This window comes from Peromyscus leucopus, unplaced genomic scaffold, assembly GCF_004664715.2.
Source record: "Peromyscus leucopus breed LL Stock unplaced genomic scaffold, UCI_PerLeu_2.1 scaffold_1261, whole genome shotgun sequence".
NCBI lineage: Eukaryota > Metazoa > Chordata > Mammalia > Rodentia > Cricetidae > Peromyscus > Peromyscus leucopus.
In genome coordinates this window covers 15,862-81,654 of record NW_023504404.1, presented here as the reverse complement: position 1 = coordinate 81,654, position 65,793 = coordinate 15,862, and the positions used below count along the sequence as shown (strand labels likewise).

Here is a 65,793-nt window from a genome sequence, read left to right as displayed (position 1 = left end):
AAGGACAGCCAAACTTAGGGAGTGAAAATAACAATCAAAACCAGAAAACTAGTGAAGATGTATTTGAATGAGGGGCCCATGTTCCAGCCCCAGCAATCAGCAGAATTAGGTAGCTTCAGACATGTGGTTCTGACTTTAGAGTTAACAATAGAAGAGATTATCGAATTTGCCTCTGTACTAAGGAAAGCCTCTGATACCAGGCGTGTGTCCCTGCATGGAGGCTTGAGTGGCCATGGCATGAAGCTGTGAAGTTGAAACTTGGATCTACTTGGATACCGGCAGGATGTCAGAGATGCCAGAGCCATGGGATGCCTACTAATGAGGAGTGGAACCAGTGCAAGTGAAAGAAGTGTGTTGCCATCAACAAAGCTGAACTGAGTTGGAGATCTGAAGAGCACTTTGACATTAGACATGGAGATGCAGAGTTTGGAGTTTGCTCAGCTGGATATTAGTCTTGCTTTAGTCCAATATTTCCTCACTATACTCCCTTCCATACATTTCAAAATGGTAATATATATCCTGTGCCATTATATGTTCAAACCAAGTGATCAGTTTTTTATTTCGATTTTATAGGGGTTCCAGGTAAGAGATTGCATGAAACACAGAAGAGACATTGAACTTCAGACTTTAGAACATTATTGAGAATGTGATAGACTATGGAGACTTTTAAAGTTGGACTAAATGAATTTTGCATTACAATATTGTTACAAGTTTATTGGGGACAGGGAGTGGAATGTGGCAGTTTGAATGTAATTGTCTCCATAAGCTCATAGGGAGTGGCTGTGCTAGGAGGTGTGGCTTTGTTGGGCTAGTATAGCCTTTTTGGAGAAAGTATGTCATGATGACAGTGGGCTTTGAGGTCTCATGCATGCATGAGCCACACCCAGTAGTTCAGTTTAACTTCCCGTGAAATGAAAAATGTAGGACTCTCAGCCACTACTCCACGTGGCCATGTCCCACTATGACGATAATGGACTGAAACTCTGAAAATGTATGTCACCCCAATTAAATGTTTTTCCTTTATAACAGTCGCTGTGGTCATGGTGTCTCTTCACAGCAATAGAAACCCTAACTAAGATAATCACATTTCCCAGGGAACCTCACTACAGGCATACCTTCTATTAATCATTGGAATAACTAAACATCTGAACAAGTCTGTCTTCAAATCTGATTATATATACACTTAAAAACAAAATATAGTCTGACCTGAACAAAATGCAAGGAATTACATGGGGCAGATGTAACTCTACTGTCAGTACCAGGATCACATGCTGAGGAAGCATGGAGCCAAGAAGTTTTAAAAGTGAATGAAGTTGGGGTGTTTATTGGATTATTGATGATTAAAACCCATGCCATTAATTCCAGAAACAGCTGGGTGAATCCAAGCCTAGGTGTATTGTGGCACCTGGAGTAACAACTTGAGAAGGGCATCCAGGGGAAGATATGCTAAGGATATTTGTTTAAAGTCAGTATTATTAGATATACTATAAACAATGCCAAATTCCACCATCAGCACAATTGTATCATGCCTTGCCTTTGTGCCTTGCTGCCAGTACTGAATGTTCATTTTCATAAAGAATGATTAAGCAGTCCGGGCGGTGGTGGCGCACGCCTTTAATCCCAGCACTTGGGAGGCAGAGCCAGGCGGATCGCTGTGAGTTCGAGGCCAGCCTGGGCTACCAAGTGAGCTCCAGGAAAGGCGCAAAACTACGCAGAGAAACCCTGTCTCGAAAAACCTAAATAAATAAATAAATAAATAAATAAATAAATAAATAAATAAATAAAAGAATGATTAAGCAATGAATGTGATTTCCTTTGTGAATTGGCTGAGTTTCTTCCCCTGTGCTGAGAGACCTAGAAGACGGAATTTCTGTTCCTCAGAACTCTTCCACTGTCGCCCCTGGAGGAGCAATGATTGGTGCAAGAGGCAGATGCTCATCATATCAGCCTCAAAGGTGCAGAGCCTCCTATGGTGATGGGATGATGTCCTTGTGGGCAATGTTCACCTTCCCTCTGCAATGAATGATGCTCAGGTCTAACTCTGGGTTCAGATGGAGAGGCCTGTTTGTCTGCCACACCTGTGCTGCATGCAACAGCTCATTTCCTCAGAGTGCAGGGGATGCATCATTCACTCCTGACTCACAAGGCTTTGTCCCTCCTCTAGTTAATTGATTACGATGAGTGTGACCATTTAGTCCTTCCAGTACAACCATGGAAGAACTGAAGGAATACAAAATAGGAGAAAAATAGATATTGGCAATATGGGTCTCAAGAGTTGATAGAAATTTCAACTGAATGTCTAAAAGTGTGTGAACACCAATAGTTAAAATGCCAGTTTTGCTGCTACAATGAAAGAAATCACTAAACACAGGAAAGTTCCTCCAAAAAAAGATAAATCAAACTGTCACTTTTCTCACAGATTTGGCAGTGCCTAAGATTTTCCACATTTTCCCTATATTTTCATGCATATATGAATAAAAGGTACATACAGAAGTTCTTTGGATAAAACAGATTCATGATATTTTAATGACACATCAGTAAATAGTCTGATTTTTTTCCATGAACTGGATACAGCTCCCATTGTGGACAAGGATAGAAACTCTCTTGTAGCTAGAGTTTTCATGACTTGCCCACAGTCAGGAAAAATCTTTGTCACCCACCAGTCCCACAGCTGCTCAGACCCAACCAAGTAAACACAGAGACTTATATTGCTTACAAACTGTATGGTTATGGCAGGCTTCTTGCTAACTGTTCTTATAGCTTAAATTAATCCATTTCCATAAATATATACCTTGCCACGTGGCTCGTGGCTTACCAGCATCTTTACATGCTGCTTGTCCTGGTGGTGGCTGGCAGTGATTCCTTCTGCCTTCCTGTTCTTTTTCTCCTCTCTGTTAGTCCTGCCTATACTTCCTGCCTAGCCACTGGTCAGTCAGTGTTTTATTTATTGACCAATCAGAGCAATTTGCCATACAGACCATCCCACAGCACAGCCAAGTGCAGACCATCTCAGACACCCGCACTCAGGCCCATGGTCCTAATCATCCTCTATGAGGACCTGCTGGATAAAGCCACGAGGAACCCAAGAACAGGTTCCCACAGGACATACAGAACATCCCACAGCACTCTCATCCTTACGGAGCTAGAACACTGTGAAGATGGGAGACTACCTGTGAATGTTAATGTCTCCCTCCTGCACACAGGACCCTCTTCTCTTTGCTCATTTTAACATTCATTCCTTTCTCTTGTGGAGGGAGTAGGTCATAATCATCATGGTAAATGATAGAAGTACAGGCTGGAGGGTTATAAAACTATCACAGCATGCTGTTTAATATCACCTGAGCTTATCCTTGTGCCACTAAGGTCATGGCAGAGGCAGTGCACTGACAGAATTCAGAGGAGTTGACTGGAAAGTGATCCATTCCAAAGTTCAATAACCTGATCCAACATTTAAAAGGAGCAGACTATGATCAGGAAGGTTCCAATCACAACATCAGTCACTGATCTTCCTAACCCTGCTTAGGGCTACTCTGACCCTCAGAGGGACCACCCAGCATTGCACAAAACTCCAGCAAACAATGCTGAGCTGATAGTTTTGTTAATGGATTGTGTACTCAAAAGACAGAGAGAGCATCCCAAGCATGGTATAGGGTGAAACTCAGTATAAACACAGAAGAAAGGGGGATCTTCCTTGATTTGTGGACACAACCTACTTTGTTCTGTCCTAAGCCTTTATAATGCTAGGAATGACTTCATTCTACAGACAGACAGCAGTGGTGCTTTGAGAAATTTCAGTGTTTCCTCATATGATGGAAACACATCCATTGAATAAATAGCTAATAAAAACTTTTCACAGTTTCTAACATCTTTATCTATCAGGGACATACACATTAGAAAAAAGTTTGAAATATCTTCTTATTACAGTGAGAATAACATTTATTAAAGAAATAAATCACAAAAAATATTGATGATCAATTGGGTAAAAGGGAACAATAATATATGGTGTTGTAGAGCTTGGACTGTTGCAGTCTCTATGGGTTTTTGCTGTAGTTTCCTCCAACTGCTAAAAATAGAAATGAGCCAGGTGGTGGTGGCATACGCCTTTAATCCCAGTACTCAGGAGGCAGAGGCAGGTGGATCTCAGTGGGTTCGAGGACAGCCTGGGCTACAGAGTGAGTTCCAGGACAGGCTCCAAAGCTATACAGAGAAACCCTGTATGGCGGTTTCTCTGAAAATTGGCAATAATCTACCTCAAGACCCAGACATACAACTCTTGGGCATGTACCCAAGGAATGCTCAATCATACCACAAGGACACATGCTCAACTATGATCATAGCAGCACTATTTGTAATAGACAAAACCTGGAAACAACCTAGATGCCAGTCAACTGAAGAATGGATTAAGAAAATGTGGTACATATACACAATGGAATACTACTCAGCAGAGAAAAACAATGACAGCATGATATTTGCAAATAAATGGATGGAACTAGAAAATATCCTGAGTAAAGTAATCCAAACCCAGAAGAACAAACATGGTATATACTCACTCATAAGTGGATTCTAGATATAAAGCAAAAAATAATCAGACTGCAAACCATAGAACCAGGGAGGCTATATAGCAGGGGGAACCCTAGAATGACTCTGGCTTATAATAATTTTTTGGTTTTACTCAATTACTAGGCAAGCCTCAATCAAACATTTCACTATTAGGATAATAATTTATACTGTATCAAGCTGATAATAGAAAAATAAATAAATAAATGAATAAATAAAAGAAAACTCTTCACAACACAAAAAGACTGCTAGAGAAATCCACGAGCAATAAAAATGCAGAATCATAGAGCTTAGTCCCAATGGATGCATCTACAAAACATTCCTGCACCTAAGGCTCCGGGAACACGTGGAAGAGGAGGTGGAAAGTTGTAGGAGCCAAGGGTCAGGGAGTTTGCTGTGGGTCTGACTCTCCTAGTCATGTCTCACCAGCCTGACTGTCTAAACATGAGCTGAACGAGGATGACACCAATGGACATGGCAATCTAGAGAACCCAGGAGGCCTCAACCCTATAGAGATCTATACAGAGAACTGAGGATGGCTAGAAATGGGAGGCAGCCTTCCCAGAGAACTGCACACCAACTGGTTCAGTGCCCAATGGTCAGCCTTGAAACTATACACACAGGTAGCATTATATGGACCGGACAGACTCTACTTAGGAATGATATGTATATCCATATCCATATATGCATGCAAATAACAATTAGTTTAAAAAAAAGGACATGAAAGGAAAGCAGGGAAGGGTATATGGGAGGGTTTGGATGGATGAAATAAAAGGGAGAAATGTTGTAATTAAATTATAATCTCAAAACACTTTTAAAGGAAAACAGAAAAGAATAAAAATTATCAAAAAAATAGAAATGAAATGTGACCTTGTTACATCTTGGGCAGACACCTAAGGACTCTCTACTGCAAAGATACCAGGTAGTTTGTAGTCTGTGTTGCCCTCTTCACAGCAACTAAGACCCGGAATCATCCCAGAAGCCCATCAGCTGAGGAACGCACAATGAAGTTGTGTGTAAGGCCAGTCATCTACTCTATCTGAAGAAGCATGCAGGGCCACACTCCTTTTCAGTAAAATTCTTAGATGTTCATGGTAATTCCAACAAGTATACAGGCTAGGCATATTTCTACCACACAGTTGTTTTAATATTTCTAGTTGCAGAGAAAATTTGATGATCCCTTGTTGTTGAGTATTAGTTTAAGATGTGGTACATTCAGTTATGCTGTGGAATCTTTGTTTAATTGTGCAAAGATATGCTGCATTCTTTTGTTTAACTCTGTAAGCTGTGCCTTAAATACCTGTGTAGTTTAATAAAGAGCTGAACAGCCAATAGCTAGGCAGGAGAGAAGTAGACATGGCTGGTAGGCAAAAAGAATAAATAGAAAGAGAGATTTAGGGAAGAGAGTGAGGAATGTAAAGAAGAGAAGGAGAGGAGGACATCAAGGAACCAGCCACACACCCACACAGGTAATCATGGAGTAAGGAGAAAAGAAACATATGTGGAAGAAAGAAAGTTAAAAATCCAGAGGGAAAAAATGTAGTTAAAGAGAATTGGGATAATTTAAGTTAAAAAAGTTTGATAGAAACAAGCCAAACTCAGCCCAGACATTCAAAAGTAAAGAAAGGCTCCATGTATTTATTTAGGAACTTGTGACCAGAAATGTTGTGCCCCTTTGCATGATACAGTCTCCATCAACTTTCTGTTCTCATTCTTCAGCCTCCTGTGAAGACTGAATTATGCATGGTCAGAAAACATGGATTCACATGGAAGAGATTCAAGTCTTCAGGGCTTGGGGTGGAAAGGATAGCTCCCCTATAGGAAAAAGAAATAGTACAGATAGATGTGGATGCATGGGGAGATGGGGAGAAGGGAGGATTAAAAGGGGAGGGTGAGGAAAAAGAGAGTGAGGGAGGGAATGTGGGGAAAGAGAGTTAAAAGTAAGGGCCATTTGAGTGGTGTTATGGAAACCTAATACAGCAGAGAATTCCAAAGGAGAAACATAATACCAACACAAACTACAACTACTTTGATTTATAATGGTATTCAAACTCAAGATATGCTAGGCCAATCGTGGAACAAAGCTTGTGGGAATAACCAACAATATATGATTGACCTAAGGCCCGCTCAAAAAATTAGAACCCATACTTTACACTACTTGAGTGACCAAGAATATGAAACTATATAGGCCAGGAATCTATGATAAGAATATGTATTATTGCTCTACAAAAAGAAGATTGTAATAAAATGACTCCCAGTGGCATTCTGCTACTGTCAAAGATCACTGTCTTATTCAGCCATCTTCAGAGACTCTTCCTCCTACAGCATATGGGAACACACACAGACCCACAGCCAGACAATATTCTGAGAGTGAAGAGACATTGGAATACTCCATGAGAAGTCTTCATCAAATCCCTCCTCTCAGGGCTCATGTGACACTGAAGAAGTGGAAAAAACACTGTAAGAGCCAGAGGTGACAGAAGCACCAAGGAAATAAGGCCTATATATATCATCAGGGTAATTGTACATAAAAATTCAGAGGGACTGAGGCAGCATGCACAGGGCCCACATGGGTCTATGCCAGATGGGGTCCTAGAGATGAAGTGAGAAGTGGATATATGGGCCCGTACCTAACCCAGAAGCCATCCCCAAATGATAACAACTAGAAAATGAAATATTAGTTTTCTATAAGGGAGTCTCAGTCAGAGACTCAACTACTCTTAAGCATGGGCTGCATGTCCAGCAGAAGATGGCATAGAAATCCAATTCATATATATTTTGGAAGTTCCTTGTCTCAAGATGTCACATGGCTTTCTTGTCATCTTATTTATTTGTTTATTTATTTATGTCTTATTTTATCCTACAGTTCCTTTGCCCATATTTTATGGCTTCTAATTCTGTGCTTCTACAGGAATCCTGATGGTGTAAATCAGGTGGTCACTGCATCCACAGCTGTTTCTCATGCATTTTCTTAGGCTATTTCCCTGCATGTTTTTTGTTGTTGTTGGTTTTTTTTTTGTTGTTGTTTAGTCCTATTCTGATGTGTTAGTTTCTGCTTCATTTCATTTTTCCTTTATTTCATTATTATTCATTAGAAACCTGTTTGTTTTCAAAGGATAAAAATGTGGTGTATATGAACAGGGAGGGAGGAGGGAAGGACTTGGGAGTTGAAGAGGGAGGAGAAAGTATGCTATGTAGCAGCTTCTGTTAGCATCTGTTTCCTCTACAAGCCACGGACTGGATGGAGCAAGAAGTAGGTGTGGACCCTGTGAAACAGCAATTTGAAAGTGAACATTCCTCCATTGTTGGTGGAGTGCAAACTTGTACAACCACTTTGGAAATCTATATGGCAGTTTCTCAGAAAACTGGGAATGAATCTTCTTCAAGACCCACCTATATCACTCTTGGGCATATACCCAAGGAAAGCTCAGTCTTAACACAAGGACACATGCTCAACTATGTTCATAGCAGCAATTTTCATAATAGTCAGAACCTGGAAACAACCTAGATGCCCATCGACTGAAGAATGGATAAAGAAAATGTGGTACATATACACAATTGAGTACTACTCAGCAGAGTAAAACAATGACATCATGAGGTTTGCAAGCAAATGGATGGAACTAGAAAATATCCTGAGTGAAGTAACCCAGACTCAGAAGGACAAACATGCTATGTCTCACTCATAAGTGGATACTAGATGTAAAGCAAGGGATAACCAGTCTGCAACCCACAGTTCCAGGGAGGCTAGCAAGCAGGGAGGACCCTAGAAGGGACACATGGATCACCCAGTGAAGGAGAAAGAGATGAAATGTACATGAGCAAACTGGGGGTGAGGGGGGTAATGGAGGGCAAGGGATTGGGAATGAGAACATAGGGGAATGGGAAATTGTAGTTGGAACAGGGACAGAGTAGGAGAGCAAGGAAAGAGATATCATGATAAATGAAGACACCATGGGAATATGGAGAAACAGGGTGCTAGGAAAGTTCCCAGGAATCAACAAGGATGACTCCACCTTAGACTATTGGCAATAGTCAAGAGGGTACCTGAACTGGCCTACTCCATTAATCAGATGGGTGAATGCCCTAACTGCCATCATAGAGTCTTCATCCAGTGACTGATGGAAACAGATGAAGAGATCGCACCAGGATAAGTTCCAGGAGTCCAATTGTCAAGAGAAAGGAAGGATTCTATGAGCAAGGAACATTGAGACTATGATGGGAACATGTACAGAGATGGTCAGCCAAACTAGTGGAAACTCATGAACTGTGGACCAATAGCTGTGGAGCCCACGTGGTAATGGACTAGGCCCGCTGGATAGGTGAGACAGTTTAGGGCCCCCAGGCAGTGGGATCGGGATCTGTCCCTGGTGCATGAGCCTGGTTTTTGGAGCCCAGTGCCTATGGTGGGACACCTTGCACAGCCTTTGTGCAGGGGGGAGGTTCTTGGACCTGCTTCTACTGAATGTACCAAGTTCTGCTGACTCCCCATGGGGTTTTGAGATTTCAAAAAAAGAAAGTATACCAACTTTCTAAGAAAGATGGAAACCCATCTCATGGGTGGGAAAAAGGAAGAAAAGCAGGAGCAGTGTGGGCTTACTAATCAGAAATCAGGAGTTCACAAACCAAGTGTGAAAAGAAGGTTGACACTGACCTGAGACTTCAAAAATACAAGGGCAGAAAAATGTAGGTGGGGAGGTTTGGCTGAAAGTGGAGGTGGTGTCATGACAAGATGTGTTTCCTGTGGTCCCTATAGTCTTCATGCTCTCTTATTCCATCGTCGAACTACAGATGGCCCAGGCAACCATATTGTAAAAACCAAGCAGTAAGTATCCATATCCACACGCCCCATTGTATGACTACCCATGATATATGATGACCATAGAGAATCTGCAGGTTGGCCACACTCAGGACAACAGGAATCTGTGGATTAACTTCTCAATAACTTCTTCATGTACAGTGAAGAAAAGAGATTAAATATATGAGGAATATTTAATGAATATTTCTGCTAGGATTTGATTTTTCAACAACAATATGAATCCAATTGATACAAACCTTGTAAGTACCAGCACTTAATTACAAAGCCAGGGTTTCCTGATTATGATCAGTGAGTACTGAATTTTAACCAGGTCAGGATGGATCAACCACAGCAAGACTGAAGCTGTGATGAGTTTACTATGAGCAATATGGCTTTCTATACTCTGATCAGAATGATAAGAGTATAAAAAGTGTAAGTTCAATATGAGTCATGACATACCAACCTACAGGGGAGCTCAGGACCAGCATGGGGCACAGTGGAGCCAAAAATCTACAGGGTAGAAATGACATGAGGAGTGGAGGGGCATCCACTCTGTCTTTCTCTCCACAGGTGTCCACTCCCAGGTCCAGCTGCAGCAGTCTGGGGCTGAGCTGGTGAGGCCTGGGGTCTCAGTGAAGTTGTCCTGCAAGGCTTCTGGCTATACCTTCACTAATGAAGCAGAGACCTGGACAGAGCCTGGAATGGATTGGATGGATTTATTCTGGAAGTGGTAATACTAAGTACAATCAGAAATTCCAGGGCAAGGCCACACTGACTGTAGATAAATCCTCCAGCACAGCCTACATGGAGCTCAGCAGCCTGACATCTGAGGATTCTGCCCTATTACTGTGCGCGAAACACAGTGTTACAACCCACATCCTGGGTGTGTCAGAAACCCTGGAGGAGCAGGAAGCTGTCCTAGGACTGAGATGACAGAGAAGATTAGACTGGAGACTTGCTCAGAAATAATCATTCTGAGTGTGCCTTTGTCTTTCATTTCATAGTCCTTAAATATCTTTATCAACTTTTCAAGAGCACATTAAAGAATGAAGTGATGCTGATTCATGATGCCCCTACACTACACCATACCTGGATGAGATCTTTATCAGTGACCACCTCAATTCACGTGCTCTTCTATAATGAAACAAAAGATAACAAACTCTGGAAACATATTAGGATATATATATATATATATATATATATATATATATATATATATATATATGATAGATCGATCTAGATATATCTATATCTATATCCATTAAATATAAGAGACTAAAAGTGTTGGCGAATTAGCAGGAAATACATATACTATGAATTTGGCTGGTAAAATACAATCAGGGCAAAATAAAACCCCTTTCAAAGTTCAGTTTGCTGGACCTAACACCACAAAGAATACTTCATTGGAAGTTGTCCCCATACATTTGTGGGGAGTCACTTTACATTTCCTCATAAATATAATTTTATACATTTATTTATAAATAAGCCTCATCCTGAATTGCTTTTGGTAGTAGTAATCAAATTTGTTATTATTTTAGAGTTAGAGATATAGCTGCATGTCATGCTGTGGAGTCCTCAAGGTGTGGAGAATGAAACCTTTGGCAAAATTTTGGGCTCCTGCTCAGTTAACTTTGGGACAGAGCAGTGGGATTCCAAACTGGGAATGTAAAAGACTAGTTCATGTTATCAGGAGCCCTTGCAATGCCCATTTCTCAAGACATGCAGTCAAGACCACCACAGAGCCAATATCTGATGCAAACGCACAGGGGTTTATTAATAGAAAGCAAGCCCAGACTTGGTCGGTGACCAGCACTTTGACTAAGCAAGTGGAGGAGGATGGTCCTGAGCTTTCAGAGTGAGGGGTTTTAAAGGGAGAAACCACAAGCTGGGAGGTACAAGCCTTGGCTTTACAAGATTGGGTTACTGGCGGGGGCCCAGGAGAATTTCCATCAACAACAGTTCTGGAAGGACGTTTGGAGCCTGCAGACATTGTTCAAGGATATTTGGGTCTAGTAGATGTTTTATCAAATAGTTTATCAAAACTATTTCTTGGCCAGCAGCCTACCCACCCTGGTGGGGTCACCTTGACTAGGGTCCTAGCTGATGTTTATTTCTCTTAGGGCTATTATGAAGGCTATTTTAAAGTTTTACTGGAACTTAGTTCAACTTCTGGTTTAGTGTTGTTAGAAATGAAGTTTTTCTTTAAAATGGAGTCTGTCTTGCTCTCTCTCACCCTGTATGCTCATTATGCTGTTTCCTGAAACTAGATAGTCTTTCTCTCAATTTATAGATTGACATTGACTGACATTTAATGGACTTCATTGTATGGTGCCCAATTTCCCCCTCACGCACAAAAAGATAAACACATTTATACACCTTTTGTTGTTAGAGGCAGCAAGGTCCAATTAGGACTTCTTTAGATTCTTGGCTCTCTTGTAACTTTGACATGTCTGGATCCTATAATTTCTATGTATGCTTTTTTGTTTTTGTTTTTGTTTTTCTAATTAGAAGAATGAAATACATTTTGGCTATACAAAAGCTGAATGCCAGGAATAGAAATAATACTGCTATATATAGCATGGATACAATCTGACTATTTTGATTAAAACAATAATAACAAAAAGAAAAAGAAAGCAACACCATGGACAGTGGTGTTCTGTGGTATAAACAGTTTGTTTGTTGTCTCAGATTAAGCCAACAAGTTGTATAAACAAGAACCTGTGCCTATAAGTCCCAATTTGTTTCCCATATGACCTGACTCCTCTCACATACATGAGCATCCTCATATGGGGACTTTATTGGAATGTTTGTTTCCTTGCCAGTACATTTATTTTTCTCCTGCAATTCATTCTCAGATTTTATCATTATTTTTTCTTATCTTCAGCAGATCACACGATACTCAGAAAGCGTCTCCTTCACTAACTGTAGGGGGACAGTAATTCCTTCTCCTCCAAGGCCTAGTGCCCTCCTGCTCTTATCTTTGCAAAGTGTCAGCACAACCATGAACTCATTTGTTCAAAGATAAACCACAGGGCCAGCATGGAAAGGAGAGAGGGGTTGCCCTGTCTGTGAGTTCTGGAGAATCATCAACAGAAAGATCAAGAGTGGTATGAATGTTAGGTTGTTGTTAGATTTGAGCTGGCTGAGCCCATGCAAGACTCATAGAGCTGACTTCTGTGGAAACAGGCTGGATATGTTAATAGATAAAGCTTCCATCCTCCACAGAACTCCATCTTATGCCTGCCATGATGCACCACAGTAATACAAGTTTCCTAGGGCAACCTTCCTGGCCTATATGGGATTGCTGAGAGAGTATAAAAATATCTATAGACATTTCAGAGCAATCCCTGCATGGGAGTGAGATTCATCAATTGGAGATCATGTCCTGTCAAAGGAAACACAGAGGGACACAGTTTGATATTGTATATTATGATTTTCAAATTATATCAAATCACATTATCAATAACATTGTTAAATATTTTTGCCTTAAGACAGCAAGCAGTAAAACCAAATATAATTAGTTATGCAGAGCCTGAGAAACAGGTGCAGAGAGGCCAGCAAGGGTGTTTCCTGAACTTACTCAGAGTTTATTCCTCTCATTTAACCACATACAAGGCCCAGGAGACCATCTCCTATGGCAGTTAGAAACTTCCCCTAGAAGGATACAAGATCTGACTTGAGGAAGTTTAGTTGGCTTCTAGAATCTTTGTCACTCTCCTAGGAATGCTACAATAACAGAAATGACCCAGTTCAAAGGCGCTCTAATTCCTGTATTGGAAAACTAGTGCCTTTCAATCTTGTCTCATGTAATGGCAAGTTCAAGCCTCTTCATACTGAGACTCACTCTCAGTCATTATAGAGTGTCATGTCCTAGGGAGGGGCCAGGACTGGAAAGATGGAGGGACATCAGAGCAGGACCCTGGATTGGAGGCTCCAGATTACTTACTCTTCACCTTTTGGAACTCATACACATGGTTCCTTTACTGCTTTGAAAATGTTTAAAAATAGTGACCTGATGTACAGGAGTGCTACATCCAGCACAGTCTACACCAGACTACCAATAAATAGAGAAAGAAACGTTCAAATTTTTAGAAGTTATTTTAATAAAAAAATAACAGTGAACAGAATTTACATATCATTGTTTTCAATACTGGGTATCACAACCTGTCACTTTGCATGAATCAACACTAAGCTACATCCTTGAAAACTATTTATTCAATTTCATATCTGGATTCAACTTTTGTAAAATTTTGCTAATCTTCTATAATTATCAACTTTGTACTATAATGGCCTCAGTGGAACAAATAAGGCAGAGTGGGGTCTCTCGTCAAAAACACAATAAAATAAGGCTTTGAATTATATCACACATATGTAATAAATAATGGCTAATTCTTTAGTTCTTTCTCTACTACCCAGTTTTGTCTCTTTCCTTTGCTCTATGCATTTGTGTGTATAATATTTCCATGACAACACTCATTATACTGCAGCAGAAAATGCAAACAAGGCCTTGTTCTGGAAGGTGAAGTAGAATCAAACTGAACTATGTACAGGAAGAGAAACAACACTATATTAATTAAACAACACAGAAAGCACCCCATGGGAAAGGATTGAGGGATATTTAAAGAAAACTTTAACACAATTTTACAAAGACGATTCCTTGTTACTGACTCCAACAGACTCACATAATAAAGAGTAACACAAACATTATTGTTTATCAATCAATATCTGTATGATTTATTCAGCATCTCTTGATATTCATTTTATAAGATTTATTCAAAGCTGTATTTTGTGTTTTAAGTGAATGTTTATCAGAACATATATGAAAACACACATTCAGTAGTGAGAAGCATGGAAGAGCACATAATTTAGGATCAAGTCAGAGACAGGGCGTTTTTCCTTGGCCCTTTTCACACTAAAGGTATAATTCCTGAAAGTTAGTTAAAGAAGTTATTAAATCATTTTCAACAGAACTCAGACAGTGTTTCAGTGTATGCACATGTCGATTGAGGTAGGTTCTGAGATCATACGTTATTCTAGAGCCCCAGCATTTGCTTCCTTCCCAGTCCCAGGATCTTGTCCTACAGTCTCCATCCTTTACACTGATACAGCATTACCTTTCACAGTCCATTTTTGGTCACATATTTCTATAGATAACTTGGCTTTGAATAAATTCTCCGGTGTTTGATAATCTCAAGGGTTTGATGTCAGTGGGAAATCTCTTTAGCTCAGAACATGTATTTTTGCATGTTCCTCTAGCAGACATTCCCTCCATGTGACAAATATGAATATCATGTGCTTAATATGTATGTAATCATGTGGGAAACACATTGTGGCAGGCATGAATCCCCTAGGCCAATTCTATGTTAAATATTACACAAATCTATGTTGACTTTAAAATACTGTCTAAAATACCAATAACTTTATAAATCACCTCCCTCTCTTCTCCAACTAGAAAGCAGAGATTGACTAGAACACAGCAGAACCACTCACTGAATTGAATTGTATTCTCTAATGTACTAAGAAGGTATCTGCCAAGTGGCTGTGAGACTTTGGTTCAAGGACTTGTCTGATACCTGCTGGAAAAGTCATTTTGAAATGTCAAGATACCTCATATCCATGTGAAAAACATTTCCAGAGATGGTCCTAAATGTCAGAATCACTGAAAAGGGAATCCCTGAGACAAGATAGGCTACAGAATATTTTCTTTCAAATCACAGATTGTATTTTCCTTCCTGCCAAGAAAAAAAATTAATAACCCATTCCTCTCTGATACCAAGTCTTTAAGGGCTAACTGGGTCATCACCCACAGGTGCTTTGTAAATCATAGTATTTCCTAAAAGTATATGTGATCTACTACCTGTTAGAGATTCAAGGAAGAACTAAGAAATTTAAATCTCTTGTGTGCTTTTAAACAATAATGTAATCTTATTATGTGGTGTCAGAATTATCTTCTTTTCAATCTTTCATTTGGTTATCTGGTTATCAGTAGCATTATCTCTTACTAAACAAGGTATTGTATCTATCATAGGGCAAATGATATCCCATCACAGACTTGCACTCTATGTGAGATTAAGAAGAAATTTCTATGGAAATTTCTCATGGAAGACCCAGTGCAACCTGAGCTCTGGCATCTCTGCTTGTAAGCACAGGGTTCTCAAAACTCAAACATTCTTCTAATCTCCAGGGGAGAAAATGCATCCTCAGGGGAGGGGAGTGCACAAGTTTCTGCTCACACAGGGCTGAGGCTCCTGGGGGACAGCTGTGGTCTAGAAGATACTACTGTCTGTTTTTTTTTTTTTTCTGTTTCAGCTTCCCAAGGTCAGCGGTTCTGTCTGTCACCCATGGGTCCTTGATAAGTTGTCAGTGTGGTGACTGTCAGGGACTACATGCATCTGGACTTGGCCTAGTAAATCCCTCAGAGTCTAGCCACACTGTAATACATATCTGTCACCTGAGCTGTCTCTAGCTATTCTATCATGAGCTTTGACCCATACACATTGGATTTTTCAAGCTCCAGTAAAATGGAATGCACTGTCTGGAGAATAAAATTTTTGTGGAGTAACAGAACAAAAGTCACCAATGTTCAGCCTCATCTCTACCGCAGGTCCATCTATTCCTGTGATTTATATCTCTGACAGCTCAGGTGGCAGATATGTATTACAGTGAGAGACACTAGGAGGAGACATCAGTGTACAGCACATGACCCCCCCACACACACTTTCTCTGTTCTTAGAGGCAGCCAGGCCCACTGAGGGCCTTTTATAACTTTTGGCTGTGTCTTTGACATCTCTGAATCCAATCATTTTTGTCTATGTAAGCCTATTTTAATTTTATTTTTTATTTATTCTTAATAAATTAATTAATTTTACATCCAGACTGCCTCCCCTCCCTCCTCCTCTCTCACTCCCTCTTTTCACCTTCCTTCTGCCACCCTCAATCCACTCCTGCTCTGTATTTGCCACGAAAGGGGGAGGCTGCGCATAGGCATCAGCAAAGCCTGGCATATCAAACTGCCATAAGACCAAACACCTCCTCCTGTATTCAGGCTGGGCAGGATACTCCAGCATGAGGAATGCTTTCCCAGGAGCCAGTCAAAGCACCAGAGACAGATTCTGCTCCTTTTGCCAGGAGTCCCACATATACAACAAGCTATACGACTGTTTCCTTACTACACTGATGGAGTAGTGAGCACTTTTGGTGGAGTTCTGAATGTCTGAGAAAGGTTAGGAGGGTTGCAACCAGCCTGGTGAAAAGCTTCCTCCTAAGTGGGAGTCATGCAGTTCTTTGAATCCCTTCCGCTGACCCAGGAGACCTCAAATGTGTGGTTGCTTGTGGGAAGAAATGTCTGTTATTGAGAGCTAATTGGGATGTCTGTTTTCATTCCAGTACATTATTTTCCTCCTGGAATTTATTCTCACTGTGGTGAGAGAAGAATAAAAGGAAAAAAAAAAGAAAACTAGGACCTGAAAATCTTTCCTCATGGAGACACTGTTCCAAGGCTCATCATTCTGAGTGTTACCTACAATGAGTAGACGGGTCATGCTAGAGAGGAATGTTTGTAGATATCTGTGAGACTCATGTAATCCACATGACATTAAACATCAAATTTTCTCTGTTTAGTCTTTGTCCAGATGAACTGTGGGTCACCAAGAGTTTAAATTCACTCACTGTCACTGCATAGCATCCTTGTATTAATAGCAGTATGTCTTTAATTTGCTATATCTATATCTATATAAAGAGATATATAGATAGTATTATTTTGTTGGACTCTTTGCTTCAAGAATATGAAGCAATCTCTTTTATCTCTTCTAAATAGTTTTGGATTGACTCAGTAGCTATGCATGTTTGCTTCTTAGTTTCACTTGCTTCGAGTATCTTTTTCCAAACTTTAACCTAAGGTGGTGCGTGCTTTGAAGGAGAGATCTGTTTCTCAATGCAGCAACAAGAATGGTTCCTTTTTCTAACCCAGTCGTCTACTCTGAATCTTTTTATTATGATATTAACGCCATCAATACCAAGAGTTATTTTTCGAAGATGTATAAGTCCTTTCATGTATTATTTGGGTAGTTTTCTTGGGACTCTGGATTATCTATTATGGAATTGTTTACTCATAGCCTGTGACTGTGAGTACCTGAGTGTGTTAATTCTCTACAGGCTATATATCCCATTATTCATTATTCTTTGGAGCTAAAACTTATGAATTACTGATCATAAGTTTCTGGAAACATTTTATTGTGAAAAGTTTTCATTTTCCTTCAATTTTTACATATAATTTTCCTATATATAAAAATGTCTGGGTTAACAATTGTTTCTTTAAGAACGTGGATTATATCTTTCCAGATTTATCTGACTTCAAAAGTTTCTGTTGAACATTCAGGTGTTATTTTGTTGGACCTGCCTTTATAAATATTTGACCACTCTTGTAACTTTCAATACCATTTCCTTATTCTGGGTTTTTATCAATTAACTATATTACACCATGGGGAACTTCTTTCCTGTTTCTAATTGTTCTGCAATCCCCTTGTTGCTCTCTAGTCCCCTCCAGATACCTAGATGGGCATATCTTTCTTTATTTTGGGGAATTTTCTATGTTTTTATTGACATTATTCTCTATGATGTTTTTATGGTATTCTTCTGCATGCCTTCTGCCCATTATCAAAAGCTTGGTTAGGACTCTTCATGGTGTCCAAAGCATTCTCATGTTCTCTTCATACACATTTAAATTTTTGTCATTGTCCTTTACTAAACAACTCCTTACCTTTACAATATGTTCCAGTCCTGACTCTCATTCTTTTGCCATGATTCATTATATTGGTGAGACATTCCACTGAGTGTCTCTTTGTTTTTTAAATTATTATTATTTTCATTTCCACCATCAATTGAGTTTGTTTTCTTTAACAATTATTTTCCTTTTTTATAGGTTGGATTTCTTCCTCATATCATTCAGCTCTTTGTGATGTTGTTGTTTTGGATGATGATGTTTTTGTTTTGAGGAATATTCATATCTTCTTTGAGTTCTGTAAGCATAAATACAATATTATTTTGAATTCTTTGTCTGGAAAATCACCCATGTCATTATCATTGATGTTCATTACCATGGAATAAGTAACACAGGAGTGGAAAGGACATGTTGTCTTGGCACTTTATGTTACATGGGTTTGTGCACTAGGACTTGAATCCTGAAACTTCATGCTATTTATTAGGTTCAAAATTTTTCTATCAGACACATCAGGGCCTTTTAAGTAAAGCATCATGTCACCTGCAAATTGGGATAATTTGACTTATTCCCTTCACATTCTGATCCATTTTTTGTCTTTTCTTGCCTAATTGTGATAGATAAGCATATAAGCATTATATCAAATAGGGGAGGAGAAAATGTATATCTTTGTCTTGTTTCTGTTTAGAGGAAATGCTCTCTGCTTGTTCTCATTTAATATAAATTTGTCTGTATGCTTTTTCTATATAGCCTTTATTTTTTAGGCACATATCATCTATTCCTAAAAAACTACAGAACTTTTTTTCATGAAAGCATGTTGAAGTATTTATGCCATTTCAACGTTTGTATCTATTTGTGTGACATACAATATTGATTGATTATATGTATTTTGAACCAGCCTTGCTTTTAAGGAAGTAGCCCACTTGGTTATAATATACAAATTCCCTCAGTCATTACTGAATTCTATTTACAAGCATTATACTAAGAATTTTTATATCTGTTTTCATCAAATGAATGGGTCATTACTTTTGTAATGTCTTGATAACTGTTTTGGTAGCAAGAAAATACTGGCATTGTAGAATGAATTTGTAAGTGTTCAGTTGCTTTCTATGTTACAGTAGAAGTTATGGGGGAGAGGTATGTAGTCTTTCTTAGGAGTCTAACAGACAGATTTAATGATGGCTTTTTCTGGTCCTGGGCTTTACTTTAAGATGTGGCTTTTCAGGCTAGCATCAACCTCATTGATAATGGTCTGTTTACATTATTTATGTCTTCTCGGTTTATTTTTGAAAGATGATATGATCTCAGAATTTCTATTTGTTCTGGGTTATCTAGTTTTTCAGAGTATAACTTTTCCTAGTAATTTCTAATGATGTTCTGAATTATAGTGGAGTCAGCAATAATGACTTCCTTTGATCTGAGACTCCTATGCTTGGAATTGTTGGTTGAGTCTTTCTTCTTTTTTCTTCAAATCATCTTTACTCTTACAGTATAGGTATGTACAATGTTCAGTAGAGGATTAAGTCATGAGAGGGTTGAGATTATTTTCTTTTGTTCAACTGATATCCAGGACTATTGTTTACATGAGTAGACACTATCCAGGGGTCAGAACAACCCATTGCTTGTCTTCTCCTGCCTTGCCTTCTTGTGTATCTCTCAAAGTCTGGTTTTCCTACTTCGGATAAGCTCTGTTGGTTGTGTAGTCACAAGGATTTTAGGGTCAATAGGCACAGGGTCTGTGAGATCATGAGGGAGAGGTGAGCAGACATCTTATACTATGGGAAGGTACAAGCAGAGTTGTTATGCATTTTGGTATTTTTTTTTTTAATTTTCAGGATGCTGTGACACAGCATACCCATCAAGGCATGAACAGCATAGGGATGAAAGATTCTGGAAAAGCCAGGGAATCTGGTAAGTCTTGGAAGAAAGAATTTGGAGGAGCTGGAGTCTATTGGGTAAATAATAACAGTGTCTACTCATCAGTTCAGAGAACAAAGACCATGGAGATGACTGCCTAAGATGTAGGAAGGAGCAAAGACATCATGATGGAAGAGGAGGGAGGTCACAGGAAGAGAGTAGGCTGTGAGGAATGGAGGAGGTGGAGTACCTGGTGGTTCAGAGAAGGTGAAGGGCCAGGTGGTTCTTCCTTGTGAGAAAGAGCAGACCCCACTGGTGAAGAGAAAGACAAGTCCTGAGGATCTGTGGGACAGTAGAATATGGCATGAAACTAAATAGGAATACCTGAGGCCTCAGGGAAAACACAGAAGAGCTGAAAGTGTGTTTGGGATGGAAGAATCAGGGTTGCATGGTGGGTTGGGGAGGGCAGCCCTGGAGGAGCTAAGGAGTAAACACGGGTCTTCAATTGTTCTTATTTCTGATCAAAGAAAAATCTCAGACAGTATTTATGCTTATTTAATTAAGTTCTTTTATTTTTAATGAACAAACTTTGAGCTTTATGCATGGTGTATTGTACTGCTGAGCTATGTCCTCAGCTGCATTTGATTTATTCAGTTTAATATATATATTCACGATTCACTGAACCTCATACAATGTCCCCTAAAATTATAATATTTCAGTGATATATCTTTTCTTTATTTCCTATGAAGTTCTGTGATAATTTCTGCAAAGGATCAGGGGAGTTTACATGGATAAAGCATAATACAGTAAGTGTGCAAGGTTATATTTCCATTTATAACTAAAATTCACACTAGGTCATACTAACTAAGGATTCGTTTTTTTTCTTTTTTCCCTCTCTTTCTTTTGTAGACATAGTTTCAACTATCCCGAACGTAATTCATATGTATACTTCTGCTTCCACATCTTCTTCGTCCATGCAGTGGTAGAGGTGAAACACAGCACTTCAACCTTGAAAAAATGTTTTCTATCACTTGAGCTAAGTCCCAAGGACAATCAGTGACATTAGATGCTCTAAATGCCACCTTGACCCTTATTTCATGTCAGACATCTGCAACATTAATTGTGTCCCCTAAGGCTCACATCCCTCAGCTCATTATATAACAAGAAGACATGCAAATAATGTTTGCCTCTGCTAATGAAAACCAGCCCTGACCCTACAGCTCTGACAGAGGCACCCAGCTCTGCATTCACAGATCCTCCCATTCTGTGATCATTATTGAGCCCAGAACATCTGACATGGAGTTGAGACTGAGCTGGGTTTTCCTCATTGTCCTTTTAAAAGGTAACTGATAAGGAAAGACACTCAGTGTGTGAGTGGACATGAGTGAGAGGGAGAGTTGACATTTGTGACAGTTTACTGACTATGATTCTCTGTGTTTTCAGGTATCCAGTGTGAGGTGCAGCTTGTGGAGTCAGGGGGAGGCCTGGTGCAGCCGGGGAGTTTCCTAAAGCTCTCCTGTTCAGCCTCTGGATTCACTGTCAGTGCTGCCTGGATGAACTGGGTCCGCCAGGCTCCAGGGAAGGGGATGGAGTGGGTTGGCACAATTAAACACAGACCAGATAATTATGCAGCATCCTATGCGGATTCTGTGAAAGGCAGATTCACCATCTCAAGAGACGATTCCAAAAGCAGCATCTACCTGCAAATGAACAGCTTAAAACCCGAAGACACGGCCATTTATTACTGTACTGGACATGGCACAGTGAGAGATCTTCAGACAAAAAAATCTTCCTGCAGAAGTGCTCAGAACCAGCAGGGGGCGCAGAGCGCACATGGAAAACAAGCACATTGCAGAAACAGGTGCAGACATAATTGAGGATTGCTTCTGGCGTCTCAGTTGGCATTGCATCTAATGATTTCCCAGAATGTTCTCTGCACTTGTGGTCTGTATATGTCTTTAATGTCCATAAAAGCAGAGTTCTGTTTTTTTTTCCCTCAAATACACACACACACACACACACACACACACACACAAACACTATGGACTATGTAAATGAACTAGATGCTAAAAATCACCTCTGACCACAGAAATGACTGCTGAGGTCACCAGTATCAAATGTTAATGAGGGTCCAAGGTGTTGGTGGGGATTCTCCCTTGTGAGATTCAGGGTAAAGCCTAAAGTATTCTGATTAGGATAGTGTTTGGGATTAGGGGAGGTTGAAGCTGACATAATCTGTGATATGTACACCCTAACAGGTCTCAAATATTTCTGCTTTTCTTGATTACTGTGCATATAAGTAGCAGACCTGAGCCATTTCTGTTATTTAATGTACAGCCTTCACTACCATTTTTTTTTTCATCTAGAACAACCTCTGATCTTCGTTCTGTACATTGACAGGAGCTGCTCACATTAAACTCAGCAGAGGCTCAGGTTGCAACTCCTGTGGGTACTTGGAGTCCATTGTCGGGAAACGGTCTGTCTCAGTTTCCCTAACTCTTTCTTCTGCCTCTTTTCATAGAATCTTAAAAACTTTAAAAAGACATAGTTATTCTAGGAATCTCTCTCCTAATCAAAATATTAGTGTTTTGTCGATGAAGGACATACCATGTTCTGTTCCACCATCACATTCCACTTTGAGGAGATAACAGCTGGGCCTCCTGCTGAATGGTGAACTCTAGGGCTCAGTACCCAGGTCTCTGTGAGTCTTTTCCTGATAATTCCCTGCCTACAACTGAATCTTGCTTCAGTAAAGTCCTGCCATAAGTGTCCTCTTGTCAAGAGTCCCCCATACATTAACCTGACACAGCAAAGGAGAAAATAGTTTCTTGTCTTCCCTTCATCACTTCATTATCAGTAGAAAACAGACATTTTCACTGAACAGTGTTTGTGTGAGAACTGCTGTCATTCACAAAATGCATGTTTAACATCTTCATACTTTCATGCATGATTCTGTGGACGCTGAGGAAGACCATTCACCAACTGTACACATCCATCATTGAGTGACTCCTTACTCAGGGTGAAAAGAGAGAAGTGTCCTCATTGACAGTAGAAAAAGACTAGACATAGTTGAATCTCTGATCTGTGAACGGTTTAGCTTCAGTCACACAGTTGCTGGAACCACATTGTGTTTAGTAGTGGCTTGTGGGATCGTGAAGGATCTGTGAATAACAGACAAGATCCTTACCCCTCCAGAGACTTATGACAGTTTTGTTAGTTATAGACATTTATATTAAAATAGCTGCAAGATGAAAGCAAGTGTCATTTATAAAAAACAAATATTATAAAAAATCATAATTTCTGTGGTGATAATAAATAGATAAAAAATATTCTTACATAGCTTGTCAAGAAGTTCAGGCGTGAGCCGGGCGGTGGTGGCGCACACCTTTAATCCCAGCACTCTGGAGGCAGAGCCAAGCAGATCTCTGTGAGTTCGAGGCCAGCCTGGGCTACCAAGTGAGTCCCAGGAAAGGTGCAAAGCTACACAGAGAAACCCTGTCTCGAAAAACCAAAAAAAAAAAAAAAAAAAGAAGTTCAGGCGTGTACAACAAAGGAAATGTCTAGCAGGATAAAGAAGCAACACAGTGGAGGAAAATCTATTAACATATTCAACAATTCTGTTTGAATAGAAACAATTGTAAACATATTCACCCTCCATTGCACTCTTTTCTCCATCTACCTCTCCTATTCACCCTTTCTCATTCTCAACAGTTTCTCTTCCAATACTTGTGCCTTTATTTGGTGCAGAGAGTCAGATAATCTGAATGTTCACAGTTGTGATGTCCATGTCATATCCCAAAATCATCATGACAGAGTACTCCTCTCTGCAATCTGACCTTATCTTCCATAATGCTCCTTGAACCTTAGAAGAGGTACTATCAACGCTTCATTTAGCACTTAGCAAATAACATCCCATTCATCTAGTCAATAGCATTGCTAAGTTGTTTGCTATGAAATTGCAAAAATAAAAATCCAAAATAAATCATGTATGCAGAGCCTGAGGAGCAGGTGCAGAGAAGGGCCAGCACGTGTGTTTCCTGACTGCCCAGAGTTTATTTCTCTCAGTTAACTACATGCAAGCCCCAGGAGACCATCTCCTATGTCAGTTTCAATTCTTGCCTTGAAAGATACAAGATCTGACATGGAAAAGTTTAGCTCCTAGAACCTATGTCATTCTCCTGGGACGCCCATAGCAGCAGAAATAACACCATTCAAAGTTTCCTCCCAGTCACCACGAAGACTGTTCATCTCACAGTAGAATTAATTTCTCATTTGGAAAACTAGGACCTGATGATCTTTTTTCATGAAGAGGCAATTTCAGGGCTCTTCATTCTGAGTCTCACCCACAGTTAGTATGGAGTGTCATGCACTGGGGACAAAGCAGGACTGGAGAGATGGAAGAACACCAGAGCAGGGCTCTAGAGTGGAGGCTCCAGATTTCTCTGTGTACTCACATGCATGTCCTTTTATTAACATGAAGGTATTTAAAAATAGTAACCCAATGTATAGGAGTGCTACATGAAACACAGCCCACTCCAGACAAAAATAAAAACAAACACAAAAGTTCAAATCTTTCAAAAGTTATTTACAGAAAAATAATAATATATAAAACTTAAATATCTTTATGTTTCAGAACTGAGTATTGTACACCAGTTGTTTGCATGGATCAGAAATAAGCTACATCCTTGAAATAAATTTCTTCAATTTAATATCTGGATTCAATATTCATAAAACTTCATTATTCCTCCTAAAATTAACAATTTTTTGTTATAATGGCTTTTGTGGAGCAAATAAGGCAGAGGCTTGTGTGGTCCAAAACACAATAAAATAAGATTTTGAATTGCATCACAAATATGTAATAAATAATAGGTATTCTTTTATTCTTTTCCTATTACCCAGTTTTGTCTCTTTTATCTGCTCAAAGCATTCATATGTATAATATTTACAACACAGAACTCAATATTTAGCAACAGAAAATGCAAACTAGGGCTCCCTCTATAAAACCAGCCCAGTACTGATTCTGCACCTCTGGCTGTGGAGTCCAACCCTGGATTCCCTGGTCTTCCCATTCAGTGTTCAACACTGAACTCAGAACAATTAAAATGGACTTGGGTGTGAGAGGAGATTTCCTTGTTGCTTTTTAAATTTTTAATTAAAAGGGGTTTTTTTGATAGTTTTTACCTAAGTACTGTAGCCATAATATCCCTACTCAAATTCCTTTCATATCCATCCCTTACTTCTTTTCAAATTCATGACTGCTTTATCTCTAATATATTTTTTACATGTGTGTATGTTTCTGTGTGTATTTTATCTATTAAGACGAGTTATAGTTACGTATATGTACATATATGTTTAGAGCAGTCCACTTGTGATTGAATAACTTATCTGGGAGGTTGTCCTTAAAGAAAACTGATTCTCCCTATTTCAGCAGCCATTGATTGCCTATAACTCATCATCTAGTGTTTGGGATCTGTAAGGTTCCCCCTATACTATGGACATATAGTTTAGGCATCAATATCGTCAAGATGCCATGGGTGCAGCATCCCTGTCCTGTCTAGAAGATACCATCTCATAGTGGCATCCTGGTACTATAGATCTTACCATGTTTCTTCCACCTCTTCAGGACTTTCCTTGAGCCTTACTTGTAGGATGAACATTGAAGATGTATCAAGTGTAGTTGTCCATCCCAGGGTCACTTGTTCTCTGCATGTTTACCAGATGTGGATTTCTGAAATTGTCTCCATCTGCAATTAAAAAAAAACTGTGATGTGTATGAGAGCTTTTATCTTGGGTTATGGGGATAACTACTTAGAATACACTTAGAAAGTATATTTGTGTATCAGAGGCCTGACTTCGCTGTAGGTCAAAGTGTTAGTTGCCTAGTTCCTGCTTACATTTCTGCTTTTGTACCATGCAGGGAACACTTGTAGGAGAAACCAACCAATATGTGATTATATTTCAGGCTGACTCCATAAAACTGAACTCATTTCCAAAAATTAAAACTAAAAGATTTTTATAATTTATTTTTTCATATATGATTGCTTGATATATGGGCTCTTGGTAATTTATATATGCATTTATATGTAATGTATATGCAAATATACCCAAGAACCTGAGACTAGATAGTCTAGGGGAAAAGCAAATACTTCTGTTCTGCTAAAGAAACAGTGAAAAATGACTCCTACCAACAGTCTGCTATATTCTGCATACTTGCTCAGCCAGTGAAGCTCCCTCCTGTAGCAGACAGGAACAAATGCAGAGACCCACAACTGGAATGCAGAGAGTGAGATACCCTGGAACACTCAGTCCTAACTGAAATATTTCCACCAAATTCCTCCCCACAGGGCTCAGAGAATCCTGCAGATGAGGCAAAAAGATTGTGAGAGTCACAGGGGACAGAGGACACCAAGGAAACTAGGCCTTTCTAAACAAATAGAGACTGAGACACATTTGAACTCACAGAGACTAATGCATCATGCACAGGACCAGATGTGATCCTAGTGCTGAGAGGGGAAATGTACAGGAGCCTCCATCCCTAATCCAGTTGTTGTCTCCAATGGATAGCCACTTGCAAAAGAAAAAGAAATTTTTTTCTAACAGAATATAACTTGTTATATAAACCACTCTTAGGGACAGGCTCCATATCCAGCAGTTGATGGCCAACACAAAATAAACTCAGTAGCACTTTTGGAGGTTATTTGTTTGATAATGTTTTGTCACAGCACAATTCTTTCCTTACAGGATTTTCTTATATATTATGGTTCCCAGTTTACTTTTATTTTTATGGGAATTCTCTCTCTGTGTGAGTATATGTCCATATGTGGTTTCTGTGCATTTTCTTTGGATCTTCTTTTCTATTTGTTTCTTTTGTCCCAATGAGATTGTGGTTTTTATTGTATCTTGATTTATTTTATTACATTTTAGAAGCTTGTTTCTTTTCTACTGAGAGAGAGAGAGAGAGAGAGAGAGAGAGAGAGAGAGAGAGAGAGAGAGAGAGAGAGAGTTGTGAGGTGATATGCAGAGGACCTGGAAGGAGTTGGGAGGACCATAATCAGAACATATTGCATGAAATAATCTATTTTCAATAGAGAAAAGAAATTCTGTTTGTCTAGGGTAATTGTCCTAGCAGGTTCTATGACCTCTCTTGTCACAGGCGCTTGGTTCGGTTTACAGTGAGGCATTACTTCCCTCCTACTGAAGAGGCCTTAAGTGCAGTCAGACAGCTAAGTACAAAGACACAAGTGCCACCGCTGTACCCACCCTGCAGGTCCAGTGCCTGTTGTGTTTCATGGGCAGCGTCATGGCTTAATGGGTCTATGAACTGCATTTCCTTCATAGCTGTCTGCACAGCATATTCTAGTGCTAGGGGAGCTCATCCTTGAAAGAAAAGGCTTCCAGGTCTGCGCCAGATAGATATCTCCAATCCTTTGTCCACAGTGTGTGGTGCCTGCAACAATGAGAATTTATCTTCAAGTTCTGGAAAGCAACAATCAGTATAATATTTTTCAAGTCCACCCGTTTACCTAAAATTTTATTATTTTTGTTTTCTTTACAGATGAATAGAATTCTATTCCGTATATGTACCATATCTTTATAATCCATTCACTAATGAAAGTACATGTAGTTTGTTTCATTTCTTAGCTACTATGTATAGATGATGAACATGTCTAAATAACTTCCTCTGTAGCATAGCCTGAACTCTTTTGTACATATGCCAATGAGTAGTATAGCTAGGTCCTGTGATAATCAATTTTTGGATGTTTGAGAGTTTCCATACTACTTTCATAAATTAAACTTGATTCCCGACTCTTAGCTCATTTTCTCTTGAGTATGTAGAAATGTAGGAATTTGCTATCAATCATGGCTACTTATTTTCTTAAATAAAATCATTGTTCATGAAAGTTCCACAAAAAAAACCCTCCTATCCTGGTTATTACTGTCTTCAAGACTTCTATATGCCTGCTTATAATAGCAGGACATGCGGAGTGGACTGCACTATGCTCATGAAAACCAGCCCAGACATGACACTGGAGTTACATCATAGAGTCCCAGCCCTGGATTCCTATGTCTTCCCATTCAGTGACTGACACTGACATCAGTAAGAGGAACAGTGAACACCTGTGATTGTTTCCTGATCAGGATTCTCTGGGTCTGTAAGTGTCCTGTTTGAGCTGAACCTTGTAGTCTGGGAGAGGCTTGGTAAATCCCCCACACTTTCTGAGACCCTCATATGCATCCCCTGGACACACCTTCCATGAATACTATATGACGTGAGTCCTGAAGACTTTAGGAAAGGATCATCAGTTTGACTTTATTAAAAACAAAGTTAGTGGTTTCACTACAGAATATGATTCCTCTATAAAAGGGCGAGTCACCATTTCCAGGGATGATCCAAAGAGCTGTGTCAACCTAAAGCTGAGTACTCTGAGACCTAAGGACACACCCTCCTATGTCTGTAGAGCAGGCACAGTGTGCAATGAGGCATCATAGTGACTGTGTGTAAACTTCCCTGAAGGAGGCTCAGATGAGTAGTTGGCCCTCAGATCACGAGGAGTTCTAGGTCAGCCCAACAACAGAAATAGCCATAATTGATACATTTCTCTTGCCCGCCTCTCCATCTAATGATGTCCTAAGGATTATATCCTCATTCAAGGTTATAGTAAACTGTGTTATCAGCCATGAAAGTGAATACTCTTGAATGTAAATTTTTAATATTATGATACAATTAGCAGGAACAAAATGCAGAAAGTCAGTGCTGAGGACAGAAATGACTCTGTCTGGATACAAGCATTATGTTAAAGAAGCTTATGAAACCTGGGTAGACTTTTCCATTATGAGATTCAAGACATACCCTAAGTGGAATTTTCTGATTAGAACCCCAGTTTTTTAAGATTCAGAGGGTACCAAGAGGGAAATATGGCCAGGGTCAGTGTCCTAGATTACCTAACAGATCTCAAATCTTGCTCTTCTCCTCCTTCATGAGCCTCAGATAAGAATCAATTATACTTTCTACATATATTTTGAGCATCCGTTGTTTAGTTAGTCTTTGTTCAAACAGGAAATGCATCATCTGACCTAGTGATCTAAACCTAGGGCTCAGACATTCACATGTGCTCAGTTATTGCTCAGTTGTGGCTCATACAGGGACTTGGGAAGGTCTAATGGGATGTACTCAGTCCCCATTACCCAAAATTCTTCTGCTGTCAGTTACACATGTGTGTGTGTGTGTGTGTGTGTGTGTGTGTGTGTGTGTACATATATGTGTCTCTCTCTGTGTGTATGTATTCAACTTGGCATGATTAATGTGGAGGTAAGGATGTCACCTTATTCTGTGATATAGGGCGGAGTTTGTTCTGCTTATGATGTAATGCAGCCACCTTGATGATGTGCAATGTTGGGGAGATCCATGAATGGTTGCATTCTGTTGTGCTGTGAGCTCTAGGGACAGTATCCATAATTCATTCTCCACTTCTATGTGAATACACATTATTGCGTTCAACCTGGACTTGAGTCATGCTGCAGGAAGTTCATGCCTGGGAAGTTCCTGTTTCCCAGACCCCTTAGTCTTCCAGTTCCAATCTCTGATGCTCTTTCATAAAGATCCTCTCCTTCCTCTGAAGAAAGAAAAACTCCTTGTTTTTTCCTCATACATTTTGTCTCATTCTCCATAAAGGACATGTCTTTTTGTTGGACAATTTGTGTGATAACCGTTTCTCAGTCAAACTTCATACAACAATGTGTATTCCTTCATGGGTAATTCTGGAGAGGTAAACCATTCATCTATGCAGCACAGATCAGTTCTTCAATAACTGACTGGCTGATGTTGACAGACAATTTATCTGCATTTATATCACATGATCCAGCTACATATAGAGTTTTTATTTTTATTTATTTTTCATTTATTTATTTGTTTATTGCTGTAAGTTTGGTTGCAGAGCCACTGGATTGAGGGTTGGATCTACATTGATCATCATGGATAATGGGAACAGAGAGGATCCCTTTATATCATGCGGGACCCCTGGCCCTTCAGGGATTTCTGCTATTTATGGTTGTATTGTTAAAAATAGCCACTGGATGAAAGCTTATGTTAGTTATATTGGCCATAGATACAACTAAAACACATGTGATATCTGTAGTGATCACAGTTAAAATTTACTTACAAAACTCAGAGTAGGAGCCACAAAGGGCGTCAGCACACAAGGTTCAGGAGCAGGTACAGACATAGTTGGGTCCTGGTATCTGTTCTCTGGGCTTCTTCTACATTTCCTCATTTCTCAGAAATCTTTTCTGAATTTATCACCTGTAGTAACCTGTGATTTCTCCATAGAGATATGTTTTTTAGTGTTTTTTTTTTTTTAATTTGAGATGAAGACAAACATGACCAAAATAGAGGATGCCATCTGTAGGAGATTATAGGATCCCGTGGTGAGGAAGTTCATAGATGTTGGTGTGAGCCTTTCTCCTGTAGCCTTTGAGTAAAGTCTTAATTTAATTCTCTGACTAAGACAGGATTTAAGACTTAAGGGAAATAGGATGGAGGAGAGGCCATCAGAATCAGTTACTTATAAATACTATGAGTTCTCAAATCTTAACTCCTCTGAAGGACTGTTCACATAATCTCATATTTGATTCAATGTAATATTTTAACAAATTCAAGTTTTTGAGTATTTTTTCTCCTTTATTAATCAACCAGAACATGTACTTTTTATACCACATGTTCAGAATCCAGTGTTGAAACACTTGTCTTGAACTCAGGTGTGGCTGCATCTATGACATCTAAAGGACCTTGGGTGAAAATTTTGGAAGATAATTAAACTTTAGTTATGACATTCTGTTGTCTGTAATTCTGAAACTTTAATCAAACTGTTACCATATTAAAATATGACATTTCAGGAAAACTAAATTGATGTTCATGGTCTAGGATCCAAAATATTTGACCTCAGAAAAAGTTATCTCTTAATGGCTTTGAGGCGATATCTTTGTTTTTTCATTGACAGGGACATGCTCAGTCACATTGCCAAGGGTCCTTCCACCATACACAATGCAGGGATTCTTTTGAGAAGTTACAGTGAATATTTCAAAGCTGTGCCTGACCAGTGAAAATGTGACATGGATATAGTATTCATCTATCTCTGTTCATTCTGTCATGAGGTCACATTCATCACCTTTAAGTAGTTTTGAGAAGATGAGCTTATGTGTCATGAGCTCTTGGGGGCACTGTCTAAATCTGGCTGATTCATCTCCCTGTGGCTCCATATTATCACTCTGGAGATAGAAATGAACTCTACTGAAGAAGTGCTGCCCCTAGTGGCCACCTGTCACAAGGCTCCTAAGACAAAACTTGACATTTTTGTCACACATATTATCCTTTATTTTATTTTGAATGTGACTTTACGCCTTGATTCTTATCAGAATATAATTTAAATGTAAATGTAATAAATATTTCTTGCATATGATGGGATGATGTATGAACTTAAGAGTTCAGCAACATGTGCCTACATAGAGACACAGATGAGTCATCATTTAAAGGCATGACTATGGTGTATACTAAGTGACAGTAACTTGGAGAACTGAATAAAGCTTGCAAAAACTTCATAGGCTCTGAATGAGAATCTAATGCATGTCAATCTTACTCCAATATACATCATTCAGTGTCTAGCAATCAAGGAGTGGGAATTAGAGTGGTACCACTCACCATCACCTCAGTGTCCAACCATTCAAAGATTTGCTTCCTCTTTCTGTGACCCTGTGATAGCCAGTTCTTGCTCTAAGAGGAGAGACCTTGTCTCTCAGGAAGCATGAAAACAATTCCACTGGGGCTAAGACTTTCCCTTGGCCACTATGAGGTCTTGATACTATTGAGTCAACAGAATAAGATGTGTGTGTGTGTGTGTACATACACACACACACATACACACATATATAGAGATAGATAGATGATAGATAGATAGATAGATAGATAGATAGATGATAGATAGATAGATAGATAGATAGATAGATAGATAGATAGATAGATTTGAGAGAGAGAGAAAGGCAGACAGAGAAAAAGACAGATAGAAAGACAGACAGAAACACACACACACACACACATACACACACACATACACACACACACAGGAAAGAAAAAGAGACAGAGAGAGAGTCAAAGAGAGAGAGAGAGAGAGAGCAGGGGAGGATTTACAGTGTTACCAATGTGGATTTAAAGGAATATAATGAAGATAACTGGTCAGGTATTATCTCATACTGAGGTAAGGAACAGTATGTCTGGAACGCATAAAAAGGGTTCTTTAAAATAGCCCTTATTTGCCAGGCCCTGAGACTAAGGTCAGTGTAAAGCTGCAATAAACCTAATCTAAATAGGATGGTAAATGGCTCAGAACCTTAATAATTAATTTGTGGTTTATACCTCTAGCTAACCTCCAAGAGGACCTGTTGTACTTATGGTGGAAGATACATAGAACGGATAGTAGAAGAATGTATTTATAAATATAACTATGGCCACAAGATAGGTTATAGAAGCCAGTATTGTAACTGACATTAATGCTCCTTTACTTTTATATTAATAATTAAGTTTTGGCATACATTTTGTTAAGCATATATCACTGTTTATATTTTGCTCCTAGCCCTTTGTCGTGTCTTATGAAACAAAGTTAATACCGATATTTAAATGTTTTAAGTCAATATTATTAAATTTTTGGAATTTTCAGAGTAAGCATACCTCAAGTAACTTTTCCATTTATTCTGGAAGAAGAATTGGTGCATTTGACTTGTAAACATGACAGTAGGATATACTTGATGTCAAGTTAATGAGGAGTGAATTGTGATGTTTAGTTGCAATTGAAGCTATCTTAAATCAATACACAGATTATACTTTGATGAATGTCAACAAGGATATTTCCACAGAGAATTAGCTGAGAGGAGAAGACCTTCCCACAGGTGGACCATATAAGTGAAGTTTGATATAGGCATCCTTGTGATCTGCCGACCCTTGTTTCCTCCTCAGGCCGTACATCGATTGTTAATACTGCTGCTATCATCTACCCTTTAGATCTGACCCAACTTTCCCAGCATTCCCACATGAACTGAATATAAAAGACACTACAGGGGACCCTAAGCCTCCAGTGTTGCTTTGACCCTACTAAAGCAACCAATTTCATGGACCACACAGCTACTGTATTCTCTTTCTCTACACTGTGTGGACACCCATTTTGAGATTCTTGAGCAAATATCCTGCAAGCTGAACTAAGAAAACCTAGATTGAGAATACCAATGATCTGATTTGAAAACAGGAGAAAGAGTATAGCAGATAATTATTAAGAAGGAGGTGTGAATCACCAAAGGCCCTACACAAATATCAGCACTGCCATTCAACAGAGCAAAGAAAATTAAAAAAAAATGAGATCACCTTGTACATAGTGGAATGTCCTCAGCCCAGCATATGTGTTCATTGCTTTGAGATTATGGATGAGTTTACACACAAACATGTGTCAAATAAGATCCTTTAAAATTTTCAGTCTGATGTCTGAGGCCTCTGTGTATTTTCTACAATAAATTTTGTACTCATATTTTCTTTTAGAATGTATTAAAATGGAGCAAAATCACAAATACTCTCCTCACAGTGATATGGTTATGTGAGTGTCAATAGGCATGCCTGACTGTGACCTAGAGTATCATTGGGGGAGCAGTTGTGCCTAGCATTGTCATTGGTGATGTCACACACCACAATATTTAGATACATGACTGAGTATGACACTTTTCGACACCTTTTTACATTTTTTTGCACTACATTGAGTGCATCTTCTGTGCAGGTAAACAAAAATACAATTGCTGAGTCCTCGGGGCACAGTCATGTAATGACGTATATTTTCTTTAATTTTAACATTGCTACATTATCTACCAGGAGACTCTCTTCCAATCTGAGGACAAGCGCAGACCTCCTTATACAGCAGGAGGACATGCAAATATGTTCTTCTTCTGCCCTCAGAAAACATTCCAGCACTGACTGAGAAGCTCAGCTGAGGAACTCAGTCCTGGATTCCAAGGTGTTCCCATTAAGTGCTCAGCACTGAACACAGAACTCTCACCATGAAGTTGGTGACCAGTTGACTTTTCCTTGTTGTTATTCCCAAAGGTAATTTACTGAGAAGTGATGCTAATTGCATAAGTAGACAGATATGAGTTAGAGAAACAGTGGGTATGCATGATAATTTCCTCACACGGATTCTTTATGTTGTAAGTTGTCCATGGGCTGGAGTCTGGGGTGGGTTTCATGTAGCCTAAAGTGTCCCTCAGGCTTTCCTGTGCATCTCTTGGATACACCTTAACTATCCATGACAGGAACTTAGTCTATGATGTTCATGGTAAGGGCATGGAATAGATTGGAATAATTTACCCAAGTAGTATTATGTATTATACAGATTTCATGAATGAATAATACACAGTTCCAAAAACAGAAGTACCTGTAACAATTCATGATCTGAGGATATGTCCATGCATTACTGTGCAATAAGCACAGTGAGTGAATGTTTCCATGAGTTCTGATGCAAAACTTGCTGCAGGTTGCTAAGGACATGGGGAAAGCACATTCACCTCAGGGCACTCCAGATCAGGAGTGGAGGGACATGAAAGGCAGGAATCCTCTGTGTCTGACTTGCCACACCAAATAACAGAATAATTTACCCCAGGGACCTTCGGTACCATTAATGTGCATAATATTTTTTGGAGTACCTGAATATTTAAAAATTTCAAGCCTACGCTCATAGGAGAACATGGAGTCTGGACCAACAGTTAGGGAGCCTGCATGGGACTGACCTAGACACTCTGCATGTGAGTGACAGTTATGTAGCTTGGTCTGGTTGTAAGGCTTCTGGCAGTAAGATCAGGACCTGTCCCTGGTGCTTATCTAACTTTTGGGTACCTGTTTCACATGCTGAATTACCTCACCGAGCCATTATGCAGGGGGAGGAGCTTGGTCCTACCTCAACTTGATGTGCCATGTTTTGTTTAAGCCCATGGGATGCCTGCCCCTTTCTGAATCGAGAAGGAGGAGGAGTGGATGTGGAGGAGAGTAGATGGGAGTCATGGGGGGGAGATGGGAGGAAAGAAAGGAGGGGAAACTGTGGTCAGCATGTAAAATAAATGAAAAAAATTAATTAGATAAAATAAAATTTTAAAAAATTTCAGTTGCACTGTGACTGTATTTACATAGAAGATGCAGTCAAGCATGAAGAAGATTCAGAGCATCTCACAGGGCAGAAATATTTGGGCGCCAGGATCAGTTCCTGAGGATGCTCACAGCCTATATAGAGTAAATTACCCTACACAATGCACAGAAGTTCACTGACTTTCTTTGCCTAGAGCCATGTTAGGGGTTTATCTGGAAATACAGGAAGGACTGAAATGTCTTTGACCCATTAACCCAGACAACTTTTACTCTCACCCTTTATCATTACATAAATAATTCACATGAGACCCAGCGGTGACCTAGTAGAATCATTGTAACAAAACTTTTGGGATGGGACTGCAGTGTGAGTGAAACACAAACCTCCCTGCAATGGAGCTCATGACCATCAGGGGGCACTGAGAACACACCAAGTAGGAACTTAGTTTCAGAGTATTTGTGATGCAAAAGATGGCACTGAGATCTCATCTTACCAGTCAGAATGACAGATCAAGGAAACATCTGACAAAAAATGTTTTCGCGGTTTAGGAAATGGAAAACACCCATGTAGCATGAATCTTAAAGGTCTTATTAATAAAATCAAATCTGGAGCCACAGCTTCCTCACCTTGCCAATTCCTCAGCTGATCCTGTTTCCTCAGACTAGAAGCCTCTGAGTCCTCATCCAAATGGATCTCAGCTGAACTGCTGCTAAAAGTCCGAAAGCTTAACAAGCCTAGTTCTTGGTTTTCATTCCTTATATACCTTTCTACTTTCTGCCCTCACTTCCTGGGATTAAAGGCTCACTTCTTGGGATTAAAGGTGTGAGTCATCATGCCTGGCTGTTTTCAGTGTGGCTTTAAACTCACAGAGATCTGGATAGATCTCTGCCTCCCAAGTGATAGGATTAAAGGTGTGAGTGTCACCATTTTCTGGCCTCTGTATCTAGTGGCTGTTCTATTCTGACCCCAGATAAGTTTATTAGGGTGCATAATATTTTGGGGAACACAGTATCACATTTCCCCTTTTATGTCTAAAAATTTAAAAAGCTTATAACTAATACAAAAACTATATCCAATAAGTATACAGAATATATACAGTCAAGAACTACATTAACGATGTCTAGTCCATTAACACTTGACAAATTCAGATGAAAAACTCCATTAATATATAACAATGTCCAGTCCATTAACATTTGATAAACTCAGACAAAAAATTTTCATTACTTATTCTATGTAAAACAAGTAGTTCCTTTTTAAAAGTGGATTCAATAATTGACCTTTTTATCTTATCATATACATATTCTCTTTTTTCATAATAAATTCAATAATCTACCTTTTGTCATTTTTATATCTTCACCTTTTTCTTTTCAGAGTAGATTCAGTGATCTACCCATTTATTTTATTTCTTTATCATTTTTCTCAGATTACATTCAATGATCTACCTCATATCTCTATTCTCTTTTTTTCTTTTTCTTTTTTTAAAAACAAAAACTGAATCTAATCTCCTTGTTGAGCTTTTTTCCTGACCATTAACAATTAACAACTTGTAACCAACCATCATAAACAATGACAATTATCCATAACTCATTAAACAACCAAAAAAACATCCACCCCTCCTCTTGGGAATGTGGGCATTGTTTTCTTAAAATTATTTCCTGTTTTCTGGGGGTGAAGACATCTTCAGGGAATCCTGAAAAGAAAATTTTAGGGTTAATTGTCAAGTCCTGTATCATTTGTCCAGTCTCTACATAATGGGAAAATGCAGGGCTTGTTTCAAGTCCTTGTTCAAGCAGTCTATGGATCTGGATCATCTCAGCTAGCCATCTTGAAATTGTCCTGAACAGTTTGTAGTCCAAAGCTGATCTTTCTTTGGTGTTAATCAGCCTAATGGCTTTACCATAGTCCATGTGGAATCATCTTTGTGGAGTCCTGTCATGCTTTTGAAGATTTCAAAGTTGCTGTTAGGTGTAGTCATGTTTCACCTTTTTTTTTGTGTGTGTGTGTGCCTCTTTTGTGGTTTGGAGCAATCACAGTCTGATAAATGTCTGTCTTTTGGAACCATGAATGTTCTTACCTAGAAGAGAATATCTTCACAGCAATTTCTCTCCACCATTTGTCTTGCCAAACTTGTCCAAACTGACCTATGCCAATGTTTTCTTATAACACGATGGTCCTGGCAATTCTTCTCTGAACAATCAGCAGTAAATCCTTCATCCCAGGTAGCAGCATCACTATAGTCACCAACATGATGAGAAGGAGCCAGCAACTCAGAGCAGCAGCCACTGCCTCATTGGTCCCACTGCCACCATTTGTGGCTGGTCCCAGGCACAGCTTCTCCTTAGCAAGCCTCCTAGGCCAGCCTCAAACTCGGGATCCTCCTGCCTCTGCTCCTTCAGTAAATCCTACCAGAGTACACCACCATAACTGGCCAAGTGTAATTCGGGCCTGAGCTGGGGCCAACAAGGCCATAGGCAAGTGGCTTTTTCATGAATTTGTACCATGAACATTGGGCGCCAGATGTAGCATGAATCTTAAAGGTCTTATTAATAAAATCAAACTTGGAGCCAGGTATTGGGGTGAACACTAGAAGATCAGAGAAGCAGAACAATCCACAGCTTCCTCACCTCACCAATTCCTCAGCTGATCCTGTTTCCTCAGACTGGAAGCCTCTGAATCCTCATCCAAATGGATCTCAGCTGAACTGCTGCTAAAAGTCTGAAAGCTTAACCAGCCTAGTTCCTGGTTTTCATGACTTATATGCCCTTCTACTTTCTGCCCTCACTTCCTGGGATTAAAGGCTCACTTCTTAGGATTAAAGACATGAGTCACCATGCATGGCTGTTTCCAATGTGGCTTTAAACTCACAGAGATCTGGATGGATCTCTGCCTCCCAAGTGATAGGATTTAAGGGGTGTGTGTGTGTGTGTGTGTGTGTGTGTGTGTGTGTCACCATTTTCTGGCCTCTGTATCTAGTGGCTGTTCTGTTCTCTAGCCCCAGATAAATTTATTAGGGTGCACAATATTTTGGGGAACACAGTATCACAACACATCCATTCACTGTTGGTGGAATTGCAAACTAGTATAGCCACTCCAGAAATTAGGGTGGAGAATTCTGAAAAAGCAAAAAGTAAAGCTACTATACGACTCAGCTACAACATTCCTTTTCATATCCCCAAAAGACTCCGACATCCTGTTTCATGAACACTTCCTTGGCTGCGCTCATTACTGCACTATTCATGACAAGCATATTTTTAAAGAGGTTACACCATTTACCTCACAAGCCCCCCAGTGCCAGTGCATTACAATCCTCCACGAGGGTTGGAGAATCAGTTGCCCTCGTGAAGGAGCTTCACTTAGGCTACCCCATCTCAAGTGAGCAGTCCTGTACATATGCAAACATTAGCAAAGCCAAATGGAGTCCATAGGTTATAGATATGTGTGTGTGCACATACACGTGTCTATTTATAGACATATAACAATAATAATTTCTGAAACATCATAAATTGTGAGTGGGGGAGGGGGAAGAAGCAATGCTGCTGCAGTGCTGTTGTATAAAATTCTCAAAACTGAAACTAATTTTAAAAAGATACCGAAGGGCTCTCTGCTCCCTTGGTTCTCCTCCCCCTGCTGACCTCAGGAATAGAGATGTAGACATCACTTATTCTGATCATGCAATACTGTGATTTCACGGAATCACTTTTCTCTGCCTCTACCCATGGAGCTCAAGACAGAATTCACAGTCATATTTTTCCAATAAAGTTGTGTTTGCAACTGAGACTGTTTAAAACTGTCAGCATTTGATATTGAATGATTTAACAATAATTGCGCAAACCCTCCAAATTTAGATGTTTCTTGCCACACTTGACTCTTTGTGAGAATGTCCTATCCTGTCTGTAATTATTGTTTTTGAGTAGGTGAAGTGCCTTATCTTGAGATGGGTGGCCACACCTTACTGCAGCTGGGCTACACCTCTCTACTCAAGGATGTTCATCACTGTGTGAAAACAGTTTAGAATGTTGGCCATCTGTAGCAGGAATCTTAGAAGTTCTTATTAATAAAATCAAACCTGGAGCCAGTATTGGGGTTAATACTGGAAGATCAGAGAGACAGAACAAGCCACAGCTATCTCGCCTTGCTGGATCCTCAGCTGGTCTTGTTTCCTCAGACTGGAGGCCTTTGAGTCCTCATCCAGAATGGGTCTCAGCTGAGCTGCTGCTAAAAGCCTGAAAGCTTAATCAGCCAAATGCTTAATCGGCCAAATGCTTAACCAGCCAAATGCCTCTAGTTTCTGGTCCTCACGCCTTATATACCTTTCTGCTTTCTACCATCACTCCCTGGGATTAAAGGCTCCCTTTTCCAGAATAAAGGTATGAGTCACCATGTTTGGCTGTATCCTTGAACACATGGAATTCTGCCTCTGGAATGCTAGGATTAAAGGTGTGTGCTACCACTGCCTATCCTAAGTATCTAGTGGCTTTTCTGTACTCTGACCCCAGATAAGTTTATTAGGGTACACAATACTTTGGGGAACATAATACCACCACATTGCCATCATGGTGGGCTACTATTGGCCTGTAGTTTTCATAGGCTACCGATGCTTTCTACCACTCCATCGTGCATATGACAGTACCCAGAACAAGCATTTATCTTGGCCCAAACTTCTGCATTGATGAGGTACAATTTGGCTATGAAGCTTTAAACCGTGTTCAGCTTCTGCTTATGTATTCATGTTGGTGAGATGTTCTGGGTGTAGGTTTGGGCATTCCTAGGAAACATTATCTCACAGCAATCACCCTGTTTCTCTGTCTCTTATCATCTTTCCCCACTCCCTGCCACAATGATTCCCAAGACTTCGGCGTTGGAGTTGTATTTAAGGTGTATCCCATTCCTCCTCCTTCTCCCCTTCCTCATGTTCTCCTTTCCTCCCTCTCCTCCCACTCCTCATCATAATAATCCTTGTCCTCCTTATCATCCTCCTCATCCACTTTCTCCTATACAACTCCTCTCCTCCTCTGCTTTAACCAGCACCACTTCATTTTCTTTTTCTTTTTTGAATTTTGAGGATTTCATGTATGAGTACTTTATTACCTTAATTACACTACTGATCTATTTCACTCTACTATTGCTGATCAGATTTGGTATCCATTCACAGGTGCTCTCCTTTGATAAACTCAATGCATACTATTTACAGCCAGGCTGCACAGAAAAGGGTATGAACATGTAGTAGCCAGGACAACAAGACACTTCAGAGAATTGTGTTTTGATCAGTCAGTGTTGTAGGGAGGACTCTGGGCTAATGGTAGGTGATGACACTAGCCTTAGAGTGGGTTAGCCATGAGCAGAGGTGGAGCGGGTATCCCTGTCCCGTATACTCAGACCTAGTGCTCAATTCACTGCTATATTCCAGCAGGTATAATAACATTAATAGTTCAGCTGGTCTTTCAAATATGGTCACCCTGTGCCCAGTCTGGAGCATCCTGTATAAAGGGTGAAATTCAACATTTATTTATTGATGTATGTTTGTTTGTTTGTTTATTGTGTGTGTAGATGATCACTCTGGCCATAAATGAATCACCTGTGTACATTTTCCCCTTGCGTGTCAAGAGCCTGTGAGACTAACTGAATAAGAGAGAGCTATGCTCTCAGAGAGACTAGTTTTCAGCCTTCTCAAACGGGTTATGAAAGTGGGACCTACAGCTTGCTCTATATATTTATTTATAAGAACATCCCATATGCAAATCTATAGAATGATGCCAGAGGCCAAGAATCTGCTTAAATTCAGAGCCTTCTACACCCTGGAGAGTAGTTTCTGGGTTGCATTGAATTCCTCCCCAAGAACATGAAATACTTGTGGGTCTTTGTTTTCCTGCTGACGGTTCCCAGCTGTGAGTTCTATGGGGATGGAATGGAAAACTTTGGTCTGCTGGTTCTGAGCTCCTGAATCACTGTTGTTCTGTGTTCACAGGTGTCCTGTCCCAGGTACAGTTGCAGGAGTCGGGGCCGGGTCTGCTGAAGCCCTCTCAGTCACTGTCCCTCACCTGTACTGTCACTGGTTACTCCATTAGCAGTGGTAGCTGGTGGACTTGGATTCGTCAGCATCCAGAGAAAGGGCTGGAGTGGATGGGTGAAATTTATAGAGATGGAGACACCAACTACAACCCATCTCTCAAGAGCCGAGTAACTATGACAGTAGACACATCAAAGAATCAGTTTTCCCTGAGGCTGAGCTCTGTGACCACTGAGGACACAGCTGTGTATTACTGCGCTAGAAGCACAGTGATGGAACTTCAGTGTGAGTCCAAACATAAACAAACCTTCCTGTAGGGGCCAGAAGTGTCTCTGTGGCAGCAGGCACTAAGTACACATCCAGTCCTGGACCTCAGCCCAGAAGCATGTGCAGTGAGGAAGGACAACCCACTTCCTGTGGGCTGAGGAGTAATTTTTCCACAAACATCTCAGCTGCTCCTAAGGACATTAGTTCCTTGACTTTGTGGTTCTCCTTTCACCTATCCTCAAGTGGCAGTAAATTCAGTTAAAAAAAAGTCATTCTTTTTTTTCATTAAATATATTTACTCGTTTACTTTACATCCTGACAGCAGGATGTAAAGACAAAGGAATATATGCAGTTATACAAATAGATGTTTTAAAAAATAAAGCATTTAAAGAGACAGTAAAACTTAAGCCATGAAAATCACACACTGAGTCTGGATTATATTGTGATTTTTATCTACAGAAAGACATTTGATTGTTAAAGACTGCTGAGTTAAACACACACACACAAACACAAACACATTTATATTGAAGGTATTTTGACTTAAAATTTTACCTAATGATAGGTTGCTTTGGAAAAGAGGTTCCACAGGTTAGGTTCCCCAGAAGATGAGAACTTGTGGATTGCTTCTAGGTTAATATGGTTTGATCAGCCAAGACTCCCTGAAAGGTCTCTGACGACACCATGGCCTAAATGATACAACATCCAAAAATCAACTTCAAAGCAATTGGCTGAGATGATCCATCCTCACAGACTGCTACAGCCATGATTTAACTACAATTCTTAATTTTCTCAGGATCCCCATAAGATTACCTGTGGTGATATTTTATTTGTATTGAAATGTATGTTAATAAATAAAGTTTGCCTGGAGATCAGAGGTCATAGCTGGCCATAAACAGAGGTCAGGCAGTGGTAGTGCACACACTTAATCCAATCACATGGCAGGCAGAGTCTCTGTGTGTTTAAGGACACAGCCAAGCATGGTGACACAGGCCTTTAATCCCAGTACCAACCATAGTGACCTCGAGTTCTGTACAGACAGGCAGTGATGAGGAAGTGAGGGGCTGGGCTTAGAGCCAAGGAGAAGCAGAACAGCAAGGCAATAAAGGCACAGGTTAGACAGAAAAAAGCTGGTTCTCTTGGGAAGCTACAGCGCGGGGTAGTGAGCTAAGGTTAGCTGGCGGTTATCACTATCAATTTTATCGCTACAGCTTTCACCCCTGTATTTGGCTCTGTGTTTCTTATTTAATAAGACTGTTTAGAAATTCATCTACAATTGCCAGTGCCCCAACCAGCATGAAGTAGTATGAGAAGCTACACCCCAAATCCCAAAATATTATTTATAAATGTTTATTTTTATTTAAATGGGGTTGGTTATAAATGCAATCTCTTCCTTTTAGGTTTTCCAGTTTTGTGGAGTTGAGGTTTTTGAAATATGACCTGATAATTCTCTGGATTTCCTCAATGTCTGTTGTTATGTCCCCCTTTTCATTTCTGATTTTGTTGATTTGGATTCTCTCTCTCTGTCTTTTGGTTAGTTTGGATAGGGGGCTGTCTATCTTGTTGATTTTCTCAAAGAACCAACTCTTTGTTTCATTGATTTTTTTGTATTGTTCTCTTAGTTTCTATTTTATTGATTTCACCTCTCACTTTGATAATTTCCTGGCGTCTATTCTTCCTGGGAGACTTTGCTTCTTCTTGTTCTAGAGCTTTCAGGTGTGCTGTTAAGTCACTAGTGTGGGATTACTCCAACTTCTTTATGTGGGCATTTAGTGCTATGAATTTCCCTCTTAGCACTGCTTTCAAAGTGTCCCATAAGTTTGGGTATGTGGTGTCTTCATTTTCGTTGATCCCTAGGAAGTCTTTAATTTTTTTCTTTATTTCTTCCTTAACTCATTGGTGATTCAGTTGAGCATTACTCAGTTTCCATGAGATTGTAGGTTTTCTGTAGTATTTGTTTTTGTTGAAATCTAACTTTAAACCATGGTGGTCTGATAGACCACAGGAGGTTATTCCAATTGTTTTGTATCTGTTGAGCTTTGTGGCCAAGTATGTGGTCGATTTTAGAGAAAGTTCCATGGGGTGCTGAGAAGAAGGTATATTCTTTTTTGTTCGGATGGAATGTTCTGTAGATATCTATTAGGTCCAATTTGGGGACATTTTTCTGGATAGGTACCACATACCTAAGTTAAATCAAGACCAGATAAACTATTTAAATAGTCCAATAACCCCTAAGGAAATAGAAGCAGTCATTAAAAGTCTCCCAACCAAAAAAAAACCCAGGACCAGATGGTTTCAGGGCAGAATTCTACCAGATCTTCAAAGAAGAGTTAATACCAATACTCTCTAAATTGTTCCACATAATAGAAACAGTAGGAACATTACCAAACTCCTTTTATGAGGCTACAATTACCCTGATTCCTAAACCAAATAAGGATACAACAAAGAAAGAGTACTACAGACCGATCTCCCTCATGAACATTGCTGCAAAAACACTCAAAAAAATACTGGCAAACAGACTCCAAGAACACATCAGAACAATTATCCACCATGATCAAGTAGCCTTCATCCCAGGGATGCAAGGGTGGTTCAACATACGAAAGTCGATCAATGTAATACACCATATAAACAAACTCAAAGAAAAAAACCACATGATCATCTCACTAGATGCAGAAAAGGCATTTGACAAAATCCAACAGCCCTTCATGATAAAAGTCTTGGAGCGATCAGGAATGCAGGGAACATACCTAAACATAATAAAGGCAATTTACAGCAAGCCAACAGCCAACATCAAATTAAATGGAGAGAAACTCAAAGCAATTCCACTAAAATCAGGAATGTGGCAAGGCTGTCCACTCTCCCCATACTTATTCAATATAGTACTTGAAGTTCTAGCCGGAGCAATAAGACAACATAAGGAGATTAAGAGGATACAAATTGGAAGGGAAGAAGTCAAGCTTTCCCTATTTGCAGATGACATGATAGTATACTTGAATGACCCCAAAGATAAAACTAAGGAACTGATAAAACTTATAAACACCTTCAGCAACATAGCAGGATACAAGATCAAATAAAAAAAATCAGTAGCCCTCCTATATACAATGGACAAAGAAGCTGAGAAGGAAATCAGAGATACATCACCCTTTACAATAGCCAGAAATGACATAAAATACCTTGGGATAACACTAACCAAGAAAGTGAAGGACCTATATGACAAGAACTTTAAGTCCCTAAAAAAAGAAATTGAAGAAGTTGTCAAAAAATGGAAAGATCTCCCATGCTCATGGATAGGCAGGACCAACATAGTAAAAATGGCAATTTTACCAAAAGCAATCTACAGATTCAATGCAATTCCCATCAAAATACCAACACAATTCTTCACAGACCTAGAAAGAATAATACTCAACTTCATATGGAAAAACAAAAAACCCAGGATAGGCAAAAGAATTCTATACAATAAAACAACTTCTGGAGGCATCACAATCCGTGACTTCAACTCTACTATACAGCTACAGTAATAAAAACAGGTTGGTATTGGCATAAAAACCGACATGTGGACCAATGGAATTGAATGGAAGACCCCGACATTAACCCACACACCTATGAACGTACAATTTTTGACAAAGAAGCCAAAAGTGTACAATGGAAAAAAGAAAGCATCTACAACAAGTGGTGCTGGCATAACTGGATATCAACATGTAGAAGGCTGCAAATAGTTCCATATCTGTCAACGTGCACAAAACTTAAGTCCAAGTGAATCAAGGACCTCAACATAAATCCAGCTACTCTGAACCTGCTAGAAGAGAAAGTAGGAAGTAATCTTGAACGCATTGGCATAGGAGATCACTTCCTAAATATAACACCAGTAGCACAGACACTGAGAGAAACAATCAATCAATGGGAGCTCTTGAAACTGAGAAGTTTTTGTAGAGCAAAGGATACAGTCAACAAGGCAAAGCGACAGCCTACAGAATGGGAAAAGATCTTCACTAACCCCACATCTGACAGAGGACTGATATCCAGAATATATAAGGAACTCAAGAAATTAGACATCAAAACGACCATCAGTCCAATTGAGAAATGGGCTATAGAACTAAACAGAGAATTCTCAACAGAGGAAACTCAAATGGCTGAAAGACATTTAAGGAATTGCTCAACATCCCTAATCATCAGGGAAATGCAAATCAAAACAACTCTGAGATATCTCCTTACGCCTGTCAGAATGGCTAAGATCAAAAACACTGAAGACACTTTATGCTGGAGAGGATGTGGAACTAGGGGAACTCTCTTCCACTGGTGATGGGAATGCAAGCTTGCACAACCACTTTGGAAATCATTATGGTGCTTTCTTAGAAAATTGGGAGTCAATCTCCCCCAAGATCCAGCTATACCTTTCTTGGGCATATACCCAAGAAATGCTCAATCATACCACAAGAGCACTTGCTCAGCTATGTTTATATCAGCATTGTTTGTAATAGCCAAAACCTGGAAACAACCTAGATGCCCTTCAACTGAAGAATGGATAAATAAATTGTGGCACATATACACAATGGAATACTACTCAGCAGAGAAAAACAATGACATCATGAGGTTTGCAGGCAAATGGATGGATCTAGAAAAAATCATCCTGAGTGAGGTAACCCAGACTCAGAAAGACAAATATGTTATGAACTCACTCATAGGAGGATACTAGATGTGGAACAAGGATGACTGGACTGCTACTCACATCACCAGTGAGGCTACCTGTAAAACAGAACCCCAAGAAAGACACAGAGATCACCCAATGAGGGAGAAATGGATGAGATCTGTATGAACAGCCTGGACATGAGTGGGAGTAATGAACAGTGAGGGTCGAGGGAAAGAGAGCGGGAGATCCCAGCTGGATCAAGAACAGAGAGGGAGAACAAGGAATAGGAGACCATAGTAAATGAAGACCACATGAGAAAAGGAAGAAACAAAGTGCTAAAGAGGCCCACAGAAATCCACAAAGATACCCCCACAAAAGACTGCTGGTAATGGTCGAGAGACAGCCGGAACTGACCTACTCTGGTGATGGGATGGCCAGACACCCTAATAGTTGTGCCAGAAACCCCAACCAAGTACTGAGGAATCTGGATGCAGACATCCATGGCTAGGCCCTGGGTGGAGCACTGGGAGTCTAATTAGTGAGAAAGAGGAGGGTTTATATGAGTGAGAATTGTTGAAACCAAGGTTGGATAAACACAGGGACAAATAGCCAAATGAATGGAAACACATGAACTATGAACCAAAGACTGAGAGGCCCCCAACTGGATCAGGCCCTCTGAATAGGTGAGACAGTCTATTGGCTTGATCTGTTGTGAGGCATCTAGGCAGTACCAGGTCCTGGGCTCATTGCATGAGTTAGCTGTTTGAAACCTGGGACTTATGCAGGGACGCTTGACTCAATCTGGGAGGAGGGCACTGGACCTGCCTGAACTGAGTCTATCAGGTTGATCTCAGTCCTCGGGGGAGGCCTTGGTCTGGAGGAGGTGGGAATGGGGGGCTTGCTTTGGGGGAAGGGGAGGGGGCAGGAATGGAGATAACAAGGGAATCTGTGGCTGTTATGTAGAACTGAATAGTATTGTAAAATAAAATAAAATTTAAACAAAACGTAAGTACTTAAGAATTTGCAGGTCAGAAGGATATGGAATGGAACAAATGGGCCTACTGGTGCAATAAGGAAATAACAGAAGATTTGGGAGTGCCATCATGTCAGGGGGCAGACCTGCATTGGATGGTGGGGGAGGTCAGCTGTGGAGAAGCTGAGGGGTAAACTCAGGTCTTGAATGTGTTTTTATTTTGATCAAAAATAGTCTCCAATTGTATTTATATTTCTGGAATAAGGATCTTTACTTTTTGTGAATCAAAGTTTGAACTTTATGCATGGTATGTTGAACTGTTGCACTATGGCCTCAGCCACACATGGTTAATTCAGTTTAATGTATTCATTCATTATTCACTGAATATTATATAATGTCCCCTAAATTATCATATTTTAGTTTTTCGTGGCATGATTTCCTATGAATTTATTTAATAACTTCTGCTAAGACAACAGAGGAGTTTACATGTACAGTGCACAATAGAATTAGGCGGCAAAGTTGTATTTCTATTTATAACTATAAATTTATACTTAATAATCTTTCTTTTCTTCATTCCTTCCCTTTTCTTTGTTGAGACACAGTTTCATATTGCCCAAGCATAACTCAAACATAATTCTCCTGCCCCACCTCTCTCCTGAGAATGAACAGAGGGCTTCTGGCATGCTAAACATTTCTCTATCAATTGAACTATATCCCCAGGACAATAAGTGAGGCTTTGATGCTATAAATGTACTTTGTTCCTTATTTCATCTCAGAAATCTGGACTACTCCTGAGCTCATGTTATAGCAGGAAGACATGCAAATAATGTTCCTCTCTGCTCATGAAAACCAGCCCTGACCCTACAGCTCTGACAGAGGCACCCAGCTCTGTACTCACTGGTTTTCCCATTCAGTGATTATCACTGAACGCAAAACATTCAGCATGGAGTTGACATTTGTGTCAGTCTACTGACAGGATTCTCCGTGTTTGCAGGTGTCTAGTGTGAGGTGCAGCTGGTAGTCTCGGAGGGAGACTTGGTGCAGCTTGGAAGTTCCCTATAGCCCTCCCGTTCAGCCTCTGGATTCACATTCAGTGACTGCTGGATGGACTGGGTCCACCAGGCTCCAGGGAAGGGACTGGAATGGGTTGCTCAAATTGGAGCCAAAGCTTATAATTATGCAACATACTATCCGGAATCTACGAAAAGCAGATTCACCATCTCAAGAGATGATCCCAAAAGCAGCGTCTAACTGGAAATGATTAGTTTAATAGCCAAAGACACCTCCCTTCATTATTGTGTTAGAGACACAGTGAGAGGGGCCTTCAGTGTAAATCCTAACACACACACACACCCCGCAACAGCGCTCAGAACCAGCAGGGGGCGCCGAGCGCACATTGAGAATGGACAGCAGGAACAGGTTGCAGACATAACTGAGTACTGGTTCTGAGGTCTCAGCTGTCACTCCATCGAACTGCATCTCAAAATGCTCTGTACATTTATAGTCTATACATGTCTGTGACATCTGTGAAAACATAGTTCTGTTGTTATGCAATTTAAAAAAAAAATGTATAAAACACAGTCTAATAGGAACTAAATGCAGAAAATCACCTCTGGTTGCAGAAATGACTCTGCTGAGGTAACCAGGATCAAATGCTTACAAAGGTCTGCGGAATTCTCTCTCATGAGATTCAGGGCAAAGCCTCAGTGGTATTCTGATTGGGACAGTGTTTGGGACTAGAAGAACCATGAGAGAGGTAAGGTCACACTCAGTTACCCATGCACCTTAACAGATCTCCAGTCTTTCTGCTCTCACTGAGAAATGTGCACATCAGGCACAGACCTCACTCATTTGTGTTTTTACATGATTGAGTTACTTAATCAATTATGTTCATCATCGCATTGGCGATTATACTTTTTCATCTATGAAAACTTCTGACCCTTGTTCTAAACAGACATAAACCACTTACCTTAAACTCAGCTGAGCCCCAGGCTGTAGCTTCTGTAGGAACTTGGGGAATGTTATCAGGAAAGGTAGGTTCCACTTTCTGTGATTTCTCCCTCTGTCTTTTTTCATAGGCTCTTAATAACTGTGGAAGGACCTGGTTGATCTGGGAATCTTTCTGCTCAATCAAGGTATTCTGTGGATGAAGGACTCACACAGTCTGTTCCTCCATGACAGGCCACTTTGGTGATAATGACATGGTGTCTCCAGCTGAGCAGTGAGCTCTGGGGCTCAGGGCCCAGTTCTCTGTGAGCCATGCTGTTTCTCCACCTGATAATTACTTGCCTGCAACTGAACTTTGCTTCAGGGAAGAGTTGCCCTACCTAGGTGGCCCTCTAGGCAAGAGTCCTCACATTAACTCTAACATGACTGCAGAGTAGGCAAAAGTTACTTATTTTCCACTCATCACCTCATTATCAATAGAAAAATCATCATTTTCATTGGAAAACCATTTATGTGAGAGCAGCTGTACCTCACAAAATGTGTGATTAAAATGTACATACTTTCCTGTAGGATTCTTGTGAATAATGAGAATGTGAATAACCATTCCTTTAACTTTACCCATCCATTATCATACCCTTGCTCAACATGAAGAGTCAGAAGTATCCTCGCCTGCAATATGAAAAGAAGAGACATGTGTGATTCTCTGCTCTACTTGATGTGTCCTGCAGACATTTTTGCTTCAATCACATGGCAGATAAAGCCACATTGTTTTAATGCTTCGTGGGTCCCATACGATCCCAGTACAACAGGCAGCACCCTTTACCCTAGTTTTGTTATTTATAGACACTTATATTAAAATATCTTCAAGATGAAACCAAATGCCACTTATACAAAGAACAGCTGTCACAAAAATACATATAGTATCTGTGAAAATAACTGATGAAACTAGAGCTGCTGACTGGCTTGCCCCTGGCTCATGCTGAGCTAGCTATCTGATGCAGCCTAAAACCGACTCCCTAGGCATGCTGCCCAAATCCTCTTACTGTTCATGGTGGTTGGGATGGCCTTGTCACATCAAAAGATAACATTTCATGGCATTCTTCTCCATATTCCAGCTATTACAATCTATCAATCTCATCTTCCTGATGTACCTTAATCTTTGGAGCAGGTGTTATCCATGTTCATTTAGTGCTTAGCACTCCACAGTTGTAAATTTTCAGTCCTAAATGGAATGTCTTCATCAAACTCCTCCACTCTGGACTCAGGGATCAATGCAGAAGGTGTGGGAGAAAGAATGTGAGAGCCAGTGGGGATTGAAAACACCAAGAAAATGCCGCTGTTTTCCAACCACAACAGGACCGACACACACATGAACTCACACAGTGTAGCAGAACGAACAATTCCTGCACAGGTACAAGCTATGTGAAGTCCCAGTGCTGAGAAGAAAAGGTAACACAAGCCCCCATCCCTAATACAGATGTGTCCAAATGACAACTGTTAACAAAGGAAAACTATATTCTTCCAATAGTGTCTCTGTGGGCACAGAAGCCACACCTAAGGGCAGGCCACATGCCCAGCAGTAAATGGCAAATGTAAAACAAACTCAGTGATATTTTCGGAGATGTGTTGTCTCATATGCTTTGTTAGGGTTTGGGGGAGGGTTGCTGTTTGTTTGCCATTTTGTTTTTTTGCTTTGTTTTATTTTTTGTTTTTACCTTGTGTTTTGCTTATCGTGAGTTTTCTGTTGTTGCTGTTGTTGTTTTTGTTGGTGTTGTGTGTGTGTATCTATGCTTCTTGTGTTTAAGTTTTGATTTATTTGCTTTTTTGTTTTCTAAAGTAAGGAAGTAAGATTAGATTCAAGAGGAGATAAGTGGAGATCTGTGATCAGAATATATTTATAAAGATTGTATTTTCATTGAAAATATGATAACCAGGAATGTATTACCTCCTTTGTCTCATCACACAATTTCAAATAATAGAAAGTTTGGTTACCCCAAAAGAGCCTTGCCACTTGTTTGCCAATGAACACATCTGTCTTGCCAAGGAAGTGTTGTAGATTGTGCACATCTGGGAAATATTATTGATGACTTTTCACCCTCTGTATTCTGCACAGGCTCTTTTGGAAATACAAATACTGGTAAGCTAGAAGAACATTTCTAAATCAGTTCCAGCTTGAGTTTCTTATGTCCTGTATCCAGAATGTATGAATTCTTAATCAATGAGGTCTTACCATCTTGATCTGGGGAATAACCAAGAACAAAAGCAATGGCCTGTATCCTCGGGAAGCTCTAGAACACTGATTTTAGCAAAACAAAACAACACAACCATGGCTTTTGTTTTCGTATAGATCTGAGTTAGATGTCAAGCATGGTACTGTCAATATCAAGCTACCAGTAAGGTGAACCCACTGGTTAAATCGTGGCGTGATGTTTATGGGATGATGAATGAATTTCTTGTTGTGTTTGAGGTTTGTCCCACAGGAGGGACTTAGTATCTATATTGTAGCTTTGTTGGAAGTCCAGGTCTGGGAAGGTCATGGGCCCTAGGGATGGAGAAAATGCTGGTGTTATTGTTTTCAATGGCTGTACTGACAAACTGCCTTCCACACATCTATGTTTACACACTTAGTTTGTGCTGCTGTCAAACTTTGTCAGAGAAGTTTTCTTCCCAGGGACTGGGAAAATTGTATGAACTCATAACTTTTCCACACACTGAGAATATGAGACTCTGAACACCCAGAAGTGATGCAGGAGAACCCTGAAGTAATAAAAATGATGCTGTGAAGGCTTCAATATCAACTAACTTAGAAAAAATAAGTTATTCAAAATAGAATTTAGCTAAAGGAACACTGCCACTAATCTGATTGTAAGATGAGTGGTATCATGACCTGACTTGTTAGAAAAATCTATAGCATAATTGGAAGTTTACAGTCTCTGGGAAACAACTTCTGTAAATGTTAGCTTATGAGGGCTGCCCTCCAATGAGGCTCCATTTCCACAACAAAAGGAAACTATCTTGGTTTACAAGCAGTCATTGAGCTCCTTCCCAAATTAAAGAGTATGTCTCTATAGGGAAGCTCTGGCCAGAGCAGATGACACCACCATCAAGTGTTTTTCCATAAAATTCCAGGTGGGCAACATGATCCTAGGTAACAACTATTGGAAAAGGAAAGCATGGGTGTAGTTAAGAAATGATTCTGACTATATCCCTGCTGTGCAAATCTCCAATCTGCCCAGGTGGCCAGACTTGCAGTCCTCTGTCTCTGTTTAAATTGTTCAAACTTTAACCTGGAACCCGAGAGAGACTCAAGGATGCTGGTATGTGTGGATGGATAAGTCTCAGGTCTATATAACGTGGTAAATGTCTCTATCTGAGAGGCTGGATCTCTTTTGTGAATTAGCCAGAAATAGTTGTGTGCTATTATTAAAGGGTTTTCCTTCATCAACCACTAAATCAAACTGGGAAGATATGTTAACACTGTACTGTAAGTACATAGGTCATCAGCATTAACTTCCAATCAAAGGCTTAGGGAATATCATGGAAGAGGGAACAGAAAGAATTTAAGAGCCACAGGATGGGAAGGAGTTCTGTGAAATGTTGACATTCCTGACATGACACAAACACTGGACACTTGGTTTCAGAGGAACAGTGTTTTTACACACAACTTATGCAAAATCAAGCTAGTCAAAAATTCCAGCATGGATGGCAGAAAAGTTTCTGAGTCCCTATCCCTGGCTGGAACCTTCTGATAGATGGTTGCTACTGGGGGAGGGTCACTCTTCTTTGTGGAGATGGAATATAATAAGTTGTCCATGCCCCAAGGGGATGGTCCTACACACAGATACACATTATAATACTAGTTAGACTCTGTGCTGAGTTATTAGTTAATTGAAGAGAGGGCTTGAACTTAGGAGGGAGAATTATTTATGGTTCTGGGAAGTGTCTGGTGGCATTGAATGAGTTTGGTTATCATTAAAATATATTACATACACGGATGAAAATTTCTCAGATATTATTTAACAAAACTATTTAAAATTCATGTTGGCCATACCTATTATAAGTGGTTTTCAAGTTATGATAGTATATGTAACCATACTAAATTAAAACCCATTTATCAAAAATTTAGAACAAAGATCCTCATATGAATGAGAAAATGTGAAGTTTGCCATTCTGAGCCTGAGCACCTCACTCAAAAATGTTTCCCAGTTTTACCGATTATCCAGAAAACTGATTTCCTTTTTCTTCACTGGCAAATGCAATTGTGCTGTGTATATTTACCAGATTTCTATTTTAATCATTAGTTCATGGATATTGAGGAAGATTCTAATCCATAATTTTTGTGAATATTTTTTATTTCCATTTTAAATTTTAGTTCTTTAAAAAGTCAATGCGCTGATTTCCATTGCATCAGCATTAACTTTCCCACCAATAATGATGAAAGATTCTACTTTAGACACATCGGTAGAATTTGCTGTCACTTATTTTCTCAATATTATCCATCCTTCCTTGGTTGAGAGGAAATTTCAAATTATAATTAATTTGGCATTACTTGATGACTAATGGTATTAGATATTTTTAAATGTTTACTAGAAAACAGGAGAGAATCTTTGTCAGGTGTATGTTTGGTGGATATTAGTATCGAGAATCTATACTAAACCAAAACCTTAACCCACAAAAACCAAATGATAAAATCAACATATAGAAAAATTAACCACAGATGATTCTCCAAAGAATAAATATAAATGGCCAATAGATATATGAAACAATGTTCAATATCCTTAGGCACAAGAGATTAGAAAATGTAAAGAATGTCTTTAATCCGTTTCACTCAAATCAGAATGGTTTTTATCAATAAAGCAAATGTCAAATAACAGTGAAGATACAAAGAAAGTAACACATTTCTGGTAGGAAGGTGAATTGGTACAGAAAGTCTTGGAAATTGTGCATGCTACTGAAATAAGTTCTCAAAGGTGTTTCTTGACTTTAATATTTCTACTCAATTATAATTGAGCATTATATCAATTATGCTTAAATTTTGAAATAATTATTATATTTATGAAGCAGAGTTGTGGACATGGCTAAATCACAAAACACTGAATGGTTTATCACATGCACACAATAAGCAATAGTGTAACACTGCTAATCCTACCTAACTCACCCATTTCATCTCTGCATTCTGTACTAAATTCTGCACCATCTTCTACTTCAACCCTAGAGCTGATGATATAGCGGGAAGAAATGCAAATTAGGTTTCCCTCTGCTTGTGAAAAGGAACCCTGACATGACCCTGTAGCTCTAGCAGAGGAGCCCATTCCTGAGTTCCCTGGTCTTACCATTCGGGGATCAGCACTAAACCCAGACCTCTCACCATGAAGTTGTGGCTGAACTGCATTTTCTTTGTAACTCTTGTAAAAGGTTATTTATGGGAATAAGAGATGCTGAGTGTGTGGGAGCATGAATAAGAGGTGGGCATGAGTAAGAGGGACAGTGGGTGTGTGTAACATTTTCCTGAACAGAATTCTCTACTATTACAGATATCCAATGTGAAGTGCAGCTGGTGGAGTCTGGAGGAGGATTGGTACAGCCTGGGGGTTCCCTGAAACTCTCCTGTGCAGCCTCTGGATTCACCTTCAGTGACTATTGGATGAACTGGGTCCGCCAGGCTCCAGGGAAGGGGCTGGAATGGATTGCAGTGAGTAGAAACAAAGCTAATAGTTACACAACAGAGTACAGTGCGACTGTGAAGGGCCGGTTCACCATCTCCAGAGATGATTCCAAAAACACCCTCTACCTGCAAATGAACAGCCTGAAGGCTGAGGACACTGCCACTTACTACTGTGCAAGAGACACAGTGAGGGGACTTCATTGTGAACCCAGACACAAACCTCCTTGCCAGGGTGCCCAGCACCAACAGAGGGCGCTCTGGGCCAGATAAAAATGCCAGGATGTTGTATGTACTTCTGCCTTGACATCTGCCCATCTCCTTGTGGTTCCTTCTTGGTATTATCAGTGTACTTGTTTCAGAAAGAGCTGACAGATTCAGGAAGTCTCTCTCTCTTGTCCAAAAGGGAGTTCTCTTGTCCAACTCTGGTCCAGAAGGGAAGTCGGGGGCAGAATGGGAGCTGGTGGCCAGTCTCTAAGTCTCAGGAAGTGGCTGGGGTCTTGGGCAGATGGGCATGGGGGCAGTGCGCGGAGATTGCAGGGGCTGCGGGGGGGGGGAGGCTTGGAAAAGTGGATCCCTCCTGGTGGGGCTAGAAGGGGACCTGCCCAGTGGCCAGAACCTGGGGCCAAGTTGGGCAGGTCTTCCCAGAGTGACTGGTGCCCAGGGATGGGGTCCGGGTTGATCTGTTGACTTGATCTGTTTGGGAGGCAGCTGTGCGTTGGTGCTGGGACCTGGGCTCACTGCATGAGTTGGCTGTTTGAATCCTGGGACTTATGCAGGGATACTTGGCTCGGTCTGGAAGGGGGGGGACTGGACCTGCCTGGACTGAGTCTACCAGGTCGATCCCGGTCCTCAAGGGAGACCTTGATCTGGAGGAGGTGGGAATGGGGAGTGGGCTGGGGGGAGGGGGAGGGGAGCGAGAGGGGGAGAACAGGGGAATCTGTGGCTATTATGTTGAACTGAATGGTGTTGTAAAATAAAAAAAAATGCCAGGATGTATTATTTCTCCATACAGTAATTTTCTTAGGAAAGTTCTCTGGATCATATAAAGCTGTATCTACCACAGAAGTCTCTGCATTGGAAAGTGGCAACTGTACAGAATGGCTGAACTATGAGAAACTGTAATGTAGATGTTAATTTCTATTTGGCAAGAGGAAAATCCTGGAGACAAGAATAGAAAATGTTTTTCTTTTCAAGTATATGCTGTATTTAGACATATTTCTTGGCAATTTGTTGAACATTATAAGATGTTGACCTTCTACCATAGAGGCACTTTGGGTTTCCTTTGAAAATCACATTACAGTTTTATTCTAAAACAATACTTTGAGACTTGAATATTGCAGCAACGCATATGCATTGCATATTTTGCATATTTGTAATATATTTGTGTGCTATGAAGCTATTATTTAAATAAAATATAAGAATTTTTTGTACAATGAGGGTCATTTTAACAAAAGAATTTCCTGATTTTGACAAAAATCCATTTTATATTATACTAATTACATTAAAATAATTTTATAGTTCCATTTCTGATGGACTTTCTTACAGAGACATTGACAAGATATAGAACTCTTTCACATGTTTGACATAATTCAAAAACTTAATTCATTATGAAAATTTCTTGGTTCCATTCTAGCATCATTAGATTACTGTCCTTAATTTAGTAATTTAATATAACTAAAGCTTCATATCTAGTTTCCTACCTAATTTGTTTGTTCTAAAGTAGAGTAATGTTTAATGACTACTGAGAGATCTTTACGGGATCAGACACTAAAGAACAAGGATGGTTGTAGTTTTCAAAATGGCTTTTCTTTTGCTTTCTTTGACAGTTTAAGGGAAATGTTGAATTTGTGCTTTGCAGAACTGATTAGTCCTTTTTATCTTTGTCCAGAATTAATCTAAATAGAGTTTAGTAAACCAATGTAGCTGTTTTTTAAAGAAGCAATCCAAAATAAAGTCCCTTGCACTGCTAAAAATTAAATCCTGATGACTTATAAGTTAGTATGGAGAATAGTGAAAATTTTAACATCTTTTTCTATAATTTCTGGCTTTTAAACCAAATTTTTTAAAACTAAATCTATGAAGCTTAGAGAAATGTAACTATATTATTTAGAATATGACATATGTACTTCTTTACTAGCATTGTCTTAATGATTCTATGTTAGAGTGGCTACTTGGAATAGAAGCCATGGAGCATCACATTAGATATTATAATTTCTACATAAAATACCATGTTCTGAAACCAAAAATAAAAAAATCCATGATGGAATTAACACTAAATAAACATTTACCCATATCTTCTTTCATAGTTCATGTTCATTGGCTGCATTCAATCATTCCTCATCCCCAAGTGTATAGCCTTCCTTGCTCTCTTTTTCCATAGGATATACTGTACCCACATGTACATTTGTCTATACACAGATGCACACATGCAGACACATACATATTTGGCTAGATTCTGTATATGAGGGTAAAATATGTTTTTGTCCTTTCAAAGATTGCATCACCCCACTTAATATCAAATATTCTATATCCATCCATTTCCTAGAAAACTTTATAATTTCAGTATTATTTAGAGATTCAAAACATTTCCATATTATATATATATGGAAATATATATATATATATATATATATATATATATATATATATATATACAAACATACACCATATACAATATTATTGATTTCTCTGTTGATAAACAACTATTTTGATTGTAATTCTTTGCTGTAGCAAACAAAGCAGTAATAAACATGGGGGTACATATATCTCTAAGCATGACATGGAGTTTTCTGGATATATACCCCAGAGAAAGATATCCAGGTCATATGGTAGATCCAGCTTTAATTTTCTGAGAAATTGCCAAAATGATTTCCACAATGATTGAATTAGTTTTCATCCACACTGACTGTGAATAAGGGCTGCTTCCTCTCACCATCATCTCCAACATTTCTTGTCAGATGTGTTGATGGCAGCCAATCTTCCTGGGGTGAGGGTTGAAGTGGTATCTCAAAGTATTTATAATTTCATCTATCATGGTATCTAGGGTAGTGTCCATGTTTTAAAATATTTATTGACGATTTGTGTTTCTTTCATTCATTCTTTTCAAAGGCGTCTATTCAGGACATCTTTTACATACTGATTGAAGCTTATATTTCCTTGACATTTAATTTCTATACTTCCTTGTAAATTCTGGATCTTACCCATTGTTTGGGGTGTAGTTGGTAAAACTTTGCTTCTATTCTGTCTTTTGAGGCAGGGTTTCTCTGTATAAAAGCTCTCTGGCTGTCCTAGAACTTGTTTTGTAGACCAGACTGACTTCAAAATCACAGAGATCCACCTGCCTCTGCCTCCTGAGTGCTGGGATTAAAGCCTTGTGCCACCACTGCCCGACAAGCTAATTGTTTCATTTGCTTTCTTCAAGAGTCTCATTTTCCTGGTGTCCTCCATCCCTTCAGTCTCTTACACTCTTTCTGTCGCTCTTCAGTGTTTCCTGAGGACTGACAGAACAGATTTGATGTAGACATCCTATTTAAGACTAAATGTTCTAAGGTGTCTGTGTCTTTGTCTCTGTCTCTCTGTCTCTCTGTCTCTGTCTCTCTGTCTGTCTCTCTCTCTCCACATTGTCTGGCCATGGATCTCTGTATTTATACCTAGCTATTAAAGGAGGGGGCTTCTGTGATGATGGCTGAGCAATAGCAGAATGTCCTCAGGAGTCATTTTATTAATATGGTCCTTTAGAAGAACAATTGTATTTGGTTTTGCCCTAGATCCCTGGACTATCTACTCTCAAGTTCTTGACTAAGACAGCAGTGCCCAGAATGGGATCCATCTGATGGACTGAGCCTTAAAAACAATCAGACATTGGTTGTTAAACCAACAAGCTTTGTGCCAGTATTGCACTAGCACATCTTACAGGCAGGTCATCACAGGGCTACAGCTGGGTGAGCAGTACCTTTCTACTCTGGTGCCATGCATAGTGCCTTCCCGTTCTGTGAAGAGTAGTCAATGAAGGTGAAGGCTCTAGGTTGGCAACAACTCGACTTACCTATGTTCAATGAGTTATGTAGGCATTGTCTCAAACCTGGAGGCTTCATCTGGTTATGAGAGATGTCCACTTGGGGCTCCATATCCCTCCCCTATTATATGACAATTACATTTCAATCAGATTCATATATGTATGCAACTTAGGAGGCCTATACTGTATTAGGCTTCCATGTGGACCCCCAATCAGACCTTTGTTTTAGTTGTTCCACTACATATTCACTCCCTCAACTCCCTCCTGTACCCCTCCCCTTTTAATCCTCCTGTCCCACTGCCTCCTCCCATCCAGAATTGTGTTCATTTCCCCTTCATAGGGAGATCCACCTCCCACCACAATCCCTTACTCCATATCTAACCTCTGGGGTACATGTAGTGTAGTCTGCTTACCTAAGACTTAAGAGCAAACATCATCATATAAGTGAATCCATGCCAAATTTATTTTATTGGGTCTCAGTTACCTTATTTGGGATGACTTTTTCCCTAGATTCATACATTCAACTTCAAATTTCATGACTTTACTTTTTTAACATCTGGGTAATACTCCATTGTGTGAATGTACCACATTTTCTTTATCCATTCATACACCTGGTACATCTAGGCTGTTTTCAATATTGCGATATTATGAATAGAGCAGCAAACAATGTGTATGAGCAAATTATATGTAGTAGGAGGTAGGGCCTTTGGGGAATATGACCAAGCTGAATCTTGAGGAAGATCTTTATGTGGCTTCCTGAGGAACCTTTATACTAATTCCATAATAGCTGTGTAAGTTTGTAATTCCATCTGCAATGGATGAGTGTTCTCCTTACTCTATCTATATCCTTGTCATCATGAGCTCTCAATTGTTTTATTGATCTTGGCATTCTGAGTAGTATACATTGAAATCTCACAGGATTTTGTCTTGCATTTCCCTGATGACTGTGGATGTTGAACATTTCTTTGGGTGAATCTCAGCCATTTGAGTTTCCTCTTTTGAGAATTCTCTGTTTAAATCTGTACTCCAATGTTAATTGGATTTTTTTCTTGTTCTTTTGTTTTTTGTATTCTTTATATATTTTAGATATTAGTCCTCTATGGGATATGCAGTGGATAAAAATCATTTTCCATTGTGTATCCTAGTATTTTGATTGAGCAATGGTGTTCTTTCCCATACAAAAGCTTTTTGTTTCATTAATTTTTTTAGTGCCTGTTGATATCAGTGTTCTACTCATAAAGTATGTTTTCTGCCAATGACTTCAAGATCATTTTCCATCTTTTCATCGGTCAGATTCAGTGTGTCTGGCCTTATGTTTAGGTGTTTATACCATTTGAACTTTAGTTTTATAGTTTCAAAGTATGGATCTATTTACAATTTTCTGCATTCAGCCACCCAGTTTGACCAGCACCATCTGTTAAAGATGCTACTTTTCCAGGCGTATTTGTGGGTTCTTTATAAAACATCAAGTGTCCTTATGTGTGTTGACTTATGTAAAGTCTTGATTTGATTGCATTGATCAATGTGTATTTTTATGCTAATGCCATGGTGCTTTTAGCACTAGAGCTCCACCTTAGAATTGAGATTATGTATAGTGTTAGCTCTAGCATGTTTTTTTTTTTTTTTTCAGGATTGTTCAAGCTATCCTGAGTTTTTCAGGTTTCCATGTGAAGCTGAAAATCATTCTTTCAATTTTTGCAAACAACTGTGTTGGAATCTTGATGGATATTGCACTTACTCTGTAGATTGCTTTATGTAGGATGGCAATTATCTATTATATTAATTCTACTGATCCATAATAATGAGCCAAGCTTTGTGGAAAACACCCCAGTCTTTTTGCAGTTGTTAAAATCCCTGTAAGGCCACATTAATCTCATGCTGGTCTAGGAATATCATGTGCCTTTCTTATGCTCCACACAAAGGTCAGCTGAGCTGAGCTGATGAGAAAGCAGATCTAAATGCCTGACTGTGCCTCTCTCTCTGAATTTTCAGTGTTGATGCACACTTCACAGACAAGGCACACAACAACCTGGAGATGCAGATACATCCATACAGGGGCATAGGTTTATTTCCTACACACACAGGTTCCTTCCATGTTTGCTGGCCTGGATCCTATCCCCAAAGGAATACCTGCGTTTTTATTGGAAAGTACCTAGAGCTGAGACCTCAGTCCAGCCATGAAATAAAAGAATATAGACAGACTGATATATGGGGCTAGTGTGACAGTCTCCATACACCAGGGTATGTAGGGAGCTGCTATTCAAAGATGGCGCTGGCTTCCTGGTAGCCTAGCTGTAAACAACTCCATATTTGGCTATGATGCACGAGTATGGTAATTGGCCTTATGTCCTCAGCCTATCCCGTGGCTCCCCGTGCTAGCATTCTGGCGGGACCCAATCACAGTAAGGCACGTTTGCCTGATTCCCTATATAAGCAGCTGCAGTTTAGTCCTCAGGGCCCCTCACCTCCCGCTCTCCCTTAATCAAGAGGCGCTCCAATAAAGTGTGTTCTGAGAAGGATCCTCGAATGGTGGTCGTTCTTCCTCGCTGGCCGAGGAGCGCGCTGCAAGGGTAGAGTGTTGGCTTCAGGGAATCAGCAAGATTCAGAAGTCTTGTACCATATGGTCACCAACACTCTTTTCTGAGCAAATACTTGGTTTTGAGAGACTAAGAGAAGAGTGACATTCCCTTTGAGTCACTTCCCAGGGCAATGCTTATATAGCATCTGCTGCAACTCTCATGAAAAAAAATTGCAGTTTATTCTGGGAAAGAGTTGGGACAATACCAAGGGCTAGACACTCATATAATATCTCTCTCTCTCTCTCTCTCTCTCTCTCTCTCTCTCTCTCTCTCTCTCTCTCTCTCTCTCTCTCTGTATGTGTTAGATATTATTTGTTGTTAAGAGTAGAGCCATGCCTTCCAGCCCCAACTTGTGTCCTCTGGTGTAGACATTGCTCCAATTAGCCTAAGAGTCTCTGGCCAACTTGCCATACATTGTGTGTTCATCGTGTTGGTGTTCTATTTTAGCCCCTCTGACAGGTGTCAGGTTTGTTGATCCCTGGAGAGTCCTACTGCCCTTGGCTGGTGAGCTTCTTCACTGTACTTCAGGTTAGTCCTGGCAAGTCACTGTCCAAAACAAAGTTTCTGTCAGAGCTTGTGGTCTTTCTGAGGCTGCTCTCCAAGGCCAGAGCAATGGTTGTTGCTGAGTTATTGGTCTGCTTCAAGTCCTCTGGCTTCTGCTACACTACCGATACTGGGCTCTCACTGGGTCTCTCTTGGCTCCTGTTGTTGTCCTGTATTTTGGAAACCCTGCAGCTTTGTCTGTCAATTTGTCCCCTTCACATGTTCCAGCAGTTCAAAGATGAAGTGGATGTTGGGATGGGTTAATGCATAGCCCTGGTTCTGGTTCTGGGCGGTAGCTGGGTTGGTCAGCCTGCCTGCTTTCCTTCATTGTTACTACCTGGAATAGCTCTCCCACCCTGCCTTGGCTAGATCACCCAATGCAACCTGCACCAAGGAGCTGGCACAGTTCTTCTGCTCTCAGATCCCCAAATCCAGCTCAGCCATACTCACATCATCAGGGCCGCCTCTACTGCTTTGCCCAAATGAGGTATAGGGCCCCTTCTCCCAATTGTTGTAAGAGGCATAGGAGGGGCAGGGGTCTGCTCTCCTGCTCTCAGGGCTGGCTCACCTGCACCACCTACAGACAACAGGGTCAGGTTTTGTGTGCTGCCCAGACAGGGTGCAGGGCCAGCAGCATATCTGACAGACTCATCTGTGAAGCAGGCTTTTCTAAAGAGCTTCCTACCTTGTCTTGGCAAGAATCAACAGTCCCTTGTTCTGTATCCTGCTTGTCCATCTTATAGGCTGAGGATGATGCCCCAACATTGTAGAGAAATTTGAGGTGACTGTCCAGGCTGCTGGCTGTTTCTGTCATAACTCACATTTTTTTTTGGATCAAGTCCTCCTAAATCCAAATAGACTGGAATTTGTAGATCCCTAGACCCAGGGTAGGAGCTCAATATTTACCATGATTAGAACACTGTGTAGGATTCAAGTTAGAGCCAAAAAGGAAATAAGGCAGGATCAGGGAGCCGAGAAACTTCATGACTTTTACTTCTACCTTCATACTCACAAAATATGTGCACATCATACACAGGTATGGAATTGTATTTAAATGTCTGTGAGGCTGCATCATTGAGACTGCAAGGATAATGCTGCAGTGAATCCCACCGAGCTTCAGTAGCTGCAGGCAGCTGCTAATCTACTAGTGCACATGATGTGTAGTCTCTGTTGAGAGCACTGGATGAAAGATTGCTACTCTAAATAAATGAAGGGAGGAATCAAATATTAAAAATCCCTAGGTTTCCCAGAGGGTCCTATAATTAGGCTGAGTTGTCCACAAGGCACAGATTATCATCACTGATCCCATTTCCACATTGTGACTCTGTTGCCCCTTAGTTCAATTGTTAGTGAAAAGGAAGCCCAGAATGTGTGTTTCTCCTTGGTGTCTTCTGTGCACCCAATGATGTACATCCAAGGATGGATGTATGGGTCTGATGAGTGAGGAGGCTCCTGATTGGCTATACTCTCAGGCCATGTGCTCCCCCATTTATTCTATAGGATTCTACATGTTCTAAAAATACCAGACTCAACATTGTCTTAGACAATGAAGTGAGGATATAATGAATTTGTGACATGGCATGGGAACATTGGGTGTTGACATTTCTCAAAAGGGCAATTTGAAGTTTCAATAAATGTGGGAAGCAACACAAGGATACCTGTGACCTTCTTCAATTTCTATAGAAGAACTACATAAAATGATGCTCTCATGCCATGGATATTCTTCTGAATAATAACCATTGTTTTACATAGCAGTTACTTTTGTTATTTTATAAATAAATAAAACTTGGGAGTCAGATATTAGGGTATAAACCTGATAGCTCCACAGATCCTAATGGAAATCATTGGCTGATTTTCCTCTCTACCTTCCCAGATTGAAAAGCCCTGAGAATCTTTCTTATCCCCTCCCTATTCCTTCCTGTGTCTGTCTATGCTCCTCTGCGTCTGTCAAAAAATTCTATAATTTATTCTGGCCAGATGACTATTGATTCTTCCCTCTGAATCAAGATTTAACTTTATTGTTAAGTTTGGAGTGAGACTGTAAACAAATCTTACACAGTATTTTTCCATTTTGTCTAAATAAAAAGGAAAAGTTTTAACTCTAATATAATAAAACTATATATAATAATAACAATTATCAGATATTGTCTAAATAAAAAGGAAATGTGTTGACTCTAACAAAGTTAAACAATATATAATAAGAACAATTACCAGGTAAGAAATATATTCACAATGTGCAGTCCATTTTTATATGTTAAATTCAGAAAATGTACTCCATTATCTATCTTCTCTTGGTGAATCTAAAGGTTTGTACATAATTTACTTTCTATCATTACTAACGAAAACTGTAACTCTAACTATCTAGTCTTCAACTTAAAGGGAAAAATCAGTAGCCATTTGAGAGACGCTTCCCCTCTTTTCTCCTCCATATGTATTTTCTGACCAGCAGTTTTAGAAGTGATCACAAGTTGAACTTAAGTCTGGGACAATAAATCTATGTATCCTGGACTTGGTAAAACAAGATATGGTGGGGAGTAATGGACTCAACTGACCAGAAGTTGACCTTAGAGGAGAGTAGGACTGGAACAATAAACTTGAATGTATATATCCTGGGTTCAACAAAAGCAGGACATAGGGAGTAAAAACATTTATGTCTCTAAGATTCCCTGAATCCTGTTAGCCATCAGTAACCTCATGCTTATAGTTCAGCAGTAACTTCAAAGAACTGACTCACCCTTAGCCCCCTCATCCAATCCCAAGCTGCATATAAATTTTTCGTATATAACCCCTTAAAGAGAGTGCTCAGGGATGTTCTCCTCCACCCACTATGTGGGATGTTGTGTGGCAGACAAAGCTTGATGGTTTTGTTAATCAAAATCTCTGTGTGCTTGCATAGATAATGGCTCAGTGGTGGTCTTGCTTGGGGATCTTGCGACCTGGGCATAAAAAAACCACATCAGTTATAATATAATATTTCCAGATTAAACAGGAAGTGTAGAGCAAACAATTGATAGATTCACTCCCAGTCAGATAGAGGATGACTTTAGCTGTCTACATCATTTTGTATTTATGAGTATATTCCCTATATTTATCCTAATAAATTTCCCTAATATTCCTTCAACAGACTCCCATGTATTTATCACATTATCTGACACCCAATGTGGGGCATGAATCCATGACCTTGAAATTAAGAGTTTCATGTTCTAGTGACTGAGCTAGCGTGGATTTTCAGAGAAATGTAGTCAGAATTTTTCCTGTGCCCTGCCCAGTCTCACAGCCCCTGGGATATATGTAAACACATAGAAACTTATTTGCAAACTGTATGGCCTATGGGTCATCTTATATTAGCTAGCTCTTTCAACTTAATTTAACCCATTCCTATAATCTATATGTTCCCCCATGGCCATGGTGTTACCAGTCTGCTGGCATCTTGAGCTCCTTTGGTGGCAGGCTGGCATCTCTTTCCATTCTTTCTTTTGAAGGGGAGAAAGAGGTCATGAGGTGCTTTCTTCTTTTATTTATTTATTTATTTATTTATTTATTTATTTATGTTTGTATTTATGTATTTATGAATTTATGTATATATGTATTCATGTATTTATGTACGTATGTGTGTATGTATGTATGTATGTATGTATGTATGTATGTATGTATGTATTTTTATCCTGGCTTGATGAGACTCTTGATGAACTAGGAATTGAACTATACATTCCTACCTCTGTTTAAGATATTTTCTGTATTGTCACAATTTTGAGGTCATTGTTCTTATACTGCACATTGGTTTACAGATTGCTTGCCCTCCTACTGTGAATCCTTTCTCAGTTTATTTAGGTAGATAAGTCTTGAAGATTAAAAGTCACCTATGAGTTTCATATATATAGTTATGTTAGTTAGGCTTTCCAGATTTTCAGAAACATATGTCAGATGGATATGTAGTCTTCAAACACTTCATAGACCTAGAGAATATGTCATTTAAGTGTTTTGATAACCTAGAATTCTGCTGACACGAGACATGATTGCTCCTGGCAGCACTTATCTACGCCCGAGATAATGTTGGGCTTCAAAGACACTCAGTTAAAATTTGTGT

At 39.7% G+C, this 65,793-nt stretch overlaps 3 gene segments (V, D, J or C); all 3 read left to right on the top strand.

The window, feature by feature from the left end:
* Positions 1 to 21,163: 21,163 nt before the first annotated feature.
* LOC114687601 lies at positions 21,164 to 21,802 on the top strand. The segment is given in 2 exon segments: positions 21,164 to 21,267; positions 21,369 to 21,802. Coding segments are annotated over 2 exon segments (480 nt in total).
* A 19,083-nt stretch (positions 21,803 to 40,885) lies between these two features.
* On the top strand, positions 40,886 to 41,410 carry LOC114687600. The segment is given in 2 exon segments: positions 40,886 to 40,971; positions 41,052 to 41,410. Coding segments are annotated over 2 exon segments (405 nt in total).
* Positions 41,411 to 54,209: 12,799 nt separating this feature from the next.
* On the top strand, positions 54,210 to 54,839 carry LOC114687608. The segment is given in 2 exon segments: positions 54,210 to 54,319; positions 54,439 to 54,839. Coding segments are annotated over 2 exon segments (447 nt in total).
* Positions 54,840 to 65,793: the final 10,954 nt, after the last annotated feature.